The sequence below is a fragment of the Chionomys nivalis genome, chromosome 3, assembly GCF_950005125.1.
Source record: "Chionomys nivalis chromosome 3, mChiNiv1.1, whole genome shotgun sequence".
Lineage (NCBI taxonomy): Eukaryota > Metazoa > Chordata > Mammalia > Rodentia > Cricetidae > Chionomys > Chionomys nivalis.
The window spans coordinates 37,322,867-37,394,955 of record NC_080088.1 but is presented as its reverse complement, the minus strand read 5'-3'; the positions used below and the strand labels follow the sequence as shown (position 1 = coordinate 37,394,955).

The following is a 72,089-nucleotide window of genomic DNA, read 5'->3' as shown; positions in this document are numbered from 1 at the left end:
TTCATATGCAGACTATGTAGCACAATTGGTTATAATTCTATCTAGACTTTGAGCTAAGTATGGGCTTTGTATCTATGAAGTGGATAGGAAATATGGATCTTATAACTTCATTTTCATATGAAGTTTATATTCATATTTTTAATCATGCAGGACTCATTTCATACTTGATATAATTCTCTTTTCCTTGATAAAAAGATAAATATAATCATATAATTGCAAGTTAGTGTCTTCAAATAAATCTCACACAAAATGGACATTAACAAAGAAGTAAAAATAATATATTTCCAACAGATGGATGTCTTATACATAAATTATAAAAACTATAGGCCAAAATTCACTCATTTGATAAATAATATTTTTGAAATTAATAGAAACTCTTCATGCTAGCTATACTTAAATAATACCACAGAATCTACCTAACTATTGTCACTTTCAACATCATACCCAAGTTAGCAAACGCCTGCTTCAAATAATTTGTTTTTTTGTTTGTTTCTTTGTTTGTTCTTTATTATTTATTTATTTATTAAAAATTTCTACCTATTCCCATTCTCCCATTTCCCTCCCACTTTCCTCACTCCCCCTCCTCCTCGTTCTCCAGTCCTAAGAGAAGTCAGGGTGCCCTGCCCTGTGGGAAGTCCACGCCCCCCGCCCCCATCTAAGTCTAGGACGGTGTGCATCCAAACAGACTAGGCTCCCAAAAAGAGAGTAAATGCAGTAGAATCAAAATCTGGTGTGATTATCTTTGGCTTCTCGGTCCGCCCTTATTGTCAGCCACATTCAGAGAGTCTGGTTTGATCACATGCTTTTTCAGTCCCAGTCCAGCTGGCCTTGGTGAGCTCACATTAGATCAGTCCCACCATCTCCATTGGTGGACACACCCTTTGTGGTCCTGACTTCCTTGCTCATGTTCTCCCTCTTTGTGCTCTTCATCTTTGTCTTGGGAGCTCAGTCCAGTGCTCCAATGTGGGTCTCTGTCTCTACCTATATCCATCGCCAGATGAAGGTTTTATGGTGATATGCAAGATATTCATCGGTGTGACTATGGCAGAAGGCCAGTTCAGGCACCCTCTCCTCTGCTGCCCAAGGACATCTCCTTGGACACCTGGGAACCCCTCTAGAGCAAAGTCTCTTGCCAACCCTAATATGGCTCCCTTAATTAAGATATCTTCTTCCCTGCTCCCATAGCCACCCTTTCTCCATCTCAACCATCCCATTCCTTCAAGCTCTCCCCAATCCTCACCTTCTTCTTTCTTTCTCCCCACCTCTCCTCCCCCAAGCCCAGCCCCACGCCCCTGCTCCCAACTTTTGCCTGGTGATCTTGTCTACTTCCCATATCCAGGAGGATCTATATATGTTTTTTGGGGGGGTTCGCCTTCTTATTCGGCTTCTCTAGGATCACAAACTATAGGCTCAATGTCCTTTGTTTATGGCTAGAATCCAATTATGAGTGAGTACATACCATATTTCTCTTTTTAGGTCTGGGTTATCTCACTTAGTAAAGTGTTTTCTATTTCCATCCATTTGCATGCAAAGTTCAAGATATCATTGTTTATTACCGCTGAATAGAACTCTAAAGTATATATGTGCCACACCTTCTTTATCCATTCTTCTATTGAGAGGCACCTAGGTTGTTACAAATAGTGCTGCTATGAACATAGCTGTACAAATGCTTTTGTAGTATGACTGTTCATCTCTTGGGTATATTCCCAAGAGTAGAATTGCTGGATTCTGAGATAGGTTGACTCCCAGTGTCCTGAGAAACCGCCACACTGATTTTCAAAGTGGTTGCACAAGTTTGCACTCCCAACAACAATGGATGAGTGTTTCCCTTATTCCACAACTTCTCCAGCATAGGCTATCACTGGTGTTTTTGATTTTAGCCATTCTGACAGGTGTAAAATGGTATCTCAAAGTTGTTTTGATTTGCATTTCCCTGATTGCTAAGGAGGTTGAGCATGACCTTAAGTGTCTTTTGGCCATTTGAACTTCTTCTGTTGAGAATTCTCTGTTCAGTTCAGAACCCCATTTTTTAATTGGGTTAATTAGAATTTTAATGTCTAGTTTCTTGAGTTCTTTATATATTTTGGAGATCAAACATTTGTCTGATGTGGGGTTGAATACTGATCTAACTCTCCAAGCGTGGGAAAGTAAAAGCAGATGATATGAATCTTAATATTCTCTTATTCAAATTTAAATTATTAATGTAATTATGTGGAATTTTTACTTTGACTAACACATATTTAGTTTAGATAGAATTTTTGCAAAACATTATTTTCCAGCAGTAATTTTCTAAGTATGATTCCAGACCATCTTTATTAACATTGCTGAATTATAAACTATCAGAGTAGAGCAAGTTAGGTTGTACTTTCACAAGCTTTTTTTGACTTTTAATTCCTATTAAACATTTAAAGACTCTTTTAAGAGAGTCAATCAGAAAATAAAATAAATCAATGGTAGTCATTAAAGACACTCTTGAATACGTGTTCAGCAACAATCTGCGTTAATAGGACACGATCCAAACTGAGTTTTATCCCTATGTGTCTGAGCTGGTCAAGTTCATGATCAAAAGAAGTTTGTGGAGGAAATTATTTATTTCAATTTACAGATTATAGTTTATCACAAAGTGAAGCAAAGGCAGGTACTGAAGCCAAGACCATGGAGGGTACTGCTAACAGTCCTACTTTGCAGAGCATTTCAGTTTACTTACTTGTATAGCCCTTAACCACCTATGTATGGGTAGCACTGTCATCTGAGTTGACTACTTCCACATCAATCATCAGTCAGGAAAATGTCCCCAAAGACCAATGAGATGGTAGAAATTCTGCAAATGAGCTTTCCTCTTTCTAAGTGAATCTGATTTCTTTTGCGAAAAAAAAAAAAACCTACCTAGTACACAGTTATTGTTGATTTATTCCTAAATTGTAATGGTTTTCTTCCTTTTATAAAGAATAAGATAATTTAGACAATAATTTAAAAAGTAGAATAAAGAAAAATATGTGTAAATGTATACAATAAAAGAAAATCAATGAATCATTTTAAATAGCCAAGTTAATAAATTAGTAACATATTAGAAATAACTAAGATTCCTACTATATTATTAATATTTCAAGTTCCTAGTCATATTCTAGACACTCCTGTCATTGAAATACAAAACTTATTTCAACCCAGATAAATGTGATATGAGCTTCCACCCTGAAAAACAAATCACATTGAAGTCTTTTTCCAAGAGCCTACTCTCCTATAGCAGCTGAAGTCACCACGAAGAACATGAAAACCAGTTTGATGTGTTGTTACATTTATTTTATCATAATATAATGTTTGATTATGTCTTTGCATGATTGAAAATACACATAAAATATTAGAGAGAAATATACCTTTACATATTAATTCATTAAAATCCTAGAACAGGTGCAATTGGAAAATACTTTAGGCTATGAACTAAATGCAGTCATATTAAGACAATGCAAGTTTGTGATATTTTGATAAACAGACAACAGATAATAACATGGAACCTAAACATTTCTCTTTAGGAATTTTGACAGTGAATCTTTGATTTGCTTGTTTCTCAGACTGTAGATAATTGGATTCATCACAGGGATTATGACAGTATAGAATACAGAGTCCATCATGTCTTCATCCTGCCCTTTTTGAGATGCAGGAAGCAGATACATGAAGAGAAGAGAGCCATAGTATAAAGACACAGATAAGAGATGGGCTCCACATGTGGAGAAGGCTTTCTTTATGCCTCTAGCAGATTTCTTTTTTAAGACTGTACACAGAACAAGTGTGTAAGAGCCTAAAATAGTGGAAATAGTGAATACTTGTATTGACCCAGAAAAAATAAAAACAATTAGGTAATTAAGAGAAGGGTCAGTACAGGAAATCTTTAACAGTGGCATAACATCGCAGTAAAAGTGATGTATTATGTTGGAATTACAGAAGGTTAATCTGAATAACATGCCTTCATGAATTGAAGCATGAAGGATTCCGGTTACAAAGGTCAAGACTAGCAGACGTACACACAGTCTGTTTGTCATGATCACTGGGTAGAGTAAAGGCTTGCATATGGCTGCATAACGATCATAGGCCATTGCTGCCAAAAGAAAACATTCCATGGTTGCACACATTACAAATGAAAAAAACTGTATCATGCATTCAGAAAGAGAGATCAGTTTACTCTTAGCTATGAAGGTGAGAAGCATTTTTGGTGTCACGGAGGATGATAACCAAGTATCCACAATTGCTAAACTCCCTAGAAACAGGTACATGGGGATGTGAAGGCCAGGGTCATTCCAGATGAGAGCAATCAGACCAAGGTTCCCCACAATGGTGATGAGATAGATCAGCAAGAACAGCAGGAAGAGGGGGATTTTCCACTGTGGCAGATGGGTGAGTCCTGTGAGAACAAACTGTGTCAGCACTGTTGCATTCCCTGTTCCCATGTCCTCACTGGATGTCCCTGCAAAAAGGCAGCAAATTTCAAATAGTATTCACTAAAGACTTGTTAAGTAAATTTTTCTAATGGATTTGAAATACAGCCAAATATTTGTCAGAACGGACTTTAAATTTCGTTCAGTTTGAATATAATAAATGGAAATTATTCCTAAAATTTAAGAAATAATTTCAATTCATTAATATAAATTTTAACATGTGAATTTTTTAATAGTTTTAACAATACAATGATACTTCTAAAAATTTATGAAATTTGGGGAAGATCCATTGGTTGGGTAGGAAAATTCAGTGCCTGTATCATAGACTTACTGCCATTGCAAAGATTATAAATTATTAAGTTTATTGTAAATTATTGCAAAAATTATTAATTATAAAGTATGATAAATTTTATGATTTCAGTCAATTAGCATATATTTCCTCAATGACATAAATACATAATTGATATTGTCAGGAGGAAATATCTCAAAATTAATTTTAGTTAATCATATAGTAGCAACAAAGTGGGGTTCTGGGAGGGGAAAGAGATTCAACAGTATAGGTAGCTCCTTACTTTGTACAGAAGCTTCCAAAGCAGATTTTATATCAGAGCTGTCTGTGAACATATATTCAAAAATAAATTGGGAGAACTGCAGTCAGGTTGTAAAGTAAATAAAAAAAATAAATAAATAAAATAGAATAGAATAAATTCATAAAATGCCTGCCTCGCTTTATGGCCTTTGAAGGCTGACTTTGCACTGGATTGGCCATAGTACTGGCTAAATTTGTTCTCAGAATATGACTAGGCAATCCTTCCCAGTTTGATTACAGGCCTAAGGGTGGCCAGGAAAGACAAAGGCCATATTGCCCCTATTGCAAGATCCTCTTAATCAAATTAACTTTTCATAGTAAGCCGTGTTACCTCCAAAGAAAAATATATATTGAGAGATGTAACTACAGATATTCAGTAATTTATAAGCATTTCTCTATTGTTTACATCTTCTACAGATGATTTTTAAATGCAATTGAAGTTAACCGGTATGTGTAAATGGACATTGGAAGATATTATGAGGACAAGCAGATAAACTGTAAATGATTCATAATATAGAGCCCATACTATACATTGTTTTAAGACATAAATTGGATATTTAATAAAATAGAAATAAAATATTTTGGTAACTGTATAGAAGGTCTTTTAGAATGTAGCTTGAGAATTCAGGTGCACTGTTCTGCTGTTATCACTAAGCAAACAGGAGACGTTAGTGTAGTTTTGGGGAGAGGTCTACTATGGCTTAATCATGATTATATGTGACTGCCTGCATCCCTTTCTGCCCAGTGGCAGAGGCCAAAATAAAGGATCTGGTTAAAGGAGTGACTAGAGATTTCCTAGTGTTTAAAATTAAGAAATTTATAATGGCTTAGGTGAAAGCAACTTACTGCATACCACAAAATTTATATAAAAGAACAATGGTATTAATGAGAAGTAAAGAGCCATGCAGAGAGGAAATAGTATTAAAAATAGAAATGATGTGGAATATTGTAGAAGGTATGGAACAGAATTAACATTTGTTCAGTGATTCAAGACACAGTAAGAAGAGCTTTACAACAAGGGCTAGACAGTGGCTGGAGAGAGGAGGAAATTATAGAAAGACTAAAAAAGGCCATTTTGGTAGGAGAAAGAATGAAATGAAGAAGAATAAGTGTACAATAAAGGTATAGAGGGATAGCTGTGGAAAGGGAAGACAAAGAATAGACAGGAAGTAATAGAAGCCTGAAAATTAGAAGAAGCTGCAAGTTTCAGAGACTTGGGATTAATGTTTGTCTTAGCCTTGGTGTTTATTCACTACAGCTAATACTGAAATTTTTAATGAAGGTCACCATCACATGAATCTCTTGTATACAAAGGAACTTGAAAAAACTAAACAGAAAACACCAAAGCTACACAGAGTAACACTGTCTCGAAAGAAACAAACAACAAAACAAACAAACTAACTAAACATAAAGAAAAGCAATAGCTTAATTTTTAAAAACATGTCATGGAACTAAACAGAGTTCTCAAAAGGAACACAAATGGCCTAAAACACTTTTTAAAGTGTTTAAAGTTCTTAGTTATGAGGAAAATGAAAATCAATACTAACTTGAGATTTTTCTCTTACTATAGTCAAAATAGCTAAAATTAATTAAACAAGTAACAGCATAGACTGACGAGACTTCAGAAGAGAGGAATGCTTATTCATTGCTGCTAGGAGTGCAAACTAGTACTGCCACTATAGAAATTATGGAAATATGTACAGAGCTTCCTCATAAAATGAAAATAGATCTACCTCAAGAACCAGCAATATCACTCTTAGAATATACACAAAGAGTCCTATATCTTACTACAGAGGTACTGCTTATTTTTGTTTTATACAAGTGAAAATTTATTTTCCTATAGAATATATATTTGTAAAACATAAATATTAAAATTTACCTCATTCTGTTTGTGTGACATGCATAAATATACAATTAGTCATTGTCTAAGATTTTTTCCTATGTTATATGCTGATTTTCATTATAATTTAATGAATTAAAAAAACATTTTCCTAGAAATCTTATAATATTTCAACTTGAACTTTAATTAAAACGCACACTCACTTCACCAATATTTTTTCTTATTGTTTTGTTTTAACAGAATAAAATTTATTAGACTGACTCTTATATACTGATGATAAACATGGTACCAAAATTAGTAAATTTTAGGTAAATTCATACTTCTCCTTCCATAGATGTTCAATCATAGCAAAAATTCAAATTCTCAAATAGGTCAGCATATGGGACATAATTAAATCATAAGTGTAAGAAAACTTAGAAGAATTTCTTGCATGTTTCCTATATTTATCTCTCTGTATGTGAACAAAAATATATAAAAATAATACTCTATGAAACATATTCCGTATATCTTCTCTGTTATATATTTATTCACATATAATATAAAGTTTTACATATTACCTTAAGAAATTTTTGGAGGTAATATATTACATAAGGGAGTGAACACTTTCATTACTCACCTTTAAAGACTTAGTCAGAATATGTGACTAAACAGAAAACAGTTCATCTTTGTACTGGAAGTCATCAGAATCACTGCTTATACAGCAATCATTACAAGAATTTTAAATTAACACTCTAATCCATGAAAATTTAAAAGTCAATAGTTAGTAAAAATTAAAAGTATCATTTAAGAAAACAATTTAACATATTTTGATTATTCATATTCAGTCATGAAATTCATATACATACATATATATATGTATATTTTGTTGTTGCAACTGCCTTCGTATATACCAAGGTGTGTAGGTATCCAAAGTCAAATAGAAAATTATTATAAAAGAAGCAGCATTTTTAATTCTCTAGGGAAGGTACAGTGCATGTTATAGAACTCTTTTCTCTTCTAACCATATCTCAAAAGACAGTTCTATTATCTTTGGGAGCACTGTGTTTTCCAAAGCAGAACACAATGGAACTGGAAGGCAGCACCATAGATAGAAATTCTTCCCCTGGTGACACATTTAAAAGTTTCATTTCCCAAGCCCATTTCTAAAGCCAACTTTAGTTACATGAATTTCCCTTCAATAAAGAACCTACCAATTGCATTACTGTGTGATTTTTATGGATAGTGAAGGGCTAAGAGAACAGAAATTCCCAAAAGCTGAGGGTTCTCTGGAGGACCAAGTGAGGCTGCTCTACTGGGCACTGTGGGTTTGGACGCCTACAAGAAGTCCAAATTGGTCCCTCAGGGCACCAGACACTTTATACTAATAAATATCCAATGCAGTAAGGTTTAGAATTTTAATTCCAAAAATTCCACTTTATGCTATTGTTTCCCCTCAGTGATGGCAATTTTGACAAGTTTAGACAAACTGTACAGATGATATTCCATACTCTGAAGGCTTTGACTCGGATGGTTTTGTAAAGGTTAACCAAAATATGACTTATGGCTAGAGAACTAAATGCCAGCTGCTTAAACTATGGGGTTTGATCCCATGTGGAATCATGACACAGTGCCAACTCTGATTCATAACAACCCAAAATTGTTTTTTCAAATTCAAATAAGTAGTGAACCTGAGGTAATTGTGGCAGTGATTGCAAAGTTGCAGTGCGACAAGTCTTGGTACTGAACTAAGTAGAACTACAGACAACTAAAGCAAGTGGGAGAAGTTGTCTTCCCTGGAGAAGCATGCATTTACTGGTTACCCAACAACAGTCATCCCTAAAAGCACACACTGAAGTAGCGTTATTCAGACAGAGCAGGGTGTACTTATGTACTTAGGACTATATATACAGAAACAATTTAAAAGGGGCCGTAGATTTGAAAGAGAGGAAGATGGTGTATATGGAAGACTTTGAAGGAAGGAAATGAAAGGGAGAAATGATATTATTGTATTATAAAGTCAAAAAGTGGACGAAGTAATTGTTCTTAAAAGTACAAATTAATCATGACAAGCAAACCCAGTGAAGTCATTGTTGAACAGCTTCATTCAGAGTCCAGACTATTTATGAATTGTGCTGTTGTTGGGGCTCATGCAAAGTTTTCTGCTCTTAGAGAAACAACTAAGAAACAAACATCTTAGTTGATGAAAGGTTTCTAATTTTCTTCTGACATCATTCCTCATCGCATCAGAGATCTGAAATGGAAAAAGTTAAGTTCTAATACATATTTTCTTCAGATATCTATCTTGCATTTGCAAGACTATTTGATTTGCTTCCATTTGTTAGTAAAGCTGTATTTTATACAATATAGGCTATAAAGTCAAAGACTACAACTAGTAAGTAGAACAATACTCATGAACATTTCCATTCAGCAGTCATTTCAGGTGAATTCTGCCTTGTCTTGCAATAATGGCTGTTTTGTGTTGAGGTTATAAGCATCTAATGTCACTTCCTTCAACTTGAAGAAACTGTTAGTGTTTTCCATCAAAGGCAGTCTAATGTGAGAGAGGAAACTTTATTACAAATAGCCTTGCAAAATTAACATATAAGATGTGTGACTATAGAGACAAGATTATACAAATATATAAAATACACTTGAAGAAATAAATTTATTCATGAGTTTATAAATAATTAAAAGTATTTAGGCCAAGTAAAATGTAGAAAAAATAATTTCGCTAAGAATAAAGATAAACTTCTTAAGGAAATGTTTACTTTAATATTTATAAAATGGATCTCATAGGCTATATAATATTGTAAAAGTTTCTTACAAGTACAGATCAAAATAAATGACAATAAAATCAAATATTATCATACACAATACTTTTAGAAGAAATTTTATTCTTTTGCTATTTGGAAATCTAAAATAGAGACTCTGAAAGCTATAATAAAGAAATTATACTACTCTAAAAATGTATTTTATCAAGAGATTTGTAATAGATGCTATTTTTTCACACCTAAATATTTAGCCAAAAATATGGCAAACTTCTTGGAATTATTGAATTAACAATTCCTAAATTGCTTTTTATTTATTCACAAAGAACTTATATTTTCATCAACTATGAAACTTTAGTTCTCCTTTTTTAATGATCATTTTCTTTTGCAAATGTTTGCAAGGAGCCAGATTGAATGAGGAATATAACTATATTCTTCATTGTTGATTCATCCAATTCTATGTAATAAACATAAAGTAAAAAATTGTGAGAATAAATTCTTAACAAGTTTGAGAAATGAGGGAGAATTTATTGCTATAGATTTTTATTCTTATCTTCCTAATAAATTTCAGATAACTGATATACTTTCCTTACCTTCCAATCAATTATGGTAACAGTGGAAATGGTAACCACAAGACCAATTTTTGACATTTCTTTTACTATACCAAAACATTCTAATATTATAAATTCCCAAATAACTCAAAACTTGAAATATTAATAAAAATATATATTGAGTTAGAAGCATGAGCAATGGTTTGTTTTAATACTTTATCATTTTATTTTTTTAATTAATTTATTTATTTAATATTTCTGCCTCCTTCCTGCCACCGCCTCCCATTTCCCTCCCCCTTCCGCAATCAAGTTCCCCTCCTTCATCAGCCCTAAGAGCAATCAGGGTTCCCTGCCCTGTGGGAAGTCCAAGGACCACCCACCTCCATCCAGGTCTAGTAAGGTGAGCATCCAAACTGCCTAGGCTCCCACAAAGCCAGTACGTGCAGTAGGATCAAAAACCCATTGCCATTGTTCTTGAGTTCTCAGTAGTCCTCATTGTCCGCTATGTTCAGCGAGTACGGTTTTATCCCATGCTTTTTCAGACCCAGGCCAGCTGGCCTTGGTGAGTTCCCGATAGAACATCCCCATTGTCTCAGTGTGTGGGTGCACCCCTCGAGGTCCTGAGTTCCTTGCTCGTGTGCTCTCTCTCCTTCTGCTCCTGATTTGGACCTTGAGATTTCAGAAGTTCAAATGGCCAAAAGACACTTAAGGTCATGCTCAACTTCCTTAGCGATCAGGGAAATGCAAATCAAGACAACTTTAAGATACCATCTTACACCTGTCAGAATGGCTAAAATCAAAAACACTAGTGATAGCCTTTGCTGGAGAGGTTGTGGATTAAGGGGTACACTCATCCATTGCTGGTGGGAATGCAAACCACTTTGGAAAGCAGTGTGGCGGTTTCTCAGGAAATTCGGGATCAACCTACCCCTGAACCCAGCAATACCACTCTTGGGAATATACCCAAGAGATGCCCTAACATACAACAAAAGTATATGCTCAACTATGTTCATAGCAGCATTGTTTGTAATAGCGAGAACCTGGAAACAACCTAGATGCCCTTCAATGGAAGAATGGATGAAGTATGGAATATATACATATTAGAGTACTACTCAGCAATAAAAAACAATGACTTCTTGACTTTTGCATGCAAATGGTCGGAAATAGAAAACACTATCCTGAGTGAGGTAAGCCAGACCCAAAAAGAGGAACATGGGATGTACTCACTCATATTTGGTTTCTAGCCATAAATAAAGGACATTGAGCCTGTAATTCGTGATCCTAGAGAAGCTAAATAAGAAGGTGAACCCAAAGAAAAACATATAGTTATCCTCCTGAATATTAACGTTCATCAGGCGATGCAAGGAGACAGAGACAGAGACCTACTTTATCATTTTAAACTTATTCCAATTTTCATTTATCCTCCTAAAGTCCCCCAACATTGTTTTGAACTCTTTATTGTTTCCTAAATGTTTGTCCTGAAATTCTAAATTTCTTAGGGAATATACTCTACCAAGAGATGGAGACTCATTTTCACCACTCTGCACGTGTCAAAAATGTCAAAAGCCACGCTGACTTTTTGGTCAAGGAGAGTGGAGTGAGATGATTCAAGAAAATAGATCCATATCTATCACCATGCACAAAACTCAAGTCCAAATGAATTAAAGACCTCAATATCAGTTCGAACACACTGAACCTGATAGAAGAGAAAGTGGGAAGTAGTCTACAACACATGGGCACAGGAGACCACTTCCTACGTATAACCCCAGCAGCACAGACATTAAGGGCAACATTGAATAAATGGGACCTCCTGAGACTGAGAAGCTTCTGTAAAGCAAAGGACACTGTCACTAAGACAAAAAGGCAACCCACTGACTGGGAGAAGATCTTCACCAACCCTGCAACAGACAAAGGTCTGATCACCAAAATATATAAAGAACTCAAGAAACTAAACTTTAAAATGCTAATGAACCCAATAAAAAAATGGGGCACTGATCTGAACAGAGAATTCTCAACAGAAGAAATTCAAATGGCCAAAAGACACCTAAGGTCATGCTCAACCTCCTTAGCGATAAGGGAAATGCAAATTAAAACAACTTTGAGATACCATCTTACACCTGTCAGAATGGCTAAAATCAAAAACACCAATGATAACCTTTGCTGGAGAGGTTGTGGAGAAAGAGGCACACTCATTCATTGCTGGTGGGAATGCAAACTTGTGCAACCACTTTGGAAATCAGTGTGGCGATTTCTCAGGAAATTAGGGATCAACCTACCCCAAGATCCAGTAATACCACTATTGGGAATATACCCAAGAGATGCCACATCAAATGACAAAAGTATCTGTTCAACTATGTTCATAGCAGCATTGTTTGTAATAGCCAAAACCTGGAAACAACCTAGATGCCCTTCAATGGAGGAATGGATGAAGAAAGTGTGGAATATATACATATTAGAGTACTACTCAGCAGTAAAAAACAATGACTTCTCGAATTTTGCGTGCAAATGGATGGAAATAGAAAACACTATCCTGAGTGAGGTATCCCAGACCCAAAAAGAGGAACATGGGATGTACTCACTCATAATCGGTTTCTAGCCATAAGTAAAAGACATTAAGCATATAATGTGCGATCCTATAGAAGTTAAATAAGAAAGTGAACCCAAAGAAAATCATATAGTCATCCGCATGGAGAGGGGGAAGTAGACAAGATTGCAGGGCAAAAAATGGGAACTTGCGGGTGAGGTGGCATGGGGCAAAGGGGAAATGGGATGAGAAATATGAGAAGGGGAGGATGGGAGGAGCTCGGGGGATTGGGATGGTTGGGATATAGGAAGGATGGATACGGGAGCAGCGAAGTATATATCCTATCTAAGGGAGCCATCTTAGGGTTGGCAAGAGACTTGACTCTAGAGGGGTTCGCAGGTGTCCAGGAATATGTCCCCAGCTGGTACCTTGGGCAACTAAGGAGAGGGAACCTGAAATGACCCTATCCTATACTGATGAATATCTTGCATATCACCTTAGAACCTTCATCTGGCGATGGATCAAGGTAGAGACAGAGTCTCAATTTGGAGCAACGGTCTGAGCTCTTAAGGTCCAAATGAGGAGCAGAAGGAGGGAGAACAAGAGCAAAAAATCAGGACCACGAGGGATGCACCCACCCACTGTGACAGTGGAACTGATTTATTAGGAGCCCACCAAGGCCAGCTGGTCTGGGACTGAATAAGCATGGGTTGATTCCGGACTCTCTGAGCATGGCGGTCAACGAAGACTGATGAGAAGCCAAGGACAATGGCACTAGGTTTCAATCCTAATACATGAACTGGCTTTGTGGGAGCTTAGCCTGTTTAGAAGCTCACCTTCCTGGACGTAGATAGAAGACCTTCGTCTTCCCGCAGGGCAGAGAATTTGGACTGCTCTTCAGTATCGAGAGGGAGGGGGAATGGTGTGGGGGGAGGAGAAGAGGAGTGGGGATAGGGGGAGGGGAGTGGGGGGAGGGGGCAATATTTGGGAGGAGGGGAGGGAAATGGGAAACGGGGAGCAGGTGGAAATTTTAATTAAAAAGAATAAAAAATAAAAAAAAAAAAAAAAAAAAAAAAAAAAAAAAAAAAAAAAAAAAAAAAAAAAAAAAAGAAAGTAACCATGTTCTTGCCTCAACTGAAATTATCTTTTCTTAATAATTTTGTACTGTTTCTAAATAGTATTTCCAATTATTCCTTATCAATTTGGAATTCCCTAAGAGTACTTAAGCCAGACAGTGCCCATCTTTACAAGCACTCAGGGAGGCAGAGGGAGGCAGATCTCTGTGAGTTCAAGGCAAGCCTGGTCTATAGAATGCATTCCAGGACAGCCAGAGCTACACAGAGAAACCCTTTCTTGCAAAACCAAAAAGAGAAACTTAGTCTGCAGAAGCTAAATGCTCAGATGCAAAAGCACGTAGTGTTTGTAAATGCTGTAACTGTGGGTTGCATTGCCAAAGTTCACTGGGAAGTGTAATGAGAAACTTATTTCCTTCACAGGGAGCACAGGAGAATCTGGTGACCTGGCAGAACACATTCTAATTCATCTTTCTACTGATTGCTCTGCCCCTTTCAGAGGAAAAAAATGCTCTAAAAATTATCTAGCCATTTATTTCTTCATTTTTCTTCTCAAGGCAGTTGTTACCTCTTTGTTCCTCAGACTGTATATAAAAGGATTTAGAAAGGGAATTATTATTGTGTAAAACAAAGAATACATTTTGTCATTATTTTCACCTGACCCCGACCCAGGACGCACATACATGAGGAATAGAGTGCCATAAAACAAAGACACAGAGAGCAGGTGGGAACTGCAGGTAGAGAAGGCTTTGCTTCTGCCTTTCTCAGACTTTGTTTTCAAGATAGCAAAAAGAACATAAAAGTATGAAATTATAATAGTCATAAAAGTAAAACCTTGTATAAAAGCTGAAAATATTAAAACCAGAAGGACATTAATTGTAGGATCAGTGCAGGAAATTTTGAATAGTTGCAGAATTTCACAGTAGAAATAATGTATGATGTTGGATTTGCAGAAATTCAATCTCACTAACAAACCCACATGAATTGCTGAGTGCAGAAAACCAACAACATATGAAACATGTATAAATTGCATACAGAGGCTATTTGACATCATCACTGGATAAAGCAAAGGATTGCATATAGCCACATATCGGTCATAGGCCATTGCCGACAGAAGGAAACATTCTGTGGTTGCACTGGATCCAAAGAAATAAAACTGGGTGAAACACTCAGCCAAGAATAGTTTATGATCCTTAGATAAAAAATTGACAAGCATCTTGGGGGTCACAGAGGATGAAGCACATGCATCAGCAAAAGCTAAACTTCCCAGGAATAAGTACATAGGAATATGAAGGTGAGGGTCCTTCCAGATGAGAGCAATCAGTCCAAGGTTGCCCACCATAGTGATGAGGTAGATGGTGAGGAACACCAGGAAGAGAGGAACTTGCAGCCTGGGCTGATCTGTGAGCCCTACCAGGACAAGCTCAGTCACAAGAGTCTGGTTTCCTGATGCCATGTCTGCCCTGGACAATCACTGGAATGAAAAAACAAGTAAGGAACAGTCAAAGAAATGACATAATTATCATGACTTGTGCTACTGACGTATTCCTAAAGGGAGCTTCTTGGTTCATTTGTGTGTACCTTTCTTCTATATTTGTCAACGTTCAAAAATTCATAATCTATTTTTAAGTTAAAATATATTAGCATCATGTCTTTTTCTCCCTCTTCATTCCATCAGTGTATCTCTTTTGACTCTCTGTAGTACTCAGAATCTTTTTCTTTTTTGTTTTTTCTTTTATTTATTTATATTTATATATCACATATATTCCTAAATATATAAGCACAATATTTTAGTCCATATAGTGTCTACTTTTATATACAAAATATATCCTCAAAATAACTCACTCAATATGGATGACTTGTTTGCAGTATGACAGGTTTAAGAATTGTGTTATTGTCTATATTTACAATTCAAACATAGAAGAATTTGAAGAATTTTGTAATTTTAATAATGTAACACTCTATTAATTCCTGTATTTTCTGTCACTTTATAAATATAATATAAATATAAATGTAAAATTTACTATTACCATGAAATAAAGATTTTATGGCTAATAAATAGTATCTGAAAGAACTTGGTTTTTTTAATTTTTTCTTCTCAATATAAGGTCTTACTGTATAGTCTTTGATGGCCTGAAACTTACTTTGTAGAATAAATCAACATTGAATACACAGTGATCCTCCTGCTTCTGTCACCTGAATGCTGGGTTTGCAAATATGTGCTATTATTTTCTGCTTAATAATTTTGAAAAGGAAAAAGTTCTTGGAAGGATGTGTATGCCTTGTTGTGTTTTCCACACTTGCCAACTTCCTTAATTATAGGGTTACATTTCCAGTGCTTAAGAAACATGAAAATATTTTATAATTACAAAATTGTATAAAACAGGGATTATACAATTTTAAAATATAAGTAAACACTACCTTTCTAGAAGTTAAAAATCTCCATAAGTAACCAATTGTGAAATGTCAGTTTATTTTCACTAAAAATCCATGAAGAATGAATGAGCTTCAAAATTCTTACCTGTATATTGTACTAAAAGAACAATTAAATGAACAAGCCCAACAATGCTTATATTATTTCCTTTATTTTAGCAGATTGTAAAATGATCACAACATTTCCCTATTCTCTTTTCTCCATATAAATCCACCCAGAAACCCCTCCCTACTCTCTTTAAAGTTCATGGCCTATTTTTCATTAATTTTTAAATGATTTTAAGTTGAGAATTTTCTTATTCTAAATATAAATTAAGTAATATTTGAGCATGAAATTGTACTTCAGTTAGAAAAACTTATACAAAATTTACATTCCACCTACTAGAGTAAGAATATCCTTATTAGCAGGTATGAATCATGCAAATAATACTGTTGTATAAAGTTTTCTCTTCATAAATTTTAGTCTTTGATATACAAGATGTATAAGGATCCTACTATTACATTTGTTAACCACCAATAGTCCCATTATCCATGAAATCAAATAGTTTTTATCACACACACACATATATACACAGACAAACACACAGAGACAAACGTACTAAAGTCAAAACTTACTCAATTTAAAAGCAAAAATAAATAATATTTGAGCCTCAGATAGAAAAATTTACACACAATTTGAAAGTATTGAAGCTTTCTTTCTCTTACTGGAAGTTTATATCCCAACTTTCTGAAAATTTTGTTACCTTCAGGAACAATAAAATGTCTATTGCTTGTGTTTATGTGGGTAATTACTTGCGCTAGTAAATATTTGGGGTGCTGATTTTCTTTAAGATTATTTAATACTTTAATCTTGGCTTTGTTATCTTCAGACACATTGCAAAGCAATAACAGAATTCTGTAAATTTTTTTCACTCTCACCTAAATCCTTTAAAGCAATAGAAAATGGAACACTGCTAGTTTTCAGGAAGAAACACAGAAAGTATAGGAAGAAGCAATATTATTTGTGTGGACATTCCAGACCAGGAGACATAGCAATTATTATTTCTATATCAAAATGGTTCTTTTAAACACTTCAAAATTCCCTGTATACATCCCAGAGATCCCCAGGAGAACGAAGTCAAGGTTGTTCTGGGCATAGTGAAATAATCAACAAATTATTCCACGTAACTACTTCCACTCTGTGTCCTGCAGCGGCCTGTTTATAAAATATCAGGGAATAAGGTTTAGAGATTCCTCTTTTTTACCCAGTTTTTCTGATCTTTTTATTTCATCATTCTATTGAAAGTAAATTTTTTTCGTATAATACTTTCTGACTATGATCCCCTATTCCTTCCAGTTTTTGACTACCTCTCTTCCCATTCATATCCACAGCTTTTCTGTTTTTCCTTAGAAAACAAACAAGCATTTAAGGACTAATAATAAAATAAAATAAAGCAAAAACAATTTTAAATGGGATAAAACAAACAAACAGAAGAAAAAGAACTAATGAGCAACCACAAAGAGCATATGAGTACAGAGGCACACTTCATTTCAATACACAGGAATCCCTTAAATCAAAATTGACATGCAAAAATCTGAAGCCTTCAGGACACAAATGGAAAATGGACTGAGAAAAAAGTCACGGAAATAACAACTTTCACAATGTACTAAAAAACGTATTGGGGTAACTTTAACCAAGCAAGTGAAAAACTTATTTTTTTATAACTTATTTAACACAGTGATTTCTGCTTAGAAATTCCAAATGTGCCATACACTTCACATATTTGTTGATTATATCCCCCAACTTGGACTTCCTATCTCAGGGGACAAAATTACTCAAAACAAACAGAAAAATATCCTTGAACTTTTGCCTCAATACCCTCATTTCCACTACTGTCAAGTTTCCGATTTTTATTAATGTATAATAAAAATAAGTTTTTTCTCTATCTCTATAATTGATCTAAAAATTCTAGAGGCTGTCCCTTGGAAGTGGAAAATCCTGGGAGAGAAGAGAAACGTAGTAGGAGGCCACATGTTTGTTTCCAGCTGATCAGCACTGAAATAATCACACAGAAACTATATTAGTTCCAATACTGTATGGCCAATAGCTGAATCATATTTCTGGCTAACTCATATCTTAAATTAATCCATCTCCCTTAGTCTGTGTATCACCATGAGGCTGTGGCTTACTGGGTAAAATTCCAGCATCTGTTTCTGGTAGGGCTACATGGCTTCTCTGTGACTCAACCTTCTATCTCCCAACATTCAGTTTTGTTTTTTCCCGCCTACCTATATTTTGCCCTGCACAGCCCTAAGACAGTTTCTTAATTAAACAATGGTATTCAGAGCATACAGAGGGGAATCACACATCAGAGGAAGATGGTGTAAGATATGCAAAAATGGTCTACTAGAATTTCCAGGGGATAAATTGAGGAAAAATGAATGACGAATATCAGAAGAGGTGCATGATGGCTGCCATCTTTACTTTCAATAGTAAAGTAAAATAGGACACTTTGTGTAGCAGAACACGAAAGTAGAGTCTTTCCAGATATTATCCATGAATCATGAATCTGAGATGGAAGGGTTTGTAAATTCTGCTTGAGTTTAGTGAAAAGCAAGCTTCCATGCATTATGTCTATGGAAGGGATCTGTTGTTGCTAAGACTGATTAGTTCAGAGTAGAAAGACTGAAAGGAAACTGAGACTCTTCAAATACAGTTGGGAACAACTTAGATGTTTTTCAACTGATGAATGGATAATAACAATATGGTACACATACACAATGAGTCCGACTCAGCTGAGGAGAACAATGAGATCCTGAAATTCGCAGGAAAAGTAATGAAATTGGAAAATATTGTAGTGAGTGAGGCAATGCAAAACATGTTCTCTCTTTGCAGATCTTAGCTCAGAAGCTTTAGAATTGAGTATTTATCCTGTTAACTACAAAAGTCAGGAAGGTAAAGGGAGACCATAGGGAAAGAGGGAAAACAGAAGAATTATAGAGAAGAGGATAATGGGACACAGGAACTATGAAGGGGAAATTTAAAAAAAAAGTAGGAGAGAAATTACAACTTTGGAAAGGAGGTTGAGGTTAATACAGAGGAAGAGAGAGAAAGAAGAGATAACTAACCCTCAGAGTACTTGAAATGGCTATGGGGAAAGTTTCAATCCAATGACATTACATGGGGCCATAATAATTCTTTCAAGAGCCATAGACTTTCTGATGGAAGATCCAGTTTCAGGCTTAAAAATCTCCCTTTCAGTTGTTGAGGGGAAGGTGTCAAAGAGATTCACCAAACAACATGCACTATTGCCATTGTCCTTTATTGCATTCCAGAACTTAAAGATAAGACCCCATTGATAAAATAAAAACACGCTTTAAATACAAGGAATCCAGATGAAAGTGACCTGCAAGACTCCTACCTAAGACCAAATGAACACAGGACCTGAAGGTACCATGCAAGTTGCCAGGGGAGAAAAAAGATCAATAATCCTACCCAAATTTAAAAGGTACAAACCATGTCCAAACAGGAAGAAGCCCACAAAGGCAAAATAGCATTAGTGTTATTTTTAGGGTAAACAATGTTTGTGTAAATAAATATAAATAAGGCCCACTCAGGATGGAACTTCTGCCCGGTACTGTAAACTTAGCCCACAACCTGTGGCAGTAGACATCAGAGGTCCTAGGTGAGAACCAACTACTGCAACTTTCCTATAGCAATGTAATTTCAAACTGTATTCTTAATTCTTATTTGTATACTCACAAATAGGTATTACTCTTACCCCTCAGCAATGAAACATCTTTCTTCAGCAGGTGGAAGCTGCTACGTTCAACAATCATTCTTTTGTAAAGTTAAGCCCACTAATAGGTTATCCAATTACAAATGGCCAACTATAAACCCATATATAAGAAAAAATAAATAGGTTCAAGTGTGTATGTGTTTTTTTGTGTGTATGTGTGTATACATGCTGTAATTATAATCATATAAAAGTTCATAAAAATGAGTGAAATTTGTAGGGATACAGGAGGAGGAGAAAGTTAAGGGTGGAAATGATGTAAATATATTACTTGCCTATGAAATTCTCAAAGACTAAATTTAAAGATAAAGAGATCGGCAGTGGGCGCTCTCACATTCATTGTACGTGAGACTACACAAGGACATAAGTATTGTATTATTTTTAATAATTTTATTATTATTAAAATTATGTTTATTTCTCAGTTTTCAGAGTATCATCCTAGATAATGGTTCATTTATGTTAGCTAATTATCCAATTTGTTTATAATACAATACAGTATAATTAATTCACTATGTCCTTTCATCTCTTGTGCCTATACTCTAGATACCTATAGCAGGATTTGAATCTATCATCTAAGTTTCATTGATAACCCCCACAATTTGTCATAATAGCCCCAACTACAAGTCAAACCACAATTACATGTGAATGATTAAGCTTTTCTCTTTGAAGTACTATGGTATCTGATTATTTTTGTTAAAAGAATTATGACATAATTATACTTGTAAATTTCAAAAAGAATTACTTTTTGTGTGTGAATGAGTATTTACCTACATAATTGTATGTGTGCTGTGTGTGTGCTTGGTGCTATTGTAAGGGTGAATTAGTATTTACCTGCATGATTACATATGTACCATGCGTAATTACCTGTATGATTGTATGTGTACCACTGTACCATGTGCATGTTTGGTGCTGAGGGGAGTGTGAATGAGTATTTACCTACATGATTGTATGTGTGCTGTGTGTGCTCTTGGTGCTGATGGGAGGGTAAATGAGTATTTACCTGCATGATTGTATATGTACCACGTACATGCTTGGTGCTGATAGGAATCAGAACAAGTTCTGTGATCTCCTGGAGTTACAGGATGTTGGGAGTTGTACAGTGGACGTGGAGAACTGAATCTGGATATTCTGTAAGAGTAACAAGTGCTTTTAAAAACAGAGTTAATTCATATAATTTCAGGGATGGTAAAGATTTTTTGAGCTGGTTGGTGGTGGCACAGGCCTTTAGTCTCAGCACTCAGGAGGCTGAGAAAGGCAGCGAAGTCTACAGATGGAGTTCCAGGACAGCCAGGACTACACAGAAAAACAGAAATGGAGAGAGAGAGAGAGAGAGAGAGAGATAGAGAGAGAGAGAGAGAGAGAGAGAGAGAGAGAGAGAGAGCTTTGATAACATAGATTTTAAGTTGATATGCCAATTAAAATATGTTAAAGCATAGATAAAAAGAAAGTTTAGGAAACAGATTGCAATGTTAGGAAAATAATTCAACATTTTAAATTAGATGTACATACAAATAACTTTTCTTTTGATTTTTCAAGACAGGATTCCTCTGTACAGCCCTAGTTGTCCTAGAAAATTACTCTGGACCAGGCTGGCCTTGAATTCAGAGAGCTCCCTGCCTCTGCCTCTTGAAACCTGGGATTAAACTAATGTACCACCATGTCTTTATACAAATTTTAAAATGAATTTAGTTATGTAGTATATTTTTAAAGGACTTTTGTCACAGAGAAAATAAGGGTATTTATTTTAGGATGAGATACATAAATTGACTTTTTTCCCTAATAATGTGCATTTTCATTATGGTTAAGTAATTAAATACAGGCATCATATAGTTAACATCTTTACAGAAAACATTCAGTATTGTTGTTGCCACCGACATGGAAAAGATAAGCTGCTTCCAACTAGTAGAACAAGGCATATCTGTTAGCAGTCCAACAATTTAAAGCTAATTCTTTTGATATGATTATTTTTTACAAACAAATATATTGAAAGAATATAATTACTCTTTAAAAATAATTAATTACATATGTCTACAAAATAACAGTCATCTAAACTAAAATATTCAATTGTGTAGTATATTATCAATTAATTTACCTCTGATGTGTGCCTGCAATCATTATTTATCTATAGTTGAGAATTCATCAGCATATCTTTGTATTTATTTAATTTTATGTGCCAGACAATCTTGTAAATTCCACTTTCAACTCTTACTAAAATTAAAAACAACAGTAATGTAAATACCACAAAACTTTATGGAATTGCTTTTCACTGCACTAAATTTTATAAATTATTATAAACATTATGGAATATTGAATATTATTCACTATCAGTGATAAAATGGTAGCCTGGGCTCTAAATACAGACATGACAAATTTTGAACATTTTAAGTTATGGCTACTCCATTTTTCTTCCTGTATCTATTGATACCACCTTTATATTCAATTGCCGTTTCTTTTTTTCTGATATTCAATAGTACATTTCTTCTCAAGAATGCATTCCATCATGAAATAGAGAATTTTTTATGGTTTTAACAGTGTTGTTTAGTGTGGTAAAGGGTTAAAAAACCTTATAAAAGAGAGGTAAACCTTTTCTTCCTGAAAACTGCTAATTATATTGGCCAAAGATGATTAGAGTTATGTCTCAGCAATTGTGTCTCAGGATGTCTTAGTAAAACTACAAATTCACATCTGAAAATTTGGAAATGACAAAGAAAATAGTTAACATGAAAATCTAAAAACTCACAAAATAGAGGATATTTCTAGACAAGGTGTTTATGAGTTGTGCTACCACAGCTTCACTGACCATTATGAAAGAAACCAGCAGGGTTTCAGACCCTGAATTCAAAGCTAGTTGTCCCCAGCAGAGGAAACTGACCCTCCAGGAGAATGACAGAGGTCTAGTCAGTACATAGACGCTCTTTTCTTTTCTGTTGATTTTGTCATCTTATTTTTCACATAATGTGAGGGGAAAATGTCTTAAATTTGTACAATTATTATTTCCTTACTACTCTTCTAAAGGCACCTATAACCTCTTTGTTCCTGAGGCTGTAAACAAATGGATTGAGCAGGGGAATTATTACTGTATAAAATAAAGAAAGCATCTTCTCTTTGTCTCCAACTGGTCCAGACCCAGGGCAAACATAGATGAGAAAAAGAGTTCCATAGAATAAGGAGACAGAGAGCAGGTGGGCACTGCAGGTAGAGAAGGCTTTGTTTCTGCCCTTCTCAGACTTCTTTCTCAGGATGGCAAAGAGGACACGGACATATGAGACCATGATGGTTACAAAGGTGAAGGCTTGTATAGAAATTGAAAATACTAAAAGCACGAACATGTTAATTGAAGGATCAATGCAAGAAATGCTGAAAAGTTGTAAAATTTCACAATAGTAATATTGTATAATGTTGGATCTACAGAAAGTCAGTCGAAGTAACAAACCCACATGAATTGCCAGGTGCAGAACACCAAGTAAGTATATCACAGCTATAAACTGAGTACAGAGTCTATTAGACATGAGCACTGGATAAAGCAAGGGCTTGCATATGGCTACATAGCGGTCATAGGCCATCACAGACAGAAGAAAACATTCTGTAGTTGCACTGGAACCCATAAAGTAAAACTGAGCAAAGCACTCAACAAGGGATATCGCATGATTTGTAGATAAAAAGTTGATAAGCATTTTGGGGGTCACAGAAGATGAAGTGCATGAGTCGGCAAAGGCTAAACTGCTGAGGAATAAGTACATAGGGGTGTGAAGGTGACGGTCCTTCGAAATGAGAGCAATCAGTCCGAGATTGCCCACCATGGTGACAAGGTAGATGAGGAGGAACATTAGGAACAAGGCAGCCTTTAGCATGGGCTGATCTGTGAGTCCCATGAGGATAAACTCAGTCACCAGAGTGTGGTTTTCGTCTGTCATGTCTGACATGGACAATCACTAAAATGAAAGAATCAATAAATACAGAGTTCCAAAAACTATAAAATTGGTGATACCCTAATCACTAGTATATTCCAAATGGATGTTTCTTATGCCAGGACTTTTAAAAATTTAGTCATTGTCTACTTTAATATGCATTAGAATTTCTGCATAATAAAAATTGAAACATTAATACACATAAAGTGATATGTGTATTTAGTGGAAAACCTTTTTGTTTTTGTTTTCTTTGTGGGGGGGCAGGCATGGTTTTTCTGTGTAACTGCCCTGGTGGTCTTGGAAGTGACTTTGCAGACCAGGTTGGCCTTGAACTCACAGAGATCTGCTTGCCTCTACCTCCCAAGTGCTGGAATTAAAGTCATAAGCCACCACCATCCAGCTGTGGAAATATATTTAAATCTTATAAATGCAGTTTTTGTTTTCCATATTTAGAACTGCATATCTCATTGAAAACTCACATGAATAAAGCAGGTTCCCCTCCCAAGAGCATAATCAGAAAGATCAGTTGAGTGTTTTTGATGTTAAACTGAAGTTTAAAGATTAAATAATCAAGATATTTAGACATTGCATAATAGAGAAGTGGGTAAGGGATTAGAAAAAAAACTCAGATTCTAACATAAAAAGAATAAATACATAAACAAATATGCATTGTCATATTGTAGGAAAGTGTAACTGATGTGACAGATTATGCTAGCACTGTCAGTTGTAATCTGGAAATACGTAAAATGGAATTCCTACTGTGTACTCTGCATATACCTACAGGAAAATGAACACACACCGTATCTCCTCATGTATATTATTAGCATAAAGTAAAAGACATCACAGTGCTCACTGAACAGTAAGGTAAAGAAATTGATTTTTCTCATATGACCGGTGAAATACTAATTGCAACAACCTTTGGGATACAACTTTATAAAATTCAATTTATTTGAATAAAATACACTTACTAATAAACCTACCATTCTTTTAGTTATATTTTAGAAATCTAAGCACTACTGTATAAAAACAGATATACAAAGAATATGCAATTCATTTATTGCAAAGGAGCATGTAAGAGAAACAGGTGGATATGTCTTGCTGCATTCAAAAAAGAACTATTATCAGCTGTACTGAGAATTACCACAATGAATATTATCTCTGAAGACCAAATTATGCGGGAGTAAAAATTGCCATAATCACACAGTAGACAAATAAGCTCTGATTTTTAAAATAAACTCTTAATTTCAAAAATATGTTTAAAACACATTATATTTATAATACTGGTTTTCTTGGCATCTAAGTAGATACTTGGAAGGAGAGGGAGAGGTGGGAAAGAAGGAAAAACCAACTAGGAATTTCATAAAAGCAGATTTATATAAATAATATTTTACACAAAATTATATCTATCTGTAGATATTCTCATCAGTATGTATATATTAAGCGGTGGGTAAAAGAATTTTATAAAACATGTTAATAGCTTATAAACTTGAGAACAATGGAGTCCTGATACTGTCTTTTATAAAAAATATTTTGTGACATGAAAATTTAAAAGTAATAATTTAATTTTTTATAAATAAAGTGAAATATAAATATAGATATAATCTCCAGGATATTTTCATATTTCTTTAGGTATTATAGAAAAAATTTGACACTGAGAATATATATGTATGTATATAAATATATATATATAAATATATATATATATAATTTGTGATACTCCCAACTATCTATGATTATATATGTAGGGATTTTAGGGAAAGATTTTAGAAATCTTTCAACTTCAAAAATGTTCTCATTAAAATATTCCCTTTGTGAACTCTGTATGTTTAGAATATAAGATTCATATTTCTTTTAAAATTGTATAAAACAAAATGATTTTTTGATATTTTTAGTCACAGAAAAACTTCAAAAATTTTCACATGAAAAATAATTTAAAATAAAATGAATAAATAAAAGCATAAATATTGCTAGCCTATATGCAACTATCAACATTTTAATGTGTAAAAATGTGCAGAAATTGGCTTTTATATAATGAAAACACATTTCTTCAAAGAATTGAATATCAGTATAAGGAATGAATTTTGAGCTGCTGCTCTATCTAACAGAATATAAATAAAACATTTGAGAACTTTTACTTTTAAACACATAGAGTACTAAATATACATCAGGATAAAATGTAACATAAAAATTCCACCCTTTGGTATTTGGCCAGATATAACTATTGCAACTGTATTCAGTTATTATAATGTATAATTTAGCTTAGAATTAATAATTTTAACCTAACAGAATAATAATGCAATGATAATTATTTTGCTTAACAGTTGCATGAAGCACTTGGAGACAAGTAGACTCTATGGCAGTTCCTTTCCTTAGCTTCACATGATATGATAAATTTCAAGAAATTTTATTTCACTCAAGCACTACCACTTAAGACAGAATTTCTCATTCAGAAATATTATAAATAAATAATATTTGTGGCATAATCATGTCTTAAGAAAACCTTTCACACTACAAAATATCCTCTGAATACATTGAAATTTTCTTATCATTATTCATTTTTTACCTTCATTTTCTGATCAGTGAAAACATTCTCAATGAGTGTTACTGATGCAATGCAATCCCAAAAGATATATATTTTTCAGACTGCCATTCATAGGTGTCTGTCTTCTTTTCCATTGCTAATTTTTATAAAACTCTTTTAAAATTTTTAATTTCTTATGAAAATATTCTGTACAAATTACCAATTTGGAAATCTGCTTTCTCACCCAATTTCTGTGAAACACCAGATAACTAGAAATGTGCTCATGTTCTGAAACTTATGTTAAATATATGGGGGAAAGTAGTATTATCTGTGAGCTAGGTTCCCCCTGGAAACTGCAAAATGAAGAGATTTAGCATCTTTTCTTTCATGGCAAGCAGATTCTTTAAATCATCTTCAAATTCTCTTAATTTCCCAAGGCATTCCTAGCAGAATAAAGTCAAAGTTGTTCCATGGGGCATTGAGAACATATCATCACATCATACACAAAGCTAATACAATAAAAATGCATTGTGTCCTCAGAGTTCACAGGGGAGACTGTTTTATTTAAAAAGTCACTTAGCAAAACCTTAGAATAAGTTTGTTTTCATTCAACTTAGTCACAACTACCTAATTAACTTGATATTCATTTGGAAGTCCCAAGGATATTTTAGAAAAAGCGCATCCTAATCAATTGAATATCTCTCCATATTTACCCTCCAGCCTCAACGTCCTTCCAGTGTTCTGATTACAGAAGGAGGACTACCAAGCAAGTAGATACACCAACCAAAAGCAAGAAATACATTGTTGGTGTACTTTAAGCTTAACTCTGCTGTTTCAATAATGGCCAACTCATCTTGAATTATTTTATACCAGATCTTTCTATCATCACAATTCACTTCAGGCTCATTGAATTCATTTCCACTGCCCATACAGATACATAATTCTCTAATAACACTGATACTCATAACAGAGCCATCAAATTCTCATAAATGATCTTCAGAAAATTCACATTTTTTTCATCACCATCCAGAACATGCACTCTTCCCACTGAAAATATATAACTTCCTGTGAAGATGAATTGCAAACAATTAATAAGCTTATCCTCATCAAAATGAGAAACACTGATCAAAACTTTTTGTCTCCTAATCTACAAATTATTTACTACAATATTAACTCTGTTTTCAACCAATCCAAATGTCTTTGTTGATTGACCAAGTGGGATTTATTTCCTCACTTAGTTCTCTCTTATTGGAACTTTAGTTCTCCATCCCAAGGACAATATACATTATTTCCAGTTAGATCTACATGGGAAGTAGACAAAGACAAGATCTTCTGAGTAAACTGGGAGCATGGGGACCATGGGAGAACATTGAAGGGTAGCAGACAAAAATGTATATCTCAATAAAAACAAATATCAAACAATACAAAAAAGTAATGTGAAAAGCAGAAAAAAAATCCTTACTACACTTAGTATTCAGAATCCACACTCTCTAGTTACTAAATCCAGCTCCACACCTGATTTACTTCAATGTTTTAGTCTTATCTAAATCAAGATCACTGTAGAAATAGACCAGAAGAGTCTAAATATGACTTGGGTTTTAGCAGAAATATATATGACAAATGTCACTCTCAATCTCAGGCTAAATTATTTGGTATCAACACAGGTAACCGTAGGTGAGGCTGTTTTTTTCTGGAAGGAATTGCCAAGAGTTTCTGTGATCAGATCATGGGGCAGGTTATTCTACTGTGTGGTTGTGTGTTTGTTTTTCCAGTCTCAGTCATCTGCTCTGCTGTTCCTCTCTACACATAAAACACTCTCAACCTCCCCTGAATAAAGTCAAGTTCACTTTTCCTTTCACAAATCTCTAGTCACATTGAGTAGGTCTCTAGGTGGTGTGGGAGGTTGTTCTGTTTATGTGTTGCTTTTATTGGTTAACGAATAAAGAAATTGGCTTGACTTGATAGGAAAGAACTAGAATGTAGGGGAAACTAAGCTGAATGCTGAAAGAAAAAAGGCGGAGTCAGAGAGAAGCCGTGTAGCCCCACTGGAGACAGGCATCTGAACATTATCCAGTAAGCCACAGCCTCATGGCAATACGCAGATTAATGGAGATTTAATTTAAGATATGAGTTAGCCAACAATCACTTGCTATTGGCCAAACAGCATTGCAAACAATTTGGTTTCTGTTGATTATTACAGGGTTGAACAGCTGGGAACAAACAAGCAACCTCCTACAACATCTAGGTGGGATCTTCCTTTCCTCTGATACTAGCTGTTGTTGTTTCTTTTTTATTACCATATTAGTTATGTGGATTTGAGCAATGCCCAAAAGAAATACCAAAGAAAATCATTTGTTGAGGCTCATAATTTTAATCCATCCATCTTAGTAAGGAAGACAGGACAGTTGGCTCTGTCCATGTTACTTGGAATATGAAATGACAGATTTCCATTTCTTATTTTCTTTCTGTAGTTTTCCTTTTAATTTTGAACTTATAATTACAACATTTTTTCCTTCCCTTTCCTCCTTCTAAAACCTTCTATACACCACTCCTCATACTCCTTCAAATTCACTGGATTTTCTTTCATTAATTTTTATTGCATACATATGTATGTGTATGTGCAAATAAATTTCTAAATATAAATTATTGAATCCATATAATGTTACTTATATGTATGCTTTAAAAGCTAACTGTTGACCACTGGACAGCAAATTGGTAAGCTCCTCCCTGACAAGGACCACCTCTCCCTCTCCCAGCTTTTCTCAGTTGCCCATAGTGTTGTGTGTGTGTGTGTGTATGTGTGTGTGTGTGTTTCTTACAATCTACAGAGAACATGATGATAGAGTGTTCCCACTATTTAATAAAGGGCCAAAATAATAAAAATAAAACATAGAAACCTGTATGTTCTTTTATCACAATCAATAGACTTTAAATTATTAAAATTCTCATTCTTCTTTTCTGTGTATTATATACAGTTAAAACATAAAGATAAATGAAATTATTAACTCAAATTATTAACAGTTATTGTCTCAGTTCAGGTGAGAGAATAGAAAAAAGGAAAGGAGAAGAAATCAATGCTATTCAGTTTGTTCAATGAGTAAAATATGTATTATGTTGTATATATATATATATATATATATATATACTTGTAACATGTAGGGGCCTGCATTGTTGGGGTTTCTGTCCTGTCCAGTTCCTATAGTCATTAGGTCCCATCACACAGAGGTCTACATAGGTTATAGACTGATTGGCCCATTAGCTCAGGCTTCATATTAGCTCTTAAAAGTTACATTAACCAATTATTCTTATCTATGTTAGCCACATGGCTTGGTACCTTTTTCAGTGGGGCAGGTCACATCCTGCTTCTTCAGTGTCTGGACAGGACTACAGAAAGAGCTTCCTTCATCCCAGAATACTCCTGTTCTCATTGTCCTGCCTCTACTTCATGTCTGGTTGTCCTGCCTATACTTCTTGCCTGGCTACTGGCCAATCATTATGGTTGCTACATTCATTTCTTCATTTCTTCCTATATGAATTATCTTATCCCACAGCATTAATGAATAAGTATGCATGTATATAAGGCATTTTGAAAAAGAGGGGAAAAGAAACAAAAGATGAGGGATGAAGAGCCTATACCAGTCATCTTTGGTATTCAGATAAGATTTCCAGTGATTAGATTGGGACATCGACCTAGCCACAAAACCTTTGACCATCCTGCCTACAAGATGTGCTGGAGTAACAGTGGAGCGGAACTTGTGGGAGTAGCCAACCAATGACTCTTCCAAATTGAGGTACAAGCCATAGACATAGCCCATGCCTAACTCTGCTTGGATGAGCAGGAACCAGCTGCTGGATAGCCCAGAGACATGGATAGAAACAAATAGGACTGGCCAAAAAAAAAAAAAAGTCAAGAAATATTTTCTAATAACACTCTGCTATACTCATAGATTGGTGCCTAACATAGTCATCATCAGAGAGTCTTCATCCAGCAAATGATAGCTTCAGATGTAGAATACTACATCCAAACATTAGATGGAATTCAGGGATTCTAACAGTAGTGAGTAAAAGATATTAGGATCTAGAGAGTTTGAAGGTGGCCAGAGAACATGACCCAGCCCAAAGAATCAACTAAGCAGAGCTCATAGGGGCTCACAGAGACTGAAGAGACAATCAGGGACCATATAAGGGTTTGAGTTAGGGGTTAGCTAGTCTTTGTAGGCTGTCTCTATATGCAAATAGGCTTAGGTTGTAAACATCCAGAAGGCAGAAGCCACAGTTGATAGTATTTGCATTCAACAGTTCCCACTCACTCACATTGAGACTCCGGAGGAAACATTTTCCATTTGTCTTGAACATGGCCCAATAGAGTAATATCTTTGCCAATTTCCCATGAGTCAATTAGTCTTGGAGCTTTCAACAGATGGCGCTCACATCAAATACGCATTTATTCAGGATTTCACTCTCTCAGGGCTTCTTTGTTTGCTACTGTAGCCAGCCCTTCTCTGTCCTGCCAACCAGCTCCCAAATCACAACATGGAGACTCATTAATTAATTACAAAAGCCAAGCAGATAGCTTAGGCTTCTTTCTTATTAGCTCTTACAACTTAAATTGACCCATATCTTTTGATTGACCTGATTATCTCTTCACATGCTTTTATGTGACTTAGTGATGGAGAAATCTACAGAGACAACTGAACCAAGCTCCTGGAAATCATGAACTCTAGATTCATGTGTGGAGCCTCCAAATGACTGAACTAAGCCTTTCATATGTGGGAGACAGTGGTGAAGCTTGGACTATCTGAGGGACCCCTGGCAGTAGAACCAGCATCTATCCCTGGTACTTGAGCCCTTACCTGTTAGGAAGAGTGGATGGGGGTGTAGTCTGGAGAGTTGACAAGTAAGGGTGGGAGGAAATACTGTGGTTGGAATGCAAAATGAAATTTAAAAATAAAGAAATAAAAATTAAAAAGGAAAAGAGAAGAAAATAATTCCCTAAGGCCAGGCACAGTTTGGGGGAAACAAGCAGATTTTACACAATATAAAGTAGGCACTGCCTGAAATCAACCTCCACTCTGTGCTTTTTTTTTTTTATTCTTTTTTAATTAAAATTTCCAACTGCTCCCCGTTTCCCATTTCCCTCCCCTCCTCCCACACATTGCCCCCTCCCCCCACTCCCCTCCCCCATCCCCACTCCTATTTTCCTCCCCCCAGTCCATTCCCCCTCCCTCTTGATACTGAAGAGCAGTCCAAATTCCCTGCCCTACAGGAAGACCAAGGTCCTCCCACTTCCATCCAGGCCCAGGAAGGTGAGCATCCAAACAGGCTAAGCTCCCACAAAGCCAGTTCATGTATTAGGATCGAAACCTAGTGCCATTGTCCTTGGCTTCTCATCAGCCTTCATTGTCCGCCATGTTCAGAGAGTCCAGTTTCAACCCATGCTTATTCAGTCCCAGTCCAGCTGGCCTTGAAGAGCTCCCAAGAGATCATTTCCACTGTCACAGTGGGTGGGTGCACGCCTCGTGGTCCTGATTTCCTTGCTCATGTTCTCCCTCCTTCTGCTCCTCATTTGGACCTTAAGAGCTCAGACCGTTGCTCCAATTTGGGTCTCTGTCTCTCTCTCGATCTATCGCCAGTTGAAAGTTCCTGTGCCATTCTCCTTGGCCTCTCATCAGCTCTCATTGTCCGCCACATTCCGAGAGTCCGGTTTTATCCCATGTTTTTTCAGTAGCAGTCCAGGTGACCTTGGTGAGCTCCCAATAGATCAGCCCCACTGTCTCAGTGGTTGGGTGCACCCCTCATGGTCCTGACTTCCTTGTTCATGTTCTCTCTCCTTCTGCTCCTCATTATAACCTTGGGAGCTCAGACCGGTGCTCCAGTGTGGGTCTCTGGCTCTATCTCCATCCATCGCTAGATGAAGGTTCTATGGCGATATGCAAGATATTCATCAGTATGATTATAGGATAGATTCATTTCAGGTTCCCTATCCTCAGGTGCCCCAATGAACTAACTGGGGACATTGCCCTGGGCATCTGGTAGCCATTCCAAGTTCAAGTCTCTTGCCACCCCTTAGGTGGCTCCCTTACCTAAGGTATGAGTTTCCCTGCTCCCCTATCCAACCTTCCTTTATCCCCAATCACCCCGATTCCCCCAGTTCCCCTCATCCTCTCCTTCACACTTTTCTCTCCCCATCACCCCTCATCCCCATCCCACCCCACCCCCAAGATTCCAATTTTTTGCCCATCAGTCATGTCTATTTCCCATAGCTGGGAGGATATCTATATGTTTTTCCTTGGGTTTACCCTCTTGTTTAGCTTCTTTAGGATCACAAATTATAGACTCAGTGGCCCCTATCCATGGCTAGAAACCAATTATGAGTGAGTACATCCCATGTTCTTCTTTTTGGGTCTGGGTTACCTCGCTAAGGATCGTATTTTCTATTTCCATCCATTTGCATGCAAAATTCGAGAAGTCATTGTTTTTTACCGCAGAGTAGTACTCTAATGTGTATATATTCCACACTTTCTTCATCCATTCTTCCATTGAAGGGCATCTAGGTTGCTTCCAGGTTCTGGCTATTACAAATAATGCTGCTATGAACATAGTTGGACAAATGCTTTTGTCATATGATAGGGCATCTCTTGGGTATATTCCCAAGAGTGGTATTGCTGTGTCCAGGGGTAGGTTGATCCCAATTTTTCTGAGAAACCGCCACACTGATTTCCAAAGTGGTTGCACAAGTTTGCAGTCCCACCAGCAATGGATGAGGGTACCCCTTTCTCCACAACCTCTCCAGCAAAGGCTATCCTTGGTGTTTTTGATTTTAGCCATTCTGACAGGTGTAAGATGATATCTCAAAGTTGTTTTGATTTGCATTTCTCTGATCGCTAAGGAGGTTGAGCATGACCTTAAGTATCTTTTGGCCATTTTAACTTCTTCTGTTGAGAATTCTCTGTTCAGTTCAGTGCCCCATTTTTTAATTGGGTTAATTATCCTTTTAAAGTCTAGTTTCTTGAGTTCTTTATATATTTTGGAGATCAGACCTTTGTCTGTTGCGGGGTTGGTGAAGATCTTCTCCCAGTCAGTAGGCTGCCTTTTTGTCTTAATGACAGTGTCCTTTGCTTTACAGAAGCTTCTCAGTTTCAGGAGGTCCCATTTATTCAATGTTGCCCTTAATGTCTGTGCTGCTGGGGTTATACATAGGAAGCGATCTCCAGTGCCCATATGTTGTAGGGTACTTCCCATTTTCTCTTCTATCAGGTTCAGTGTGTTCAGATTGATATTGAGGTCTTTGATCCATTTGGACTTGAGTTTTGTGCATGGTGATAGATATGGGTCTATTTTCATTCTTCTACAGGTTGACATCCAATTGTGCCAGCACCATTTGTTGAAGATGCTTTCTTTCTTCCATTGTATACTTTTAGCTCCTTTATCGAAAATCAGTTGTTCATAAGTTTGTGGGTTAAAATCCGGGTCTTCTATACGATTCCATTGGTCGACTTCTCTGTTTTTATGCCAGTACCACGCTGTTTTCATTACTGTAGCTCTGTAATAGAGTTTGAAGTCAGGGATGGTAATGCCTCCAGAAGTTCCTTTATTGTATAAGATTGTTTTGGCTATCCTGGGTTTTTTGTTTCTCCATATAAAGTTGATTATTGTCCTTTCAAGATCTGTGAAGAATTTTGATGGGATTTTAATGGGGATTGCATTGAATCTATAAATTGCCCTTGCTAGAATTGCCATGTGCTTTTTAAAGAATATATATACCATTTTCCTTAATTTTATTTCTTTTCAAGGTGCTGTGTCTCAACAACATATTTATCTACTTTGAAACATCAATCATTTATTCAAATTAATGTCTATATACAAATTCAATGGCCCTCATTTTAAACCCTAATGTCCCTTGATGATATCATCATCAACCCAGATTATTCTCATTTTGTTTTTAATTGTCAAGAGTGAATTGCAAAGTTATCATGTAAACTGCTATCCTTTTAGTTTATAATGTGGAATAGCCAAACCTAGTTAACTAAAATATATTTTTAGATGGCCTTAAGAGTTATTTTTTATAATGAACTCGGATTTCTAAACACTATGCAAACTATTGCTTCTTACTCTCTGTCTAATGAAACTGTCAAATTCTCAAATTTTCATAAGTTCTTGTCATCTCCTTGGTACATTACAGTAAAAAAAAAGATAATTTATGTGTTAACCAACTTTCTGCCATCATAATGAGCTCACAAAACATTCTGAGTAACAACTCTGTGCTGAAATGGCAGAGTGGTACCTCATACAGTGAACTTGGGTTTGTCGTTTTTGTTTGTGTTTTGTTCTTGTTATATGATAAATTAAAAAAAAAACATTTGGAATTTGTGACAAATGGTTATTTATTTTTCCCCTGACATTTTTATTATTTTTTCACTTATTTTACTTATCAACCACAGTTTCCCTTCCCTTCTCTCTTTCTGTTCCCTCTCCCAATCTCCCATTAACTCCCCCAATCCATTCCTCCTTCAGAAAGTGGCAGGCCTCCCATGGGAGTCAACAAAGCATGGCATATCAAGTTGATGCAAGACCAAGCTCCTCCCCCTGCATCAAGGTTGAGCAAGGCAATCCAGAACAGGGAATAGGTTCCAAAAAGCCAGCTCATGCACCAGGAACAGGTCCTGATTTCAGTGCCAGGGGTCCCACAAACAGACCAAACTACACAACTGTCACCCATATGCAGAGGGCCTAATTTGGTCTCATGCAGGTTCCCTGTTTGTCCAGAGACTGTGAGCTCCCACTAGCTCTGTCATCTGTGTTTATTTCTTTTTTAGTCTTCTCACAGCTCCCAGAACCTCTTTATTCCTCAGACTATACATAAATGGATTTAGCAAGGGGACTATTATAGTGTAAAATAAAGAATACAGTTTTTCCTTATCTTCAGCTGGTCCAGACGCAGGACGTATATAAATGAGGAAGAGATTTACATAGAACAAAGAGACAGATAGCAGATGGGCACTACAGGTGGAGAAGGCTTGCTTCTGCCCTTTTCAGACTTCTTTCTCAGGATGGCAAAGAGCACACGGTATAAGAGACTACAATGTTTGCAAATGTGAAGGTTTGTATAAAGAGTGAGCAGATGAAAACCACCAGCACATTAAGTGTAGGATCAATGCAAGAAATTGTGAGTAACTGAACAATTTCACAGTAGAAATAATGTATAGCATTGGACCTGCAGAAAGTGAATCTGATTAACAGCTCCACATGAATTGTTGAATTCAAAACACCTATAAAATAAAAACAACTATGAACTGAGTACAGAGCTTTTTGGACATCACCACTAGATAAAGCAGGGGGCTGCATATGGCAACATAGCAGTCATAGGCCATCACTAGCAGCAGGAAACATTCTGTGGTTGCACTGGAGCAGAAAAAGTAAAATTGGGCAAAGCACTCAATCAGGGATATTTCCCGATCTGTAGATAGAAAATTGACAAGCATCTTGGGAGTCACAGAGGATGAAGTCCATACATCAGCAAAAGCTAAACTGCTGAGGAATAAGTACATGGGAGTGATATGAAGGTGAAAGTCCTTCCAGATGAGAGCAATCAGTACAAGGTTGCCCGCCATGGTGATGAGGTAGATGACAAGGAACACCAGGAATGTAGCACCTGCAACTCTAGACGCTCCGTGAGTCCTGTGAGGACAAACTCAGTCAACAGAGTCTGGTTTCTTTTTGCCATATCAAACCCGGACAATCTCTAAGGTGAAAAGGAGAGAACAACCAGGTAGAATTATATGATGGGGAGATGTAATATATTATAGGATATAATATAGTCCTATATGATGCTTCTGTACTAGTTTTAAGTATTTTCTTTCATTTATTTACTTAAATAATCAGTTAAAATTTCCTATAATAAAAAATAAATATAAAGTGATATAAAAATTTAATGCAAATGTTTTGTTTTTCAGTTTAGCAAGGTTTTATAAACCTTCACATGAAAAATCAGTTTCCACTCTTAAGGTTAATATAAGGAGTAAGAGCAATCAAACATACTTAATAAATAGTGAACTAAGTTAAAGGCTTAATGAACAAAACATTAGGACAAAACCATAAGTAGACAGAATAGAGAGATAAAAATAAGTTAAGAAAATAAGTTCTAGTATGTATATGACAGATATGAACCCAAAACAATGATTGTAACTGCCAGTTATATATCTGGAAATAATAAATTAGACTCCATCCTCACATCAAACTTAGAAAGTAACACATAGCAAAGAAAGAGTAGCTTAACTCTATTATCCAAGGAAACAACTCATCATAACTCAAACAGCAGCAACAACAACAAGCAGTATCTTAAAAACAAATAACATATAATAAATTTGAGAAATACATTTTAATGTATGAATGAAAGTAATATGAAGATTTATGTCTGTATTCTGACCACAGTGAAATGAAAGATGGTCAATTTGGGGTATACAATTTACATACACACAATACATACTCACATATATCGCTATTTATACATAACATTATCAGAAATTAAAATGCATAATATATTCCAATATAAATGGAGATTATATAAATAATATTTTCATATACTAATTATGGAAAAGTAATTGCTACAGGTTTTCTAAAAACAATTTTATAAAATCCCATTTTAAATGTAAATATATTCTCCTTTTATTATACCCTAGAAATAAAAGCATAAACACACAAGAATTAATCTGTGTGCGTGTTGTGTGTGTGCATGTAATATATAATTCTTTGTTTTTTATGGTGGGAAGGGAAACACATATCCAGAATAAAGTAGTGGGAGAAATTAATAACATAGACTAAAATTCGGTGCTGAAAGAAGAAACAGAAACAAAATTTGAGATTGTTAGACAATATCAAATCTTGAGTGATATGTAGATAAATGAAAATAGTTACAATTCTTTATTGTCATACCGCTAATAATTTTGTGTACAACGAATCATTTAAAAATATATTTTGCATGTTGGTAAAAAATGCTAAATTCGCTATAGTGTATTTGGGCGTGGAGTTTTTGCTGTTTTGTGAGGGGAGATAGAGGAAAGGAAGGGGGTGAAGAAGAAACAAGTAATAAATCCCAGTGAGAGTTCTAGCAGGAAAGAATCCCATAAATCCTAAATCATTTCACAAACAAAAAAAAAACTGTAAGCATGCATATGTATAAATTGCTTGTAGATATCTGAAAGAAGGGCCTTTACAAGTTAATGGCGTATCGTAGAACAGAGGCAGAAATAAAAGAACAGTGACTTCCGATTGTTGTCTTTTATAGGGGTATTTCTATACTGAAAATCCCATGTAAAACGAGGAGCACTTCATCTTTAATTTTAGAACTAAAACTCAGCTAAGTTCAGAAATAAACCCAAGGAAAAGAAATATATTTGCTTACCAATGGTTCTTAACCTTCCTAATTCTGTGACTCTTAACTACAGTTCCTTATTTTGTGGTGATTCCTAACTATATAATTATTTTCGTTGTTACTTCTTAACTGTAATCTTGCTACTATTATAAATCATAACTTAAACAGCTATGTTTTCCTATGATTTTAGGTGGAATCATAATTCACAGGTTGAGAACCAACGATTTAAATATTTTAAGTGGGGAAAATTTTTAGCATGGAAAGTAGATACTTTAAGAAAAAAACCTTAAACTTACCTTTAATTAATAAAGAATCTGTTAAATTGGCAAAAAGAAAAGAAAAACTTACAAAAGAAAAGAAAGTTGTTTTTTGCCCCGCAATTCTCTGATAAAGCTTATTCCTGTGCTCTTTATTTCTGACCCTGTCATGAAAGGACATATAAAGTTAAATTAAATTGAGACTTTTGTGATTGACAGTTTCTTAAAGACCGTTCAGTTTTCAGATTAATATTTTTAAGGTATAATACATACAAGAATACATGTTGTTATGTTTCCATATGTTGAAAGCATAAATAATTTGATAAGAATAGTTAATACTTGAAGACCATAATATTCTAGTTATAACAGTATATTATATTCATCTAATTTTAAATTATCAGCTTTGAGAATAAATCTCAGAATGGAGAATGAACAAGTTCTGTCTTTACTGAAAATACAAGATTGGGAGCAAATTGGAATTCTTTCAAATAGCTACAAGAACTCTGTTATGGAAAAGAGTATCAAATACTGATTAAAATTATAACTGACTAGATACATATCATCTAAGATTCAAGATTATTCATATCATCAGACTACTAATATTTTCAGTTTCAGATCATGCAGTATTATTTGAGGGAAATACTTATGAATTTGTATATAAAATATACTAGAGGGAAATGAATCGCCTTTCAATGCTCAATTAATTAATACAAACTTCTTAACGATACTGTCTCTTCCACCATGAATTGTAAATGGAGCATCAGCAAATGAGCATCAATTTCTATGCCTGGAAATTTTTTGTTCTCTAACAAAAAATGCAACTTTGTATCAGTGAAAATTATGAAAATATCTCAACTCTCACCCAATCACTGCAAAACATTGGAAAACTGGAACCATGCTCATTTTCTGGAAATACCATACAAAGTACAATGTTATTTGTGCACAGATTTTCCTCAGGAACTCCAAACTAGAGCAGGATAGCATTTCTTTTACCTACTGTTAATTCACCCTCTAGACAATGTTGAAGTTCCCTGAGTATTTTGAAGAGACTACCAATAGGACACTGTCAGCATTGTTCAACTAGGCATTGTCAAGAATCATTAAATAATCCACACAAAATTACAATTAAGAGTGTGCATGTGTCCTCTGATACTCTGTAGGGGCTTACTTAGCAGTTATGATGAGCAGTGTTTGCAGTGAGTTTGTTTTCCTTCCTGTTATTCTCTATAATTGAGCACAATTGAAATTGCCTAATTAACTTTATTTTCATGGGAAAATCCCAAAGGCACTTGAAATTAAACAAGTTCAATCCTGAAATGGTCTTTCTCTACCCTGTTCCTAAGCCTAATTTTCTTCCTGTGTTCTTCTTAGGAAACTAACTCTTCTAGATTTTATTATCTGAAGACTATATTGTATCCATAGATTTCTTTGCTTGTCCATGATTAATTTCAACCCAGAAATTATTCGTACCTTGTTTGGACTTACATAACCTCCTAGCCATTGTGTCTTACAATAGAGTCTTCAGATACAGTTTCCACACTGATTGATCCTTATAAAATATACTACTACCTTTTCACCACCACTTCAAAGGCAAACTCCCTTCATAGGATTTATGATTCTCCTTGTTCCTAACATAGCAACTAGTATTCTCAATTATCCTAGACCCCACATTGAGAAACAGGCATAATAATTAACTAAATACAGTTAAAAGGATTTGACATCATAGCTGTATATCATTTTACTACACCATTAATTGTTTCATAGTTCTTCCATAATATCTTACTGGATTGAAAAGAAGCTCAGCTATTACTTATGTAAAATACAATGTTTGTGTTTCTAACTGAAGGAAAATTCAACCCCACCACTTCAGAATCCAAAGGATTACATTTTACCACTCAACCTTTTTCTTCAACTTGGCTTTCTGAAGTGTCTATTTTCTCATCTGGATAAAGTTAGAAGGAAGTACTTGACCATAGGTTTTGCACATAAAATTAAACTGGCTAGAAATTTAAGTGGTTTATGTTACTCTCAATTAAAACTAAACAGTCTGACTATATATAATTATATATTTCTAAAAGGGAAAACATAGATACTAACAAGATAACAGGTTTTCTATTATGTTTCCTCTGCCATTTTCCTATTATCCTGTTTTCTTTCTTACAATACACTCCCAAGTCCTTAAATATACAAAATACTAAAGGCTCCAAGTGAAACTATTCTCTAAAAATAATTATTGGCATCCTCCTTCCTTTAGATACCAAATGCATGTTATTTATGTCTTATGTTTGATGTGGGATTTCCCTCTGTATTCTGTAAATACCAGTGGTTAATAAAGAAATTGTCTTGGGCCTGCACAGAGAACAGAGGTAAACTGAATGTTGGGAAAAAGAAGGAAGAGTTTAGCGAGAAGTCATGTAGCCCCACCAGAGACGGATGCCAGAATTTGACCAGATAAGCCATGGCCTCATGGTGATAGACAGATTACTAGAAATGGGTTAAATTAATATGTAAAAGTTAGCCAATAAGTAACTAGAGGTAATGGTCCAAGCAGTGATTTAATTAACACAGTTTCTGTGTGATTATTCCAATTCTAAGCAACCAGGACAAACAAGCAGCCCTCCTCCTACATATGTTTTTTATTATAGTCCCCAATTATGATATCTATAGAACTTGCTGTCATTATAAAGCATATAAATGTATAAAAGTATCCAAATTATGGTTGAGGTGTGTTTCTTGTAAACAGCAGAAAGCTGGATCCTGTTTTCGTATTCAGTCTCTTAGTCTGTGCCTTTTTATAGGTGAATTGAGTCCATTGATATTAAGTGATTTTAATGACCAGCGGTTGTTAACTCCGGTCATTTTTTTTTTTGGTAGAAGAGTTTGTGTGTTTCCCTTCTTTGAGTTGTGCTGGTGAAGGGTCGCTAGATGTCTGAGTTATTGTGGGCATTGTTGGACTCCTTGGTTTGTGATTTTCCTTCAATTACTTTCTGTAAGGCTGGATTTGTGGCTATGTATTGTTTAAATTTGTTTTTATCCTGGAATATTTTGTTTTCTCCATTGATAATGAATGAAAGCTTGGCTGTGTATAGTAGTCTAGGCTTGCATCCATTGTCTCTTAGTTTCTGAAGTACATTTATCAAGGACCTTCTGGCTTTCATGGTTTCCATAGAGAAGTCAGGTGTAAGTCTGATATGTTTACCTTTATAAGTTACTTGACCTTTTTCCTTTGTAGCTCTTAATATTCTTTCTTTATTCTGTATGTTTTGTGTTTTGATTATTATATGGCGAGGGGATTTTTTTTTGATCCAGTCTATTTGGTGTTCTGTCTGCTTCTTGAACCTTTATAGAGATATCTTTCTTTAGGTTGGGAAAGTTTTCTTCTATACTTTTATTGAATATATTTTCTGGGCCTTTGAGCTGTAATTCTCCTACATCTACCCCTAATATTCTTAGGTTTGGTCTTTTTATTGTATCCCAGATTTCCTGAATGTTTTGTGATGAGAATTTGTTGGATTTGCTGTTTTCTTTGATCAGTGCATTTATTTTCTTTATGGTGTCTTCAGAAGCTGAGATTCTTCTATCTCTTGTATTCTGTTGGTTATGCTTGTTTCTGTAGTCTCTGTTCATTTACCTAGATTTTCCATATCCAGACGGCCCTCAGTCTGTGTTTTCTTCATTGCCTCCATTTCAGTTTTCAGGTCTTGAACTGTTTCCATTATCTGATTGTTTTTTCTGGGTTTCCTAGGATATCATTTATGGATTTACTCATTTCTTCAAACTTTTTGTTATTCTTCTCATCCATTTCTTTAAGGGAGTTTTTCACCTCCTGTTTAAGGGACTCTATCACTTTTATAAAGTCAATTTTTTCTACTTCTTCTTGATTAGGGTGTTCAAGTCCTCCTGTTGTAAGTTCACTGGGTTCTGGTGTTTTCATGTGGTTTTTCAGATTGTTGGAGGAATTCGTGCATTGGCGCCTGTCCATCTCTTCCTCCAAATGCTCCCCTATGGATCTTCTGATACAGGATCATGTCTCCTTGCTGGCCAGGGACCTCGCAAACAAAAGGTCTACCTTGCTGCAGCAGGCTATTGAAACAAAGGAACTTACACCTGGTCGCACTCACCACCCAGTCCTAGTGCCCAAAGGGCTGAGCTGGGGGATCTTATGGCCCCAAAGAAGAGAGGAAGAAGGGAGGGGTTTTCTGGGTGCAAGCTGGGATGGGATAGGAAGAGGGAGACAGTAGCAGGGGAGAGTAGACCCTGCAGAATAACCAGAAAGGATAGGGGGTTGAGGAATGTCTGTGCTCCATCTCCCAGGCTGATGCTGTGGGTCAGGAACTCACTCACTTCTCTGATGGATCTTCTGGTACAGGGTCAGAGCCCCTAGCTGACCAGGGACCTCGCAGACAAAGGCTATACTCCTTAATGTGTTTCCTTGAAAAGAAACTCATACTCAACACTGCTTGGGTAAATACTAAGAAAGAGAGACTAGATAGCCCAGTTTGGGGTAAAACCAAACACAACTTGTCAAACAATAAACTAAAAAGAAATAAAATGCATCCTAAATGTTATTCTGCTATACAAGTAGACCAGAGCTTTATCCAGACATTGTTAAAGTGACATCTGATAGGAGATGGGAACAAATATATAGACCCACAGTCAGACATTATGCTAAGAAAGGGTATAATTGGAAGTTTCAATCAGATACCTCTTCTCAGAGCTCAGACAATCTTATGGAAGAGGATGTGAAATGGTTTTAAGAGTCAGAGGAAATGGAGACCAGGAGACCAAGTTCCTTTGATTTAACTATGCAAAGGGCATATGAACTCACAAAAACTCAAGCAGCACAAGGCCTACATCAGTCTGCACCAGATCCTCTGTATGTATTATAGCTATAAGCTTAGAATTTTAATGGGACACCTGACTATGAGAACAAGTGGATCTCTGAATCTTTTGCCTGTTCTTGGGACACATTTTTTTTCTGTTGGGTTGCTCTGTCCAACTTCTTATGGAAGTTTTTGCATCATTTTTTTATATTTTATTTTGTTAAGTTTTGGTTGTTATTTCTAAGATGCCTGCTCTTTCTAATGAAAAACAGAAAGGGATACAATCTGACAGGGGAGAGGTGCAGAGCAACTGGGAGGAGTAGAGAAAAGGGAAATTATAATATGAATGTATTGTATGAGAAAATAGTCTATTTTAAGGTGCTTTTTAGAGAACAAGATTATTAAATGTAGAAAATACTAAATAAAAGATAGTTGTAAAGCATATTTGTGATAAAGAATAACAGGAAAATGAAATACTTTGGGTTTGAAAAGAATTTTAGATTGCAAATTAGTTTGTCTCTAACATTAGTAGATTTTCAAAATATATAAATGGATGAAACTAGGAGGATTAACTATGTTGTACAATGTATAAAAAATAAAATGTAAAGATAGTGTGTATATGATTAAGTTCACAAAATCAAAGTCTTTGAAATATTCCTTAGGGCAAAATTAAATAAAAACTAATCCTGACTGTATACTTATAAAATTATGGTTTGATGTTTATTTTAAAAGAAAAAACCTAGTTTGGAGAACAAAGATTTTTATGCTCTATAAATCTATGAGTAGGTTATTTGAAACCCACTCAGTAGAATGTATCCATGTGCCACCAGGACATAATTAAAATATGTCTTAATGCTAAATTCATATGTTTCTAATAGGGTTCAAATCTTCCCTAGTAGGAATGTCATTGCTGCATGAGTAGTGCATATTATGCTTGGAACAATTATTGCTGTTTGAAGAACTCTTGCTAAATTATTTACTTTTGAGTTGTGTTATCTTTTTGTTTTCCTGCTGTATTGTTTTATGAGAAAAATCATGAACATGGGTAGGTTTTGAGGAGAGGAATATTTGGGAAATGATGGGAAGGAGAAAGAATATGAGAAAAATGTTTTATATGGAAACTTATTAAATAAAAATGTAAGAATTTAAATAAGTTTTAAAAGAATTATTTGTTATTAAAATACTTTAAACTATTTTAGTTATTTAACTCTTAAAATTTGATAGCTTCAATAAATATGACAGAAATGATGACCTCTTAAATGTACTGTTAAGCACATACATAGTCATTTGAGGGCCAGGAAGACGGATCAGTGGTTAAGAAGCTTTGTTGTACAAGTATGTTGAACAAACCTGGGTTTGAATCCCCTTCATACAGAAAGACCAAAGCATAGTAGGGTCTGGAGACCAGAGGATGACTGGACCTTGCTGGCCAGGACTCTATCCCAAAGTAGAGTGAGAGATACTGTCTCAAAATCACTAAGTTGGAAAATGAAAAATCTTCTGGCCTCCATGTATCACACACACACATACACACAGTCATACACACATACTGATACACATTCACACAGAGACACAGATGCACACACAGAGTCATATACACACATAGAGAGAGGTACAGTCATGCATACACACACACACACTTTCTGTGAGTAATGAGAAAAGTTAAGACATAGGATAAGACCTTCAATTAATACAAGACTTTCTGAGCAGCAAATATGGAATATAGGATTTCCTCTGATTATAACAAATAAACTTACACTTGCAGCTTTTAGTCATTAAATAAATATGCATTAAAAGTAGTAGCATTTTTGGAGAGCATAAATATATTTTAAGCAATGGATTTAAACCAATAAAGAATTTCCTAAGAGAATATAAATTCAAGCTACTTCTAAAATTTATATATCTATAAAAACTACAATTTGCTTTTGTTACAAGGAGATTTAATTTGCTGAGTTATTTTAATCTATCGGAGTGGGTTTAAAATAACAAAAATTGAGATCTACATTAAAAGTGTGCATTAATGATTTAGAAATCTGTAATATTTATATGACAATCACACAGACTAAAGATTACATGAAATATTTGTTATTTATCAGTATATTAGCTTGCTATATGTGACAATACAAAACTAGAAATTTTGATGTATTTAAAGGATAAACATTAAATATTTTTCTGAAAAGGATTTATGACTTTATGAGTTTTCTCAGAGCACCTAAAACTTCCTTATTTCTTAAACTGTAAATAAAGGGGTTCAACAGAGGAATCACAATGGTGTAGAACAGAGAATACATCTTATCCTTATATTTATTTGGGCCAGACCCAGGGCTCACGTACATGAAGAAGAGAGTGCCATAGAACAAGGAGACAGAGAGCAGGTGGGCACTGCAGGTGGAGAAGGCTTTGTTTCTGCCCCTCTCAGACTTTGTTTTCAGGATGGAAAAGAGGACACAGGCATAGGAGACCATGATACTCGTGAAGGTAATAGCTTGTATGACAGCAGAAAAAATGAACACAACTAATGCATTAATAGATGGGTCAGTACAAGAAAGTGTATAGAGTGGCAAGATCTCACAGTAGAAATGATCTATTATATTGGACTTGCAGAATGTTAATCTAAATAATAATCCTACATGGACAAGTGGATGCAGAAAACCAATTATATATGAAACACTTATCAGGCAAGTGTATACTCTATTGGACATCACCACAAGATAGAACAGAGGGTTACATATGGCAACATAGCGGTCATAAGCCATCATTACCAGAAGGAAACATTCTGTGGTAGCACTGGATCCAAAAAAATAATATTGGGCCATGCATTCATGGAGGGAAATCATTTTATCATGGTCTAAGATGTTGACAAGCATCCTAGGAGTCACTGAGGATGAAGTACAGGCATCTGCAAAGGCTAAACTTCCAAGGAAAAAGTACATAGGAGTGTGAAGATGTGGGTCCTTCCAGATGAGAAAAATTAAGCCAAGGTTGCCCACCATGGTAGTAATGTAGATGAAGAAAAACACCATGAACAGGGGGACTTGCAGCTCTGAGAGATCTGTAATTCCTCTGAGAACAAACTCAGTCAGCAGAGTCCTATTGACTTCCATAATATCCCCTCAGTCTGCTCACTGTAAAGAGATATAGATGAAAGATATGACCAAGATTCAAGAAAAGTGGAATTAATGTCAGTATCACATTTTCTCTCTCAGATGCTCATTAATCCACCCATATAAGTATAGAATATTTCTGACTTTATGAATATACCTGACATACAAAGATTCTTAGAGTGATTTTGAGGTACAGTGAATTTTCATGGTGTATTTTTATGAGAATTATTAAGTAATAACCTAAACATAGCAATAAGGTCCTAGAGTACTCTCATAGTCACTCTAAGTTGCACACTTATAAGGTTTTATACACAAGTAAGAATGGAAAATATATAATACGTATGTGCTTTAGTTGCTTTAAACAATAGTGATAGCAGTACAAAGTGTATAATCAATTTCTCAACTGCTTCTTATCTTCGTTATACTGAATAACAAAAGCAGGAAGAGCTTTAGTTTTGATAATATATATCATTAATTGTTTCCTAAAAGAAACATAAAAAGATAATAAATAGATACTTTTAAATTTCTGCTATAAAACTCTGTTTACCAGTCATTGGCTCATTTAAGAAACTAATTATTTGTTATCTTGTATGTTATGACACTATAATTCTTAGCTCATGACATAGAATTAATATTTGAGCTGATATAGCCAAGATGTTAAAATAACTCTTATAAGAGGAAGCACACATGCTAATACATACACTTGTGATTTGTTTGCATCTCATAAGATGCAAAATTAAAGATACAGCTCTTACATCTTTAATTTTGCATCTTATAAGATGTATACAAATCTTCTAATTCTGAAAAGTACGCAGCTGAAAATGATTTTAATAATTTAAATACACATGCTTCTATGAAGATTGCAACAATTCTCCAGTTGCTCCCATAATCAAAGTTAGAATGTAATATTACAAAAAAGACACAATCCTATAGCAAGTGAGTTCATCCAAACAAGGAATGCTGAATGTAAAAAATAGTCTTTTATATTGAAGAACATACCACTTGGTTATGCAATACTAAATAGTAAGCAATATATACATATGTGTGTGTGTGTATTACATAACATAGACTGGGAATGGTGTTTTTATAACTAGATATTTATAAATATGTTTATATTTATAAAACTAGCAATATTAATATATACATACATATTGAAGAACAACAATTTAAAAAGAAGCCATGAAATAGGAAGATGGCAGGAGTGGGGAGTATATGGGAAGAATTAGAAAAAGGAAGGGGGGAAATTATATCATAATAATCTCAAAAATAAAATATATATTAAAGAAATAAGCCATAAAAGGAAAAATTTCCAGGGTCATCTTTATCTGTATTCCACTTAAGTGTTCAAATCATAAATTTTGTTTAAATAGAAAAGCAGAGAATGGGGACAGGAACACAATGAAGCACATTAATCGGAAATGTGTATGACAAAGATAAACAGTAAAATCTTTGAAACTTTCACAAAGTATAAACTAGTGAGAAGGATAAGTTCCATTGAAACTTGAGGCTAGGCAGGGAGAATCCAAGTCAGTATTGTTACAGTTTATCACTAAGTCAATGACACATTATACATAACTATTATCATAAACTGTGCTTCATATTTTCCAATCCTTGAGTTGCTTTTATGCACTAGAAGGTAATCATCAAGAAACAAGAACCCGGGGTATCTAACTCCCAGAATGCAAACAATTGTGGGATTCACAATCCTCAAGTTATTACATAAAGAACAACTGTCTGAATAACCTACCTACTTATGTTTTTGCTTCTATATCATATTGATAAGTCCTTTATAAACTTAGCTAAATATTTCATAGCATAGTCCGAGACTGCCAAAATCTGAAGTTTTCAGAGCATGTGCTTTCTGATTGCCCAACCACAAACATACAAAATGAGTAGCTGAAAGGACAGTAATAAAAATAAAAGCCTAAAAGGAATAATCTTGAGACAGTAAGAATAGATGGATGTGCTGAATTATTTTTTGTAAAACAAAGAAGTTATATTGTAGAAATTATTTCTTCTCATTTTTGTTGACAATATGAAACACAAACTTTGGGGTTTGATTGAACATGACAGCATATTAACTGTTAGTTTGTGTTTCATATTGAACACATATTGATCTAATAATTATTCAATTTTCTACACTAAATCTCCAAAGGGCTCAGATTATCTTTATTTTGTACTTTCTGAGATATCTTTCAGCAGTAAAACTGACTCTTTAGATACCTAATTTTATACTTTTTACGTATTTCTAGGAATGCTATCTAATCCATGAACCAGGTGAGGACAAACTGACTATTGTAAGATGCCACACACTTCTATGGTTCTCAGCAGATCTCAGTATATCTGCTACAGGAAGAATTCAATGTCAGTGTCAGAATTCATTTGCTTAGTAAAATACCCAGCATATTGGTTCTGTAACATTAAATTACAGAGTTCTTTTTGAATTTAAAATCTTTGAGTCTCAATTATATCTCCAAATTACTGGGTTATGTACCCTAATCAAAGTCATAAATCTTGTTTTAAATTGTGGCTTCACCAAGAAGCATACCCTCTGCAATCTATAAGTCTATGGTTTTTCACTGATATCAATAAGCAATATAGCAAAAACACTAAGCATAGAGTTTTTCACACATCCTCATGACTGAGTTGAAATTCCTGTTCTACAAATGCCTAAGTGTGTAGGCATACAATTTAAGAGGACCAGACAAGATGTTTACAGATTTTTTCCAATCAGTACTTCATACTATTCAATTTTATGGATAAATCCTCTCAACAGAGATATCCTTTGTATATTAGCAATTTTATGAAAAACTTAGTAGTAAAAGATTCTGCTTTAAAAATATTTACATTCCAATAAAATACTGAATCCTCACCTAGCTCCTACAAGGAGATGTATGGATGTGGATGCCATGAGATATAAGTCATCATGAAGAACTCTTAAAGTAATGAATACAGATAGCATAGGCAATTGTTCTCTTCATGTTAATTCTCCTTAAAAAGAATTTGAATTGAACAATTTTTTTTTCATATCTGAACTGCTACTTGTGAGGTTAACAGTAAAATTCCCTCAGTGCTGCTAAAATAATCCCAGTAGAATTGCCATTCTCCCGAGAGTATGCAAAGAATTAAAAAGTCTCTACAAGGAAACTATTATAAAAAATGTTTTCATATGCCCTCTTTCTTTTGAAAATCAAAACATTTCAACTTAATAAAACACATATTCCATTGAGATTCTTCTAGTGTTTTAGATGTAACAGCTTTCCAATTAAATTTATCTTATTATAAAACAACTGACAAGTGCTGAGGGATTATGGGGAAAAAAGAACCATCATTCACACTGATAAGATTGTGAACTTATCCAGTCTTTGTATAACTATTCACATAATGTTTAAAATAAAAATGTTCCATCAGGGATTTTAGTGCTCCCTCTGAGAGTCAAAGACCATCTAACAAAAACCACAACACCAATAAGAAATTTTCATTTGAGTAGTTAGCCACAGGTTTCAAAAAATTTTTCAAAACACAGTTTCTAAAACCCTACATGATATTGATGTTGCCCTTCTTGCACCCCAGAAGTAGATGGTAAGGCCCTATCACTAGAAACACCATACCTGATCTAGAGCTGTCCTGAAAGCCTCCTTCCTGAGAGTAGGCTTTCATTTACCAAAAGGAGGCATGTAAGTTTCAAAATGAGGGAAGCAAATAACAGTCCTACCTGGCTATGGTGCTTGTGAACCAGAACATAGAACAACATATCTTAAAAACCCTAAGCACACAGTAGTAGCATACATATCTTAGCAATGCCAAACATTTCACTAATTGAACTTAAGACATACTCAACAATAAGGAAACCATGCTTGATACTGGAAGCCTAGCTAAATACCCAGGATTAATAAAGTTATAGGAAGAACCTACAACTACCACTTTACTAAACCATTATAATACCTAATTAAAGTCTAAAATATTTGTCAGCATGAACACAGATAAGTGTAGCTTCATCCGTCATCAAGGAAACTTCTCTTTATAACAGACAGAGACCATTACAGCAAACCACAATGAATAAACATGCTCAGTAGTTGTTCCCCTGTAAATGTTCCTGTGGAGTTCACTTTCTCAGGTCTGCTCTGGCCCAGATCACTGGCTCAGTCCTGGTCTGCCAAAGTCTTTGGACTGGATCTGCTCCTGCTCCTATGGAACATGCTTTCTCAAGCCCACTCTGGCCTAGGCAGCTGGTTAGAGCCAGCAGCTCCCACTATTCAGATTCTGAGCATATAGCAGTCCAAATGAAACCATCAATCTTGTTTCATTTATTTCCTCAAAATACCCTTATAGATCCCTTATAGAAGCATTCATTAACTATCTCCTTTGAAGCTCTTAAAATACATCCATATATTTGATACTGACCCTTCACAGCTGTTAGAAATGTTGTATCAGTTTCTAAAAATAACTTTAGTGATATGACTGCTTTCCTCCAAGGCATTAAAACTGATCTTTGTAGCTTTGCTTCCATAGTATAATAAGATACTTAATTATTACACACTTTTAAAGTCCAATAAAGAGGCACATTAAATATACAGTAGTTAAGACTTAGACTAAATCCAAGAGGCTGTGGTAGTTAACGAAAGTCAGTAACACCATAGTTTATGATTTAGTGAATGACATATTATACATGTTTATGAACATGAGATATAATTCACATGTTTGAACCTTTTGTTGATGATCTATAAGAGATAATTCCTGAAATAATAATGCTTATTTAAATAATTATCCATCATTTCTCTCAGTTCATTTCTTGACAAGAAATCTAAATATTAGTCACGAAAAAACATGAACATAATGTCATTAAATTTTATTAAACGTGACTCTGTAGGTTGATTTTGGTAAGATGGCCATTTTTACTATGTTAATCCCACTGATTCATGAGCATGAGCAATCTTTCCATCTTCTACTATCTTCTCCATTTTCCTTCCTCAAAGGCTTGAAGTTCTCACCATGTAGGTCTTTCACTTTTTTGGTGCTGATCTAGTAGATCTATTTGTTTTGGGAGCTGATTTCATACTTTTTTGGATCATATAAACTTGCATATTTTGCATCTAATATATTGATCAAATAAATATTCTTAAATTAATTTCCCCACTAACAAAATAAAGTTACTAATATGTGTCTACAATATTTCCAGAGGGGGGAAATGGGAGAATGAAAGTGAAGCACTTGGCACTGTTGGCATGATAAATACACACTTAATGATGACTTGAATTGTATTGGTGCCTGTTTGACTTATTCATAAGTGAAGCTGCCCATCTCTTTTACAAGAGAATAGAGTTGAGGAGAGAAAAAAAATGAGATATGTTCTATCCACTGGAAACTTAATTTAACTCTATACACACACCAAAAAAACCTTTTACACATAGTGAATTCCACCTCTAAATTGACTTGGTAGAAACAAAGTTATTTAGATGGAGGAAATTAAGGAAAAATACTAGCAGAGGTAGGCCATCTTAAAGACATCACTCTAACATTTTTTTCTTTTTCTGTTGTTTTTTATTGAAAAAAATTTCTGCCTCCTCCCCTCCTCCCATTTCCCTCCCCCTTCCTTCACTCTTCTCCCCCTCCTCCCACTTCTCTCCCCCTCCCTCTCCAGTCCAGAGAGCAGTCAGGGTTCCCTGCCCTGTGGGAAGTCCAAGGTCCTCCCCACTCCATCCAGGTCTAGGAAGGTGAGCATCCAAACTGGCTAAGCTCCCACAAAGCCAGTGCCTGCAGTAGGATCAAAATTATTATAGCATTTCACATCTGAGTGCATCAGATGCAACATTAAGCCACAGACATTTGCTTCCTAAATACAATACAACTTTGAAGTCTGATCAGGTTAACACTATGTCATCTTCTCTGGTGTTTACAACTTACCTTTTACAACATTGCACTCGAGTCTTTTTTTTTTTTCAAGATTCTCTATTTTCATAAAGAGTGCCTTACTTTTGTTCTAGTTGCTCTAGCAGAATACCCTAGACTATCTACTTCAGAGAGAAAGGACTGGTGAAATTTCTTTGGACCACCAGCAACTAATAATCACATAAAGACTTCTTATTAAGTATGAAAGCTTGGCTTTCCCTTAGGCTTGTTCCCCCATATCTCCTATATGTTAACCTGTTTATATTAATCCATGTTCTGCCAGGTGGCTTTTTTCCTCTTCTCCATATTGTATGTTCAGTTTCCTCTGCATCATGCTAGTGAATCCCCACCAAAGATTCTTCCCCTGGGTTCTTTGTTCTCCCTGTAAGTCCCATCTATCCTCTCTTGCCTGATTATCAGCCATTCAGCTCTTTGTTAGAACAATCAGAAGATGCTTTAAGAAGGTGAAGTAAAACATTGAGGTACTTCATAGTTTACAAAAAGATTATCCCACAGCATTTCCCCCTTTTGTCTAAATAAAAAGGAAAATTTTCAATGCTACCACAGTAAAAAATATATACAATACAACCAATTATCAAGTAAGAGTTGCATTCCCAATGTCCAGTCCATTTGTATTTGGCAAATTCAGAAAAAGGACTCTATTATCTATCCTATCTTGGTGATTCCAACATTCTATAACTAAACCATTTTTAATCATAATTTTTTACCTACCTAACAATAATTCTTTTAGAAGTTAAAATATTTTCTTTGATAAACAACTTAAACTTTTATATTTCTCAACCCTATAAACTACATTTCTTAATTTGTATGTTTCTTTTCTGAATTTGGTTACAAGGAAAACTAAAACTGTTAATAATTTAGTCTTTACCTCTATTAGAAACCAGAGAAGGATAAAATATTACCTGAGTAAACAGGAAGTTCAAAACAAGCAACTTCCAAACCTATATAAATGGCAGAGATATCTGGTTGCCTAGAAAGTCAACTTAAGTTCCTCTGCAACATTGTGGCATCCATTTTCAGTCTATAAACCTAAAATATCTAATAGACTTTTCTTTACAGTATAAATTTTGAAAAACAAGCCTACTTATCTTTTCAAAGTTTAACAGTTGACTATCTTTGTTCTCTCCTATCCATTTGGTCAGCAGCTGAGGCAAGGACAGTTTCTTTTCCAGTGGCTAGCTTTGCCACATCGAAAGCAAGCTCCATATGGAGGGTATCCAATGCCCAAAATCTTCTCTGAAATAGATTGGTGCTGCCAGTAGCAGACATATCTCACTGTCTTTAAAAATATGATTATTAAACATATTAAATGCCATATTCTGTAGATCCCTGGGGTGTTTGAAAATAATCTATATATCTGAAATATATCTCTGTTTAACCTTGAAAACAAATCTAACATGAATACAACTTTGATTGTTATAGATAACTACTAACCTGCATTTCTTAATTATCCTAAATAGTTTATAATAATTGCTTTCAAGGAGTAGAACCTTACATTTAAATTAGCTAAATAAGTACAATATTCTAAACAAAGTAGATAAATAGATAGATAGATAGATAGATAGATAGATAGATAGATAGATAGATAGATGATAGATAGATAGATAGATATAACACAAATAACCTTAAATTTGTATCAGTATACAAAATTCCACACCAATGTAAAATATTTGAGACTAGTAGCTGCTTTTTAGTTTAATCTACCCTTTTATTCAATCTTTCCTATATCTCTATGCCATTTTTTTCACTAGATAGAAGAGAAGGAAATAAATCCCTCAATCTAGCCTTCATTGTTTAGTTTCCACCTTGACTATGACCAACAACAACTTGCACCTACCGCCCCAACAATAAAAAATGTTCACCACCCACTGAATAACCAAAAGCCACCCACCACAGCTTTAGGAAATGTGGATAGCATGTTCTTAAAATTATTTCCTGCTGTCTTCAGGCAATTGCATCTTTTGAGAGCCCTGAGAAAAGAAAACTGGAATAATATTAAAGGCCAGGGAGAGCTAACGGTCTCATTTGTTGTCTAGTCTGTGTGTGATGGGAAATGCAGGGCTTAACTGAAATCCTGACTGAAGTAGTCTATGAGACTCAACCATCTTGTCTAGCCACTATGAAGTTGTTCTAGATGCAGATTTTTTAGGAAACTGCAACAGATGTATTCTGAGAGGATGGATAACCTGGCTACTTCTCCTCACTGATGTCTGGTCCTTTTTTGTTCAAAAAATACACAAACTTTTAAAGGTAACATACATATGTACATTAATACAAGCATAGAATGTGTGGTATGACCAAATCAGCTAAAAATGATTTTCTGTTCTGTGACTGAACTGGCAAAAGACATCTCTCAACTTTATAAAGCAATTTGAACTATATAACCAAACTGCAATATAAATCTCTAATCATGTCATTGGAAAGAATGATATTCACTAAGCCATATGGACTTTGTAGCCAGCAAGATGAATCATGTCTCATCCAGTCTTAGAGTTGTTCCCATATACAGGCATCATATATATATATATATCACCTGTCTTATAGTTTTTCTTGGTTTCTTACTTCATATCTGCAGCCAAGTTAGAAAGTCAGTACATCTAAAGAAGACTCTTAATGGAATGTGTGTTTTATTATCATTAAGTTGTAATGCTTTTGTTTTCAAACAAAAGAAAACATGGAAACAATTGTTATAATAGGTTTGTTAGAAGTGACTTCTTAATTTTTGAATACTATCAGGAGACTGGCTATTCTACTGGGATTCTGTTAGTATTAAAGGAATTTTAGTGTTGACCTCACAAGCAGCATTTAAGATGTGAAAAAAAACATCATTTTCATCCAAACACTTTTTAAGGAGAATTGACATGAAGAGAAAAATTGCCTATGCTGTCTTCATTCTTCACCATAAGCGTTCTTCATGATGATGTAAATCTCATGGTATCTATATCAGTATGTCTTCTTGTAGGCATTAGGTGAGATAGAGTATTTTATTTGAATGAAATTATTTTTTAAAGTAGAATATCTCAATACTAAGAGTCTTTTCATAAAAGTGCTAATATACTAAGATGTCTGGTGAGAGGATCTGTGGAATACCAAATAAAATAGAAATCAGAACTGATTGTGAAAAACTCTGAAACATCTTGTCTGGTCCTCTTAATTTTTATGCATACACTTAGGTATTGGTACCACAAGAATTTGAATCCAGTCATATAAATGTGTGAAGAACTCTGAACAGTTTTTTTTGCTGTGCTGCTTATAGACATCAATGAAAAACCTTGGATTAAGATTGATGAGGGTATGCTTATTGATGAGCTCAAAACTTTGTAGAAAAAGATAAAACAAGATTCACAAGATGTATTACTGCAGATAACCGAGTTATTTAGAGGTAGTAACTGAGGATCAAAGATTTTGAAATTAAATGTGTGTGTGTGTGTGTGCGCATGTGTGCACACACATGCACATGCATGCTCCTGTAAGATAAAAATACAGAACCATATCCTGGATATTTTACTAAGTAAATGTTTTCTGGCACTGACATTCCAAACCTTCCTGTAGCAGAAAGACTTTCCCAACTGCAGAGAACCATATAAGTGTGTGAGATTTTTCTATACTGAGTACTGTCCTCCCCTGGATCATGCTTTAGATATCATTCCTAGAAATATGTAAAATACTCTTGTATCTTAAGAGTCACTTTCATTGCAGATACTAAATGAGGATAATCTGATGCCTCTGCGAATTTAGTGTAGAATATCAAATAATTATTAGACTCACAGTCAGCTTCTCTGTTAGTTAATATGTTTTGATGTCAAGTCAAAGCCCAAACAAAGATTTTGTTTCATATTCTCAACAAAAATGAAAAGGAATAATTTCTACAATATAACAATATTACTTTTCTGTTTCAGAAAAAAAATTCTTTAGTACATCCATATACTTTACTGTCTCAAGATTATTCTTTGCAGGCTTTTTTTCTTTTAACTAACTCTCAGTTTTCCATAGTAGGGTTGGGTAATTGGAAAACACATGCTTTGAGAAAATCAGCTTTTGGTAGTCACAAACTGAGGTGTTGAATATTTACCTAAGTACATAAAGAATTTATCAATATAATATAGAGACAAAAACATAGGTGTGTATCAGCAATGCAAGAAATTGAATAGCTGAAGCATAGTTTATGCTCATAATCATGCATAACGTGTCATTGACTAAATGCTTAACGGACAATGTTGACTTGGATTTCCCTCCTTACGCCCAAGTTTTGCAGAATCTATCCTTCTTACTATTTTCCAGTTTGTGAAACTTTCAAGCATATTTTGAGAATTTATTTTGCTTTATGTATCTTTGTCAAGGATATTTTGTGTTAATTTGCATTATCATGTTCTCCTCAACTGATTTTCTCTTTTAAAAAATTTGCAATTTAAACACTTAAGTAGAATCCAGATAATGATGACACTGTTAATTTTTGCTTATTGTGACTATTTTTAATGTAATTTTTATTTTTGAGATTCTTATATGATTACATAATTCCCTCATCTCTATCAATCTCTTCCCATATACTCTCTACCACTGCTCTCTTTCAAATTTATGCCTTCTTTTTCTTTAATTGTTTTGATGCACATATATGTGTCTATATACTTACATACATGTATGTATTCCTAGTTTCATCAAAACAACCTTCTAAATTTGTATAATGTTCTTTTTGTATATGTGTTCAGGTCTGAACAATTAGTTTTGGGTAACCAACTGGTATGTTCTTCCCTTCAGAAGACTTTTTTCATTATTTTTATGAACTTATTTGTTGCAGAGTTGTGGCTTCTTTTGTAAGGTTATATTGTAACCTTGAAAACTCCCTTTGTACTTCTATAGGAATAACTGTACAATTGTCACAATCTCCTTGGAAGCATGTGTAATCAAACTATTAAAAGGCCTTATTAGCTGCATTCTCTTTGGAGTTGGAAAGTGTATGTACAGTACTTGTATTGATCTGTAATATGCAGCAAATAACTTGAGTGTGTGTGAACATGTATGTTTTCTCTTATAGTTATTTTAACATCTTGAGCATATCACATGTTATCAATTCTATGTCATGAGATAAGTATTATAGTGTCATAATGTAGAAGATACAAAATAGTTAGTTTCCTAAATGAACTAAAAGCTTCTCAGTAAAATTTTCTTGAAAAAATGAAAAAATATTTATTTAAAATAAGAGGTGAAATTATTATCTTTTTATCTTTTTGTTTGTCTTAGATAAAAATTAATGATTAAAATATATTATTAAAACTAAACTTTCTGCTTTTGTTGTTTAGTATAAAGAAGGTAAGGAACATTTGAGATATTTATTATGCAGCTTTGTACTTTTATCAGTATTGTTAAAGTAGCTGTACTGGATAAGCATTAATTATTTTTCATTCTTTCTTGTGAATAAACATTACAACTATCTATGGAACTTGAGTAACTATGATGATACAGTAAGACCTTATTGGTGTCTTTAGGCTATTCCTTAATATTTCTCGTATAAACATACCATTAAAATTCACTTTATCTCAAAATAATTGTAAGAAGCATCGTATGTTAGGTGTATTTGTAAAATAAGAAATATTTTATACTTATATGGGTTGATTAATGAGCATCTGAGAGAGAAAATGTGGCTCTGACATCAATTACACCTTGCTTGAATCTTGGTCATAATTTCTTCATCTAAATTTCTTTACAGTGAGCAGCCTAAGGGGATATTATGGAAGTGAACAGGACCCTGTTGACTGAGTTTGTCCTCAGAGGAATAACAGATTGTCCAGAGCTGCAAGTCCCCCTGTTCCTGGTGTTCTTCTTCATCTATGTCATCACCATGGTGGGCAACCTTGGCTTAATTTTTCTCATCTGGAAGGACCCACATCTTCACACTCCTATGTACTTTTTCCTTGGAAGTTTAGCCTTTGCAGATGCCTGTACTTCATCCTCGGTGACTCCTAGGATGCTTGTCAACATCTTAGACCATGGCAGAATGATTTCTCTATTTGAATGCATGGCCCAATATTGTGCTTTTGGATTCAGTGCCACCACAGAATGTTTTCTTCTGGTAATGATGGCTTATGACCGCTATGTTGCCATATGTAACCCTCTGTTCTATCTTGTGGTGATGTCCAACAGAGTGTGCACTTGCCTGATAGGTCTTTCATATACAATTGGTTTTCTGCATCCACTTGTCCATGTAGGATTATTATTTAGATTAACATTCTGCAAGTCCAATATAATAGATCATTTCTACTGTGAGATCTTGCCACTCTATACACTTTCTTGTACTGACCCATCTATTAATGCATTGGTGGTGTTCATTTTTGCTGCTGTCATACAAGCTATTACTTTCATGAGTATCATGGTCTCCTATGTTCATCTTCTCTTTTCCATCCTGAAAACAAAGTCTGAGAGGGGCAGACACAAAGCCTTCTCCACCTGCAGTGCCCACCTGCTCTCTGTCTCCTTGTTCTATGGCACTCTCTTCTTCATGTACGTGAGCCCTGGGTCTGGACCAAGTAAATATAAGAATAAGATGTATTCTCTGTTCTACACCATTGTGATTCCTCTGCTGAACCCCTTTATTTACAGTTTAAGAAATAAGGAAGTTTTAGGTGCTCTGAAAAATCTCATAAAGTCATAAATGATTTTCTGAGAAATATTTGGTCTTTATTTTTTTAAAAAATTCAAAATTGCTAATCTTGTATTGTCACACATAGCATGCTAATATACTGTTAAATAATGAAATATTTATGTAAACATAGTCTGTGATATTGTCAGAAATATAGATTTCTAAATCATTAATGAATACTTTAAATCTAGATTTTCATTATTTGTTATTTTAAATCCATGCATATAAATTAAAATTAACTCAACAAATTAAATCTTGTAACATAAACAAACTGTGGTGTTTACAGGTATATAAATATTAATAGTGGTTTGGATTTATATTCCCTAAGGAAATCCTTCTTTTTTTATAAAGTCTTTCTTTAAAATATGTTTATACTCTTCAAAAATATGTTTTACTACTTTTAATGCATTTCTATTTAATGGCTAAAAGTGGCAAATTTAAGTTGATTTGTAATAATAGGAAAACTTATATTCCATATTTTCTCTACACAGATTTTGCTTTTAAGTGAAGGTCTTACCTTATGTAGTAACTTCTCTCTTTACCCACAGAAATGTGTGGTGTGTGGGTATGTGTGGGTGTGAGGGGGAGAGGAAGAGAGAGAGAGGGGGGGGGGCAGAAGAAGTTATCAGTTGTCCTGCTTCTCGTTTTCCAACTTAGTGATTTTGAGACATAATCTCTCACCTAACCTTGAGGATAGCTTCTGTCCAGCCAGTCCCAGTGATCTTCTGGTCTCCAGATTCTGCTTTGCTTTAGCTACTGGTAACTGACTTTTTGGATAGAGGATTCAAACTTAGGTTTATACAATGTGCTTGTACAGCAAACTCTCTTACTCATTGACCCACCTTCCCAGACCTCAAATTACTTTTTATGTGAGATTTAACAAGACATTTGAAGAGGTAAATATTTCATCATATTTATTGAAGTTACCAAATTTTAACATTTAAATGAGTAAAATTGTTTAAATTATTTTAATATCACATAATTCTGACTCATTTTAAAGCTTATTTAATCTTTTTTATTTAAAATGTTTTCATAACTATATATTGCTCATATTCTTTCCCCTCCACCTACCGTTCCCAGATATTCCTCACTTCCTTACCTACCAAAGTTTATGTTTTTCCTCACAAAGCAAAGCAACAATATCAACAACCAAAACCCATAAAATATATTATTTAGCAAGAATTTTTCAAGGAGCTGGGCGGTGGTGGCGCACGCCTTTAATCCCAGCACTCGGGAGGCAGAGGCAGGCGGATCTCTGTGAGTTCGAGACCAGCCTGGTCTACAAGAGCTAGTTCCAGGACAGGCTCCAAAACCACAGAGAAACCCTGTCTCGAAAAACCAAAAAAAAAGAATTTTTCAAGGAGGAATAATGACTACAAGGAAAATATTCAGTACTGCTGAGGCAATGACATTCTGATTAGTGAAGATTTCAAATCAATAGAAAACATTAATTTAGCATTAAGACATATTTTAATCATATCCTTGAGACACACAGATACATTTTATCCATCAGGTTTCAGATAACCCATCCCATAGATGGATAGAGAATAAAATTTTGTTCTACCAGTGATGTGGGATGTCCTTTTGTATATGTGTCACTTTCATTAGTTAATGAATAAAGGTCTTTTGACCAATGCCTTAGCAGAGATAAGCCAGGCAGGAAATCTGAACAGAGATATATAAAGAGAATAGGCAGAGTTAAAAAACAATACCCAAATTCCAAAAATTATTGTTTTAAATATTTGTTTTCATTTAAAGGTGGTTGATTATAAGAAGTTAATGGTCACAATAAATCTCTTTCTAACAAACAGAGGAAATATGATACAGAAATGAATACTTTTTTTTGGTTTTTTTTTTGGTTTTTTGAGACAGGGTTTCTCTGTGGCTTTGGAGCCTGTCCTGGAACTAGCTCTGTAGACCAGGCTGGTCTCGAACTCACAGAGATCCGCCTGCCTCTGCCTCCCGAGTGCTGGGATTAAAGGCGTGCGCCACCACCGCCCGGCCAGAAATTGTTATATATATATATATATATATATATATATATATATATATATATTGCTACTCTTCATTAAGGTATTATGTTTAAACATCTCATTTAAAAAGGTAATGTATAATTTAAAATTACAGATTAATAGATAGTCATTTATAATAGTTAACCTTATACTCATGATAGTTATAGATAGTTTCTAGATATAAAGAGATATATTTCAGTTAGATCATTTTCAACACTTTGAAGACTAACAGAATATGGCATTTAAAAAGCTTTAAGGTCTTAGACCTTTCTCAACAATGAGACATATCTGCTTCTGGCAGCACCAATTACTTTATAGAGGCTAGTGATCATTGAAGAAACTCATTATTTGTCTTCAGTGTAACAATGCTAGTCATTTGGCCAAGAAACTGATATTGCCTGGACTGCTTGATGGTATACTCAATAAACTGGACATGCAGAACCCACAGAAAATGACTGCTGAAGTTGCCAAAAGAATGTGAGACAGCCCTTCAGGGGTCCTGCTTCACAGAAGAAACCACCAGTCATTCTATAGGACACAAAAGAAAGCAAATGACAAACTTTGCCAGTGCAAGACAAAACAGATCTTCAAGTTTCCTGCTTCATTGATAAGTCTGCTAAATATTATGGGCCTATAAACTGATGCCCCAACAATACAAAAAAACTGATTGAATATCCAGGCAGTGAGATATCTCTGTCATTTCTAGAGCTTTGGAAGTTGCTTACAATGCACTTCCTGTTTACATAGGCAATATTATATTTTTCTGGGGTCTTTGATGGAGTTGAATATAGGTAGTTATAGTTTTCCTTATTTATGATAAAAGATAAATTAGATATAAAATTTCAGGCACACAAGATGGGATAGATGATAGAGTATTTTCCTTAATTTGCCAAATGCAAATGGATTAAATATTGTAACTATAATTCTTGCTTGATAACTGTCTTGTATATATAATTTTACTATGGTAAAGTTAAAGCCTCCCTTTTTATTTAGACAGATAATGGGAGATGACATGGGATGTCTTTCTGTATATGTGCTGCTTTAATTGATTAATGAGTAAAGCTGCTTTGGCAAATGACTTAGCAGAGTTAAGCAAGACAGGAAATCTGAACAAAGATATATAGAGAGAGTAGGAAGAGTAAGAGAGATGCCAAATATACCTTGAGGAAACAAAATATGTAGAAAATGAGAAAACATCATGGCCTCATGGCAATACACATACAAATAGAAAAGTGTTAAGCTAAGATGTAAGAGTGAACTCAAAATAAGCCTGAAACAGCAGCCAAACAGTGCTGTAATTAATATAGCTTCTGTGTATTATTCAGGTCTGGGAAGACAGGAAACAAAAGTTCAGTATCCCTCTACATTGAAGCTATTTTTTTTCATCTTAAAATAAACATAAAACCTTAATTTTGTAAGTATAAAGAGAAGATTAATTTTTTGTCAGTATAATTTTGACCTAATTTTTTTCAAAAATTGTTTTTATTATGTACATCTATAAATAATTTATTATATTTTTTTAAAAAAATACTAATCCAAGTTTCCACTCTCTCCCCTCCTCCCTTTCCCTCTCACCCCACTCTTATCCAATCTTCACAAAGAGTAAGTCACATTGCTTTGTGGAAGGTCCAAGGCCCTAGACTGAGCAGGGTAACATCCAAAGAGAATAGGTTCCCAAAAAGTCAATACATGCAGTAGGGATAAATCCTGATGCCACTGCCAGTGGCCCCTGAGTTTGACCCAGCCATGCAACTATCAACCACATTCAGAAGGATTAGTTTGGTTAGAAACAGACAAGATCACCTGACAAAATTGGGAACATGGGGGTGAAGGGGGCAGGGAGGGTGAAAGGGGAAGAGAAGTGGTAAAAGGGAGCGGTCAGGAGACGAAAGGAATTTTTAATAGCTTTTAATTTAGTGAACTTAATCATATTTATACTGCCTATACATTTTATCACTCATGCATTGTACTAAAAAGTTGACCATTCTAGTTTTATCTTTATACATTTATATTTTGAAGAATCCTTTACTGTTAGATCTGAACTAATTTATGAGGGGTGCACCCAACCACTGAGACAGGGGGGCCGATCTATTGGGAGCTCACCAAGGCCAGCTGGACTGCTACTGAAAAAACATGGGATAAAACCGGACTCTCTGAATGTGGTGGACAATGAGAGCTGACGAGAGGCCAAGGAGAATGGCACAGGGACTTTCATCTGGCGATGGATCGAGAGAGAGATAGAGACCCAATTTGGAGCAACGGTCTGAGCTCTTAAGGTCCAAATGAGGAGCAGAAGGAGGGAGAACATGAGCAAGGAAATCAGGACCACGAGGCGTGCACCCACCCACTGTGACAGTGGAACTGATCTATTGGGAGCTCTCCAAGGCCAGCTGGACTGGGACTGAATAAGCATGGGTTGAAACTGGACTCTCTGAACATGGCGGACAATGAAGGCTGATGAGAAGCCAAGGACAATGGCACTAGGTTTCGATCCTAATACATGAACTGGCTTTGTGGGAGCTTAGCCTGTTTGGGTGCTCACCTTCCTGGGCCTGGATGGAAGTGGGAGGACCTTGGTCTTCCTGTAGGGCAGGGAATTTGGACTGCTCTTCAGTATCGAGAGGGAGGGGGAATGGACTGGGGGGAGGAGAAGAGGAGTGGGGATGGGGGAGGGGAGTGGGGGGAGGGGGCAATGTGTGGGAGGAGGGGGAGGGAAATGGGAAACGGGAAGCAGTTGGAAATTTTAATTAAAAAAGAATAAAAAAAAAGAAAAAAAATAAAAAATAAAAAATAAAATCCAAAATTCTTTTCTATCCCAAAGTGTTTTCTTTTCCTGTTATTTTTTATCAAAAATATGTTTCACAATAATCTTTTTCTATATTTGTTTCTACATTTGATGGTCTCATAAAGTCTTATTTTTATTAAAATAGATTATTTTGTTATAAAATGCATCCTGATTATAATTTCACCCCCTTCACTCTTCCCAGTTTCTTCCCACCTGCCACACACTCTGATTTTTCCCTTTCTGACTCTCATTAGAAAAGAACAGAATTCTGAGAAATAGCAAAAGAACATGATAAAATAAGATCTAATAAATGAAGCAAGAACTTTCATATTTAAGTTGGACATGGTAACCCCATAGGAGGAGAAGAGTCCCAAGAGCAGGCACAAGAATCAGAGACCCACTCATATTCATATTCGGGAGTTCAATTTAAAAAAAAATCTGATATCATAGCTATACTATATATGTAGAAGACCTGATGTAGGCCATGTGTTTGTGGCTTCAGTCTCTGTGCGCTCATTTGTGCCTTGCTTGGTTAATTCAGTAGTCCCTGTGCTCCTGGTGTTCTCCAAACTCTCTGACTCTTAAAATGTTTCTGCATCCTCTTCTGACAGATTCCCTGAAAGCTGAGGGAAGGGATTTGACAGAGATTTTAAATTTAGAATCTTTCCAAATAATGTGTGACTGTGGGTCCCTTCTGTTCCCATCTGCTGCCAGAGGAAGCCTCTTTGATAGAAACCAGACAAGACACTAATCTGTGAGTATAGCAAAATACCATTAGGCATCATTTTATAGTTTTTGTTTTTGTGTGTGTGTGTTTTGTTGGATTTTTGTTTTTTGTTTATACCAGTCCTATTTGGTTTTACTGTAAGTCTTTTGCCTATCTAGTTTATGGTTCTTTGTCACTCAAGCCATGTACTGGTTCCATGTCATAGAATGATCCTTAAGTAAAATCAAACTTTGGCTACACTCACAAGTTCTGTGCCATCGTTGCTAGCATATTTTACAGTAAGAACAGACTGTAGGTCAAAGATTTTGTGTCTGTGCTTGTGTTTGCATTTCTTTTTTGGTAGTCTGCAGAATACTTTACCATATCAAAGAGACTAAAGCATAGTGGGGAGAGTACCGTATAAGCACCAGCTCCATTTCTCCATGTTCAATGAGTTGTATAGATTCGTCCTTGGTAATGTGATCTTATTATCCATTTTCAGAGAGAAATCCTTTGATCTTAGCATCAACCTGGGTTGCTTGGGAATTTCCATGGGACCTTCTTGATCAACAACTTAATTGAATCCAACCCAGACCTGCCACTGTCTTGCCTGGATACAAGAAATAGTCAGTTGAGATTCGATATCTTCCATTAAAAGCAAGCCTCATTAGCATTACCTTCATAGATTCCAGGAAGTATCCACTGCATTAGGTTTCCACATCAGCCACAAAATGCCCCACAATTCTAGACATCTATCTCCACAATTCTCCCTCCATCCCATCTCCCTACTTTCACCTGATTCCTTCTACACCTGGTACCACCTACTCCTATCCCCACCTGCTTCCAATTTACCCATGAAATCTTTTCTATTTCCAGTTCTCAGTCATATGTTCTGCACAAGAGAGAAAGCCCATAACTATTCTTACCTCCTGCAAAGGTAGCACAAAAATTAAAATAAACTTAGAATGTATACTCTTCAAGACTATTTTATAAAAAGAAAGTAGCTATTGACTGTAACTGTCTTGGGTAATCATGGGAAGAAAAAAAAATAAAAGAGAATAATAAATATTCATTGAAATGTTTTTCCACTTGAAGCATGAATTACCTGCAGCTCTTTTATCCCCTCTCCTGCTCTAAATCACTATGGCTGAAAAAAATACTGCATAGTTTTATACTGAAAGAGTCATGCTGTGAATTGGTACAGACTTTCATGAAACTATAGACATATATAGGTGACAAAGTCATACATATATTAGCATTTGGCAAATGTATAAGATGAATTATTATTAGTTACAAACATTAAAAATCTAGAGTTTTGAACTATGTTTAATTGGTAAAATTGAGACATAATCTTTTCAGAGTCTTCATTCACAAAGAAACAACCTGCTTGGATTGGAGCCTGTACATCAGAATGGAAAGACAGATACGGAAGGAACAGAACCAACAAGCTTGAAGTCAATCTATCCTCTGCAGGCTGAGGGTTGTAGGAGTCACTAGACTTTTCAATTTTAATTAAAAGGTAAGGTATAATATGTCATATATATGTGGAAATTTTCCCTTTATTTTATATATTCAGAAATCTATATCCAACATTGTCAGAAGGACAAAAAGGCCACATACTTTCATGATGGCCTTGCACACTCATCCTTACTTTAGAGGAGGAAAAGTTGATTTAATGTCCTGTTTGTAGCAGCAGGCCTCTTGTTTGTCCCATGTGCCCAAAACTGAAATAATCACACAGAAATTGTACTAATTAAATCACTACTTGGCCCATTAGCTCTGCTTTCTTATTGGGTAACTCTTATAGTAATTTAACCCATTTATATTAATCTGTATATCACCACATTTGACTTACCAGCAAAGATTCGGCATCTCCCTGACTCTGCCCTTCTTTCTCCCAGCATTCAGTTTAGTCCTCCCTGCCTACCTAAGCTCTGCCCTATCAATAGGCCAAGGCAGTTTTTTTATTCATTAATGGTAATCACAGCACACAGAGGGGACTCCCACATTAGCTGTTCAAGGTTTCAATTATAGAAAATAGCTATAATCAGTTGGCATCTGGAAGTCAGGAATAAAGGTATGCAACAATATTAATTTAAAAATAAACTGTAGAAGTTTTGTAAAATTTACATTTTTCTTTTATTTTCCATTAATTTTTTAGGGTTTTTTTCATTTATTATTTTGATTGATGGTGGTTACATACCATGGTGTACAGGTCAGAAAAAATACTGCTGGAGGGGTCAGTCTCCTTCCACCAAGTAGGTCCTGGGGTTCTAACTCAGTTTGCCAGAATTGGCAACAAGTATTGTACTGCTGAGCTATTGATCAAGCTTTTTATTAATTTTTGTTTTGTTTTTATGCTAATAAATTTGTGTATTTTCACTGGGAGTAACAGAATTCTTTAGCCCATTAAGACTACTCATAATTCTCAAGAAATACTTATTTTAAATTCTTCATTTTTTAAATTTGGCATAATTGCACATATTTTAAACAAAAGATTTTTTCATGAAACTTTCTCAAGAATGAATAAAATAGGTGTGTAATCAAAGGAATTACACATATATTCAGCTAAAAAGTCAGCAGAGTTCTAAAATATATGAAAACTGTGGGGAAAAGTTTAGCAGTCTATTAAAAATATGTAGTGAGTATGGATTAAAATTGAAGTAGGGGTGGGGCAATGACTCAGCTATCAAAGTATGTGTTGCTTTTCTAGACGATCAGAGAATTATTCTCAGACCTTCACTCAATCATCCCTAGCTGCCTAGAACTCAAACTCCATTCAGAACCTTTCTCTGGCTCCTGGGGACAGTAAGACAGTCATGACAGATGTCTTTCTCTCAATCTATCTTTCTCTCTCTCTCTCCCTCTGTGTATGTGTGTCTTTTATATAAATAAGGGATTTAAGAATATTTTAAATACTATAGAATCAAGAATATAAGCAAGTATGTAACTGAAAAACAAGAAATTCTTTCTTACTTTTTTATTTCTTTTATTATTATTATTATTTTTAAAAATCTTTTATACAACACATTCCAACTACAGTTTCCCCTCCCATACCCCTCCCAACTTCCCCTATCTCCCCTCTCTCTAAAATTCATTCTACTTCAGTTTTCTTTCAGAAAAGAGAAAGTAAACAAAAACAATAAAACACGACAAAACAAGATATAGTAAGAAAAGGCAGAGGACTACATATTTATTCTTGGAAAGACAACCCAATATGAGGAATAGAGTTTCAAAAGTAGGCAAAAATCAGAGACAAGATTTCTATGGATTAGAACAATAAGTAGTACACACATAAAACAACAAATGACCAGGAATATCTCTTAAAACATTCACTTAATATTTTAACCATAATTCCATAATTAGGCATGTATGTATAATCTAGTCATAGGTAATATTTCTATTATTTTCAAAACACACTATCAAATAGTATGAAATACTGCAGAAGAGAAAAAAAACATACTTAAAACCATGAAAATTTCGGAAGATAGTGATCATTTCATGACTCTTTTGAGAGCACTTAAAACTTCCTTGTTTCTTAAACTGTAAATAAAGGGGTTTAGCAGAGGAATCACAACTGTGTAGAACAGTGAATACATTTTATCTTGGTGTTTGCCTGATCCAGACCCAGGACTGACATACATAAAAAGGAGAGTGCCATAGAACAAAGAGACAGAGAGCAGGTGGGCACTGCAGGTGAAGAAGGCTTTCTTTCTGCCCTTCTTAGACTTCATGTTCAGGACAGCAAATAGGACACGGGCATAAGAGACTACGATGGTCACAGAGGTGCTGATTTGTATGGAAGAAGCAAAAATAAAAGCCACCAATGCATTAAGAGATGGATCTGTACAAGAAATTGTATAGATTGGCATGATTTCACAGTAGAAATGATCAATAATATTAGACCTACAGAATGTTAATCTGAATAACAATCCCACATGAACTATAGGATTTAGGAAACCAATTATATATGACACACTTATTAACACAGTGCACAGTCTTTTGGACATCACTACTGTATAGTGCAGAGGATTGCATATGGCCACATAGCGGTCATAGGCCATTGCAACCAATAGGAAAATTTCTGTGGTTGCACTGAAACAAAAGAAGTAAAATTGGGCAAAACACTCACCCATTGATATCATGTCATTCTTATTTGAAAATTTCATAAGCATCTTTGGAGTCACAGAGGATGAAGTGCAGGCATCTGCAAAGGCTAAGTTTCCAAGGAAAAAGTACATGGGAGTGTGAAGATGGGGGTCTTTCCAGATGAGAAAGATTAAGCCAAGGTTGCCCACCATGGTGATGACATAGATGAAGAAGAACACCAGAAATAGAGGGACTTGCAGCTCTGGACGATCTGTTATTCCTCTAAAGACAAACTCAGTCAGCAGGGTCCTGTTCACTTCCATCATACCGGCTCAGGTTGCTCACTGTAAAGAGAGATGAGACAAAAAACAAATATATATGGCCAACTGTCAAAGAGAATAGGGTCATATTGTAGTCCACATTCCCACATGTCAGATGCTCCTTAGTAAATATGAACAAAGTGGACTATGTCTGCTTCTGTAGCTCTCCTGAAATAGGAAATATTTTTTAAATAATTTTGATGAGTACTTTTTTAAATTTAAGTGCATTGGTGTTTTGCCTGCACTGAATGTTTGTGTGAGAATGTCCGGTAACCTGAAACCAGAGTTACAGACCATTGTGAGCTGTCATGTGGATGTTTGAAATTGAAACAGGTCCTATGAAAGAGGAACCAGTATTCTTAACAGCTGAGTCATCTCTCCAGTCCTAGATTATATCATGCAATTATATGAAAAGTAACTGAAGCCATAAATATTGATCCACTTGGCCTTATATACATTGACCTAATAACTAAAAATTATGTTTAACTTAATATATTTATAGATTATGTTTAATTTAATTACATTTATAATATGAAAATTCTATACAAAATTTAGAGTGATTAAACATACAAAACATACTTTGTTCTAAAATATTTTAAAAACAATCTCTAGTTGAAATGTCTTCTTTTTCAATATTTCAATAATGACATTATCATTCACATTTACAGTGGATTTTGAACAACTAACTTTTTCATGTTTCTCTCCCTCTTCTGATGTTTCTTTGCCTTTCCAAATGGCTTCATCCTATTTTCTTTTCATATGTATCTTTCAAATGTATTTACATGAGAGGCAAAGGGACTTTGCTTTTGTTATTACTGATATTTGTGTGTTCATACTTCAAAGACATAAACAGGTAAGGTAATACTACAGTAATTTAAAATATTTTTGTTCCTTCTATCCTGTTCATATTTGCTTATTGATTATACATCTATAAAGCAACAATGGATTATGAACACAACTTTTTATGTTGTGTTTTCAGAAGAGTACATGTAAAGAAGCATTAATTCACTTTCTCACAGGATTAAAGATACCTGAATTAAAATGTTATGATTTTTAGTGTGCAACAAAGAGCCTATTAATCACATATTAGTCCATGATGTTACAAGAACTTTTATTTTAAGATAAAACACATATACACACATGTGTACACACTTTTTTACATACTGATGAAAGAGCTAAGAAATAAAATTTAAACATGCCTTTTTGGAAAATTGCCTACGATTTTAAAGAGACTTAAACAATGTCATGGTGTTTCTTGAACCTTTAATTTCCTTGGGGGTTATTGTGAAGTTAAAAATGTTATTTAACATTATAAAACACATCACAATAGAATGAATGACCAATGTCTCCAATATGTACATTCTCTCCCAAGATATTCAAAACTTTGTATAAAAAGTATTAAGTAGGTAAAACATTAAGCTACCTAATTTATAATGACCACAAATATAACACGCAATGCAAAAAATTTCACTGAAAGGCATGTACCTAGGAGTGTAATTAGTTAGAGAAGAGGGGTCAGAACCTAGAATACAGCAGGGTGAGCATTCAAGTTGGGTCTACATTGTTATGTTTCTGTGTGATAATATGCACAGTTCTGGGCATAATGTGGTTTGTGTATTTGCATCACTATATTATTGTTCTAAAATTGAAGCTTATCACTTATAAATATCAGATTTTGGTGGCTAAACTCCCAATGAATAGGGAAAGACATAGTATTAAGACAAGGCCAGCCAAGTGGGTTTCTTACCAGCATATACTTTGCATTTGTTTTTTGAGCTTAGCCATCAATATTTTTATAGAGTTATCCCAGAGTTCCACGTCCTCATCAGTGTTTTTAAGAAACTATTATTCTCAAATAATTTGTTTTATGTTTTTAAAGGGTGTAGAGTTCTTTTTAAAAGAATGAACAAGGAATAGTCTTAAGACAATAAAACATATAGAAGAATGGAAGTGTTGTACAGAGGTTCACGGGGTAATTTTAATTTCATTATTTCAACTAGAAAGAAAAAAACTGTTCTGTGGAAATAGTTTACCTCTATCTTTATTGGGTATAGGAAAGAGAATATTTGCTTAGTTTTGTTGGATGCTGAAACACAATAGCAGAGAAATTGTAATGTTTGTCATATTATTAAATGTTTCACTATCATCTCAAAAAAGCATAAGATAACCCTTATTTTATATTTTCTAAAAATTTAGCATGAAACAGATGCTGCTGCTGCGGGGAATCTTCCTTTCTTCATATTCCCAGGATCTCAAGGAATCCATCAACAGGTGAGGAAACAGGCATGGGTGCCTTAAGAAGTCACAAGCCTTCTGGTTCCATGAACCAGAATTCATCTTGACTATGGCAACCTCCAAAGTAAAAATCAGAAAAGATAATTTTACTTATTATGAATAAAAACATAAAGCCGGGCGGTGGTGACGCACGCCTTTAATCCCAATACTCGGAAGGCAGAGGCAGGCGGATCTCCGGGAGTTCGAGGCCAGCTTGGTCTACAAGAGCTAGTTCCGGGACCGGCACCAAAGCTACAGAGAAACCTTGTCTCAACCACCCCCCCCCCCAAAAAAAGAAGAAAAACATAATAGTTGATCACATGAACTCTTACAAAGTCATACGACTAAGCACAAATCTTTGGTGTATAAGCACATAGCTGGGTGTCAGCAGGGACTTAGAGAAAGTGAACTAGATAGCAAAATATCTCATTTAGATTCTCATATCTATTGTTTGTCACTTTTGCTAGAAAATTTCCTTAAAAGATGTGTCCACGTTATTATTTCTATGCAGATATTCATACATTATGATAAACGTTTTCTAATGAAGGGGTTGAACTATTAAAATGACAATAATGTTTTACTCACCAGACTCCTATAAAACAGCTGCAGGCATAGATGCCAAGAAGCTTATATCTCCATGAAAACAGTCCAGCTTCAGCAGCAAGAGTGTCAGTGACAACTGTCCTTCTCAGGTCAATTTCCTTTAACAAAAGCAGTTTGTAGGGGCTATTTATCTCTTATCATCTTCAATACTATTTTAAATTCAAAACTAAAACTCCCTCAGTGCTACCAAAAATTCCCTGTAGGATTAAGTCAATCTGCTTGGCATTGTTTATTACTCAGCTAATTATTACTAACAAACCTATTATAGCTGGACTTACATAGGCTTGCTAGCTTTATAATCCCAAATATTAAAGGTCAGCTATAAATAAAAGTATTTATTCCACTGACATTCTTTAGATATTTTGGATAAAATTGACTATTATATTGTAACACATTGAAAAATATTTTATAAATATATACATTTTAGTATGAATATTAATTAACCTTTTTGGAAATTATCAAATGTTCCCATAGTGTTTTTATTTATTTTTTTTTAATTTTTTTTTAATTCTTTTTTAATTAAAATTTCCACATGCTCCCCGTTTCCCATTTCCCTCCCCTCCTCCCAAATATTGCCCCCTCCCCCCACTCCCCTCCCCCTATCCCCACTCCTCTTCTCCTCCCCCCACACCATTCCCCCTCCTTCTTGATACTGAAGAGCAGTCCAAATTCTCTGTCCTGCAGGAAGATGAAGGTCTTCTATCTACGTCCTGGAAGGTGAGCGTCTAAACAGGCTAAGCTCCCACAAAGCCAGTTCATGTATTAGGATCGAAACCTAGTGCCATTGTCCTTGGCTTCTCATCTGCCTT

General features: G+C 35.0%; 6 protein-coding genes and 1 pseudogene across 6 annotated transcripts; 1 reads left to right on the top strand and 6 right to left on the bottom strand.

Moving 5' to 3' along the window:
* Positions 1–3,512: 3,512 nt before the first annotated feature.
* On the bottom strand, positions 3,513–4,442 carry LOC130871716 (olfactory receptor 187-like). The gene has a single exon (XM_057765280.1). The coding sequence runs from the start codon at positions 4,440–4,442 to the stop codon at positions 3,513–3,515; it is 930 nt and encodes a 309-aa protein (XP_057621263.1).
* Positions 4,443–14,286: 9,844 nt separating this feature from the next.
* LOC130871585 (olfactory receptor 5AC1-like) lies at positions 14,287–15,210 on the bottom strand. The gene has a single exon (XM_057765062.1). It carries the CDS (start codon positions 15,208–15,210, stop codon positions 14,287–14,289), a length of 924 nt encoding a protein of 307 aa, XP_057621045.1.
* A 7,743-nt stretch (positions 15,211–22,953) lies between these two features.
* Positions 22,954–23,877, bottom strand: LOC130871691 (olfactory receptor 5AC1-like). Its single transcript, XM_057765248.1, has one exon. The coding sequence runs from the start codon at positions 23,875–23,877 to the stop codon at positions 22,954–22,956; it is 924 nt and encodes a 307-aa protein (XP_057621231.1).
* An 11,316-nt stretch (positions 23,878–35,193) lies between these two features.
* LOC130871853 (olfactory receptor 5AC1-like) lies at positions 35,194–36,116 on the bottom strand (annotated as a pseudogene).
* Positions 36,117–45,026: 8,910 nt separating this feature from the next.
* LOC130871671 (olfactory receptor 5AC1-like) lies at positions 45,027–45,947 on the bottom strand. Its single transcript, XM_057765220.1, has one exon. The coding sequence runs from the start codon at positions 45,945–45,947 to the stop codon at positions 45,027–45,029; it is 921 nt and encodes a 306-aa protein (XP_057621203.1).
* Positions 45,948–57,582: 11,635 nt separating this feature from the next.
* On the top strand, positions 57,583–58,503 carry LOC130871714 (olfactory receptor 5AC1-like). The gene has a single exon (XM_057765278.1). The coding sequence runs from the start codon at positions 57,583–57,585 to the stop codon at positions 58,501–58,503; it is 921 nt and encodes a 306-aa protein (XP_057621261.1).
* Positions 58,504–67,488: 8,985 nt separating this feature from the next.
* Positions 67,489–68,409, bottom strand: LOC130871677 (olfactory receptor 5AC1-like). Its single transcript, XM_057765227.1, has one exon. It carries the CDS (start codon positions 68,407–68,409, stop codon positions 67,489–67,491), a length of 921 nt encoding a protein of 306 aa, XP_057621210.1.
* Positions 68,410–72,089: the final 3,680 nt, after the last annotated feature.

What these genes read in the sequence shown, in the direction of transcription:
- LOC130871716 (XM_057765280.1), bottom strand. Translation starts at nt 4,442, where the DNA reads ATGGGAACAGGGAATGCAACAGTGCTGACACAGTTTGTTCTCACAGGA.
- LOC130871585 (XM_057765062.1), bottom strand. Translation starts at nt 15,210, where the DNA reads ATGGCATCAGGAAACCAGACTCTTGTGACTGAGCTTGTCCTGGTAGGG.
- LOC130871691 (XM_057765248.1), bottom strand. Translation starts at nt 23,877, where the DNA reads ATGACAGACGAAAACCACACTCTGGTGACTGAGTTTATCCTCATGGGA.
- LOC130871671 (XM_057765220.1), bottom strand. Translation starts at nt 45,947, where the DNA reads ATGGAAGTCAATAGGACTCTGCTGACTGAGTTTGTTCTCAGAGGAATT.
- LOC130871714 (XM_057765278.1), top strand. Translation starts at nt 57,583, where the DNA reads ATGGAAGTGAACAGGACCCTGTTGACTGAGTTTGTCCTCAGAGGAATA.
- LOC130871677 (XM_057765227.1), bottom strand. Translation starts at nt 68,409, where the DNA reads ATGATGGAAGTGAACAGGACCCTGCTGACTGAGTTTGTCTTTAGAGGA.